This window comes from Henckelia pumila, chromosome 4 (assembly GCF_033568475.1).
Source record: "Henckelia pumila isolate YLH828 chromosome 4, ASM3356847v2, whole genome shotgun sequence".
Classification (NCBI taxonomy): domain Eukaryota; kingdom Viridiplantae; phylum Streptophyta; class Magnoliopsida; order Lamiales; family Gesneriaceae; genus Henckelia; species Henckelia pumila.
In genome coordinates, this window is record NC_133123.1 from 178819127 (window position 1) to 178891215 (window position 72089).

The 72089-nt window shown below is 37.4% G+C and overlaps 1 protein-coding gene and 1 long non-coding RNA gene across 3 annotated transcripts; one reads left to right on the forward strand and one right to left on the reverse strand.

The window, feature by feature from the left end:
* Positions 1 to 5780: 5780 nt before the first annotated feature.
* Positions 5781 to 6438, reverse strand: LOC140859985 (uncharacterized). Its single transcript, XR_012143570.1, has 4 exons — positions 6322 to 6438; positions 6083 to 6240; positions 5887 to 6007; positions 5781 to 5806 (listed from the first exon to the last, which is right to left on the reverse strand). It is a non-coding gene; the product is annotated as an uncharacterized lncRNA (long non-coding RNA).
* A 3784-nt stretch (positions 6439 to 10222) lies between these two features.
* On the forward strand, positions 10223 to 49198 carry LOC140894531 (UDP-glucose:glycoprotein glucosyltransferase). Of its 2 annotated transcripts, none has more exons than XM_073303057.1 (37): positions 10223 to 10564; positions 11896 to 12345; positions 12464 to 12617; positions 13354 to 13525; positions 13967 to 14040; positions 27553 to 27649; positions 27732 to 27844; positions 27968 to 28083; positions 34304 to 34361; positions 35283 to 35435; positions 35541 to 35639; positions 35731 to 35889; positions 36701 to 36769; positions 37511 to 37593; positions 37755 to 37917; positions 38903 to 39037; positions 39156 to 39261; positions 39353 to 39447; positions 40228 to 40340; positions 40493 to 40700; positions 41313 to 41381; positions 41610 to 41755; positions 43086 to 43187; positions 43761 to 43908; positions 44806 to 44862; positions 44939 to 45069; positions 45211 to 45299; positions 45458 to 45807; positions 45919 to 46014; positions 46194 to 46258; positions 46641 to 46743; positions 47057 to 47215; positions 47489 to 47629; positions 47728 to 47771; positions 47851 to 47965; positions 48352 to 48504; positions 48589 to 49198. In XM_073303057.1, the coding sequence occupies exons 1-37, from the start codon at positions 10365 to 10367 to the stop codon at positions 48757 to 48759; spliced, it is 4956 nt and encodes a 1651-aa protein (XP_073159158.1). In that variant the 5' UTR covers positions 10223 to 10364; the 3' UTR covers positions 48760 to 49198. The 2 variants fall into 2 exon arrangements, with proteins under 2 accessions (XP_073159158.1, XP_073159159.1); XM_073303058.1 differs by having other exon boundaries at positions 12467 to 12617.
* Positions 49199 to 72089: the final 22891 nt, after the last annotated feature.

Consider the following 72089-nt stretch of genomic DNA (forward strand, 5'->3'; position numbering starts at 1 on the left):
ATCAATAAGTACAAATGCAGGCATACCGCATAAAAGAAACGTACCAGCAATAACCCTCTCATTCTCCTCTACTGTCTGGTCATGACTCAGTGCAAACACTTGACTAGCACCATGCAGTCGCAGATTAGATCCTCTCGTTGATTGCCCTGATGGCCTCTGCTGAACAGTAGTCTATGAACCAGAGCCAGAGCCTCCCACTCCCCCTTCCTATGGACAATCCTTCTTAAGAAGACCAATATCTCCGTAACGTAAACAAGCTCCTTAGGCTTTGTGGCACCTGTCCATCGGATGGTTCTTACCACAGTGATCACACTTGCCTTTCTTCCCGAAATGCATCGCACCACCAAATCCAGAGGAAGAAGTAGAAGAAGCAGAATTCTTAAAGGACTGAGCACGGGGACCCAAAGAACTCGCGGGTCGAGAAGACTGAAGTGACTTAGCTCGATTCACATTGATCTATGCTTTCCGACACCGGTTCACCAAACTCTCATAGGAAGTGGGATCATCACACACCGTGACTTGGTCAAAAATCTCCTGGTTTACCCTCTGCAATAAATGATCATACTTCGCGTCAGAACTGGTGCCAATGTGGGGAAAATACGGAAGGAGATCAATAAAATTCTATTGGTACTCATCCACAGACAAAGATCCCTGCTTCAGATTAAGCAACTCAATGGTCTTCGCCTGGCAAAGGGCTGGAGGAAAATACAGCTGACGAAAAAATCTACAAAAATCAGGCCACCCAATATGTCCATGCTCCTGAAGCACTGGTGCAGACGCGGACTTCCACCACTTACAAGCACGTCCCTCCAACAGAAAAATGGTAGCCTCCATCTTCTGATCCTCGGATCAATCAAAGGAACGGAAACAACTCTCCATACGCTCCAACAAGTCCTCTGCTACATCGAGAGTCTCACCCCCACCAAAGGCTTCGGGCATATCTGCACGAATCTATGGAGCTCAAAACGACGCCTACTCTCGCGATGATGGAGATGTGCACGGGGATGTCTAGGATCATCACATCTCCCCAGCGACCAACGCTACCCTGACTCTCCTCGTCTCTATCGGCCATCTGAAAATACAATGTTCATCAAAACCCAAAGAGCCAAAACTAATTCCAAGAATTATCTTAATCATGCTCTGATACAATAAATGTAGTGACCCGCACCGTAATCACCTACTAATCAGAACTAAGCATGCGATAATCTTAATAAGAACATAACCAGAGTTAAATTACGAAAAATGATAAATTTATACAATCCAAAGAGAAGAAATCTGCAAACTTAATTTATTACAACCATATCGAATAACAATATACTCAGTAACCACACCCCTAAAACGATAACCAACACAACAAGGATAAACTCCTCAAAAAGACTCGGCACCTAGGATCAACCAGCATCTCCTACGCTATCCAACCTGAGACCTGCCCCGTCGAATAGGGTGTCCGATAATCACAGAAATAAAGGACGTGAGTGAACTACACTCGGCACAAGAGTATAATTATACAAATATTATATGTCCATAAATGCAAGTGTACGGGTTACCAAAACTCTAGGTCAAGAATCTCTTATCAAAACAGTCTCGGGCCCTAGGTATGTAGCACTTTGCGCCATCGCACCAAAAGGTGGTTCACATACCCAATAGTGGATATATGTAGTGACGCGCACCTTGATCACCTACTAATCAAAAACTTAGGCATGTAATTAAACATTAAATAATAATCAAAGATAAACTGCGGAAACTAAAATAACTAATACCAGCATGGTAAATTCTAGTGGCTGACCCCGCAATCCTGCCTTGGTCACCACCTAATCTCCAGACCTCTAGAAAAACTACATGCAACTGCCCCGTCGAATGGGGTGTCCAAAAACAATAGTACGAGGACGTGAGCATAAAACACTCAGTACGAGAATATGAGTATACAATATTATATGTGCATGTATGCAAGTGTACGGGTACCAAGACACGAGGTCAAGAATATCTGATCAAGAATAGACTTGGGCCCTAGGTATATAGCAAGTTGTGTCGTCGCTTGAGGAGGTGACCTACATACCCAACTGATGGTGACCTGACACAAGTCCATGTGTCCAACCATCCACTAACAAGATAGGGTAAACACCCTACTACAGGATATCACAAGGATACAAACTCAAGATGTTCATGCATGCATCATAATAACATGTCATAATATATGCAGATAAAATCATGCCATATAAATCAAGTAAACCATGCAACACATAATACATGCATACTCAGTCAGGGTATCTCGAATAGTACTATCGTACCTTTCTAAGGCAGATCCTAGAAGCTCCCATCTAGGTTCCAAGCCTATCATGCAGTACTACAATAAATAATAACCATGCATTATCTAGAATGCCAAACTACACCTAACATGCTCTAAAAACCTTAATTAAACTATAGCATACTCCATATTTTCTATAAGAAGCCAGAGTTATACCTTCGTCCGTCGTCAGCCCGCTGATGTCAAATGCCCCAGAGCTTAGGCACAGCCTTGATACGACCCCTGGAAACCTCTCCAAAGCTCTGCCGCTTGGCCACTACTACGGACACCGTCTGTTAACTATAAAAATACTACTACCTACTTCAACTCTTAAATAAATAGTCCCAAAGCCTTTAAAATAGAGTCATACGGGAGAGGAGAGGTTTCGGAATTGGCAATCAAATGAGAGCCTTGGACCCCCTATTTATAGATAGAGATCGGACGCTCCGATCCCTATATCGGATGGTCTGATCTTTGCATGATAACCACGTCACATGCATGCAAGTTCGGATGGTCCGATCCCACTTTGGATAATTCGATCGGGTCTAGTGATGTCATCCATGATGTCATCTATCTGACTGGATTTGGACATCTTTCCTAAGTGAGTTCAGACCGTCTGATCGCCCTATCAGAGCGTCCGATCTAACCCACCTTTCGAACTTAATTCGTGCTTTCGAACTCTCCTGGTTCGGATGGTCCGATCTAGGGTTCGGATCATCCGATCCACCCGAAAACTTGGACCCCTTCTGGACTATTTTGGACGTTCTGGATCTGATTCTTTGGCCCGTTAAATTATATTAAAATAACTTAACCATGTTTTATTAAATCTAAACATGATTAGCAAATTAATATTTTAAAATGGAACAGGGCTATTACAATATAGGTAACCTGATCACGAATCTACGTGTCCAACCATCCACTAACAAGATAGGATGAAAACCCTACTACAGGATATCACAAGGATACAAGCTCAAGATGATCATGCATGAAGCATGATAGCGTGACATAATATATGTAGATAAAATCATGTCATATAAATGATACAACACATAATACATGCATACTCAATCAGGATATCTCGAATAGTACTTTCGTACCTTAATACTAATAGGCAGGCTACACCAGATTTATAGTCGAAGCCTATAATCACAAGATTACTATATCACTAAACAATATCTAGAAGCCTTAACAAAGTTAATAGATACAACCAAAATATTTATAGGATCTAGGGTTATACCTTCGTCCGTCGTTAGCCGTTGATGTCGAATGTCCCGAAACTTGGACACAACTCCGCTACGACTCCGTAGACGCCTCACCAAGGCCCGCCCCTCGCCAAAGAAGGCTGGAAAGCCCCTAAACTACTCAAGAAACGAGATAGGAAGTTTTTGAACTGTAAGTTATAAATGAGCCTCGGATTCCCTATTTATAGGTGGAGTTCGACGATCCGAACTCCTCTTCAGATGCTCCGAACTCGAATGCAAGCCACGTTGCATAAATGCAAATATCGGGCGCTTTGATCCCACCTTTGAACGATTCAAACTCCCGCGTGTCCGAGCAAGATGACACGTCGATAATACGCATGACCTAACTCTGTTCGGACGATTCGATCTCTGGTTTGGACTATCTGAACTCTTTAGAGCTTCCGAACTGCTTCGCCTCATCCAAACGCTTCGGACCATCCAATCCCTTTAAGCTTTGTCTGAACTACTCGGGCCCAATAAAGCCCACTAACCATTTTTGGATATTCTGGATCCGATTTATTGGTCCATTTGATCAAATTAAAATGCCTTAATCATGTGTTACTTGACGTAAACACGCTTAATCAAATTAATATTATAAAAATGGAACTGAGTTACTACAAACTCACTACTGTCAAAGTGTTCGGACATTCCGAACACTAGTTTGGAGCTTCCGAACTCTGTCAAGTCCAATCACCAATCAGAAAGCTCGTAATTTTTTTTATCTAAAAGCGATTAGAACGTCCGATTTGCAGTTCGGAGCTTCCGAACTGCACGGTTCATCCGATCAAGTACATTGCCTTTCGAATCAGTTCGGTGCTGCCAAACTGCTCGTTGGAGCTTCCAAATTGTCCAATGACTTGAAGTCCTTTGAACCACTTCTGATTGTTATGTATCTAATTTTTAGCTCTTTAGGTCCAAACTAGGATTCCTTAATCATATTTTGACCAAATTAACATGCTTAAGCAGTAGATTAACTTAATCAAAAATTGGATTACTACAGTTCCAATGTCACTTCTTCGGAGTCCTTAATTCTCTTTGTCATCCACATCCTTCTAAACTTTATTCATTGGCATGAACATGCAGCCTGCCAATGAAATCAACACCTCAAACATCATAACTGAAACAATAATTGAGTGAAATAGTTTTGGTTGATCTTCAGTACATCTCGGAATTTTTCTATGGAACTTGTGAAAATAATCTCATATATCTTGGTTCCCTTAAACCACAATGTCAAGAGCATTAATCGACAGAACAAAATAAATTTTATTCGATGTTATCACAATGTAAAACAAAATTAAATAACCCAGAAAGAATACGAATTACATATTCATCAATGAATATCAGATTTTGAACTATTTTTGCATAGAATTTGTTGATCTCTGGCCACTTTGTAGAACAATGATATCTTTTACAGTCACATCCCTCTAGTTTTTGTTCAGCAAGCTGATCGTATTAACATCAAAGTTAGCCATTGGAATTCATTGGTATTCGTAAAGAATGAGATGATACTGGCTGTAAGTTAATCAGCATGACCACATAACAAAAGTATATATATGGGTTCAAAGATAAACGTTGGTGCATTGAATTACATAATAATATTAATTATTAATAATGATGTTCAAATAGTCGTTTGAATTTGAATGTTGAGACCATAATCACAGAATCAGGGAACTAAATGCACCCACGAATCAAAATTTGGTGAAGAAATCAATCATTGTGGGTGGTGAATCAGAACGCTCATAGCATATAATGAGGGCATTAAGCATAGAATTATAGCACTTACTGCAGCCAAGGATTAATCAGCTTGTGAGAAATCCCTCTTTCCAAAAATTTGTCCCTTGAATAGGTTAGAAGTCCTTCCTGCAAATGGCGTAGGGCAGAAATTGAGGTTTGTCTGAAGTGAACAGTGGAAATAAATCACTAAGATCTTCTATATCGAATATGATTCTTCTTCGCGTAGAAAGAAACTATAGGCAGAACTCGATCTTATTGGTGTAGGTTAATTAAACTTAAATTAAACACGACCCACTAAACCAAACCTATTCATATGTTTACTATAAAACAAACTCAAATATTAACCCAATAAACAAACCCCAATATTAAACCATGATGGGACAAAGAGAGACGAATGAAGTTGTTTCATGAAATGCCCTTATTATTTTCATGCAGTTCTTATAAATATACCTCATATTTAACACTCCAATGAACAAAGTTTGGGCAATTATGACAATACACAATGAAATTTTTTTTAACCTCTTTGGTATTGTGATTGGTTATTATTCTATTAACAAAAATAGATCATGTTAATCACAACGAATGCACAAATGAATAATTGAACTGTAATATGCATGGTGTACTCACCTGCATAAGCAACCCGATGTATTCATTTACTGTGCATCCAATGTATATAGTATCCACTTCATCAAATAATTTTAATTTTGCCTTAATATCATCATATTCAACCATTATTTCCTAACGGTACCTACATTGAAATATAATTATACAGTAAACAAAGTATTGTTTTATTGAGAAAAAAAAAAATCAAAGCAATTATTACCTTGGAATTGCACGAATGTAAAAATCTGCGCATTGTGTACAATTGTTTCCTTGAACTGTCCTTGCAATTGCCTTACTGCGGTTATTGCAGGCTTCGTACCATGGGATTGATTTATTTTTTATTTGGTGTACCCTTGCCTTGAAGTGATAGTACGTACTCTATATATTTTCTAAATTGGTCATGACATTATTTTTTTCAACCGATGAAACAGACATTGAAACAACATATGATATACTAACATTTTTCAAAGTATTTCTTTTATTCAACACATGTGCCAATGTCACTTCTTCGGAGTCCTTAATTCTCTTTGTCATACACGTCTCTTCTAAACTTTGTTCATTGACATGAGCGTGCAGTTTGCCAATGAAATCAACACCTCAGACATCATTACTGAAACACTAATCGAGTTAATTTTAATTTGAAAATTTATTAACAAACATTTTCTTCACGGATTTCCCCTAAGCATACCACGAGTTAATTATTTGCGTCTCATTGCAAAATGGATGCAGAAACATTTTTGTTGTTGTGGCAGTGAGTTGAACCTCTCCTGGGAAAAAATAATAATGTGTGATGTATTACATAAAAGTGAGAGTTCAAATTAAAATCATTTATAGTTTCTGTTCTAATTTACCTCGACAATCTTTCATTTTCACATTTGAGAAAGCTATCATGGGGTGGAACAACTCTGTTTCATGCAAGTGTTTTCCTTCATTTAAGGCAAGATCGTCCCACAAGGTTATGAAAATAGTCTCGAGCCTAAAATAAAGATTTGTGTCAAAGATGAAAGTAAAAGCCCAAATGTAATTTTTTGTTATTCACTTACAGATTATTAATCAATACCACTTCTCTTCTAAATCCGCTTCTTTGATCTTTCCTTATAAATCAAGTTACTTACATCACTTCATTTAAAATACCAATAATATCTGTAAAGACAAAAGTTTGAATGTATCTTTGAGAGACATGCTTCACTGAAGTATCAATGATATCGGTAAAAAATCAAAGTAAAAGTAAGAATATGAATTCTACATATGCTTCTCAGACACTTAATTTTGTGTAAGACATACCCATTTCATGAAAATTCTTGTAATATTTTTCAAAGCAAAAAATTCCTTGAAATTGGACCTCACATTGTAACTTTCCAAGGATGTTCTGTTTTCGTGACAATTTTATTTTTATGCAAAACCAATTTAAAATCTTGATTGACATCTGGATAGTTTTGGTTGGGCTCCGCAATTGCTGAATTTGAAATGAAATAGCTTTGGTTGATCTTCAGTACATCTTGGAATTTTTCTATGGCACTTGCGAAAATAATCCCATGTATCTTGGTTCCCTTAAACCACAATGTCAATATATTAGCATTAATTGATAGAAAAAAAAGAACTCTTAATTCGATGTTATCACAATATAAAACAAATTAAACAATCCTAGAAAGAATACGAATTATCTATTCATTAACGAATATTAGCTTTCGAATTGTTTTTGCATCGGAATTTGTTGATCTCTGGCCACTTTGTAAAACAATGAGAACTTTTAGAGTCACATCTCTCTGGTTTTTGTTCAGCAAGCTGATCGGAGTAACATCAAAACTAGCCATTGGAATTCGTTGGTATCGATAAAGAATGAGAGGATACTGGTTGTACGTTAATCAACATGGTCACAAAATAGAAGTATATATATGGGTCCAAAGATAAAATTTGGTGCACTGAATTACTTAATAATATTAATTATTAATAATGATTTTCAAATAATCGTTTGAATTTGAACGTTGAGACCATAATCACAGAATCAGGGCACTAAATGTACCCACGAATCAAAATTTGGTGAAGAAATCAATTACTGTGGGTGGTGAATTTGACTGTGAATGTTGAGACCATGAGTCACATAATGAGGGCATTAAAAAGCATATAATCATAGCAGTTACTGCAGCCAAGGATCAATCAGCTTGTGAGAAATCCCTCTTTCTAACAATTTCTCCCCGCATTGGTTAGAAGTCCTTTTTCATGCAGATGGCGAAAGAAATCACTAATATCTTATGTATCTAACATGATTCTTCTTCGCGCAGAAAGAAACTATAGGCAGAACTCGGTCTTCTTGGTGTAGGTTAATTAAACTTAAATTAAACACGACCCACTAAACCATACTCATTCATATTTTTACTATAAAACAAACTCAAATATTAACCCAATAAAACAAACTCCAATATTAAACAATGATGGGAGGGGGAGAGACGAACTAAGTTGTTTCCTGAAATGCCTTTATTATTTTCATGTAGTTCTCAGAAATATCCTTCGTATTTAACACTCTAATGAACAAAATTTGGACAATTATGACAATACACAATGAAAAAACTTTATCCCTCATTCATTTTTTTATACTAAAAATATATATCTATCCAATAAAAAAACCCCAATAATATTAATCCATGATGGAGGAAGAGAGACAAATTAAGTTGTTTCCTAAAATGTCCTTATTATTTTCATGCAGTTTTCAGAAATACCCTCGTATTTAACACTTCAATGAAAAAAATTTAGGCAATTATGACAATACACAATGAAAAAACTTTACCCCTCATTCATCATTTTATAGTAAAAAAAATAAAAATAGATTATTCAAAAGCATGAATAAAGTCCGGAAAAGGAATAAAAAGAAATTTCAATGTTGTAGTAAAACTCCATCTTGATTATCGTGGAAGATCTCAAAAATCCTAGTCTTGAAACTCCAATTATGCACAAAAGTGTTCCCTATTTTGTGATAGTGTGAAAAACATAACATTTTTACTTTTGTTTGAGTGGCAACATATATGCCATTTGTTGATGTCGGCTAGTTTTCAAATTTGTAAATATTTAATTTTTTACCCAAATATGGTACAAAAACAAATATATATTGAAAATTCAAGATCCTAAGATTTTTTTTATTCATGTGTACATAACGGCAATCATAAATCCGAACACAAAAATGGGTCCTTGCTTCAAAATTGGCAAAAAATGCTTATAGTCCCATGCCGTTTCTACACGATCGAGTTCTCCAAAGAATGCGAGATTGACATAAGTTTGTAGGCTCAACGAAATTTTCTATGCTACACACTTGTAATATTTATCTTTCTATGTTGAGGCGAAATTTTAGCATTTGCATCATCATCATATGATGTCAAATTTTCATTAAAATGTGATGGACACACATGATCTAATAGTATTAGATTATTATAAGAATCACACTCGTTGATTTAAGTAGTTTCTTTGCCCGAGATAAGAAAGTTTCGGGTCAATGCTCAAGTTCCGTCGGTTATGGGGGCAGTTTCATTACATTGTTGTAATTGATTACTAGTACTTGTACTCTAAAAAAAAAAAAGAATCACACTCGTTGAAATTATCTCAACAATTTACTTTATTTTCATAATTTCAAATATGATAAATAAATAAATACAAATAAAATGACATAAATCGTGTTTACTATTCATCATGCAAAAAAGATTGCTATATGAATTTATGCTCTTTATTCATAAGTTAACAACGACCTTCATGATTGTTAGGATTTAAATGATTCTTTTCATATTTACACAATTTTTTTTAAAAAAAACTAAACACAACAAAATAAAAACTCAAAGATAAAACTTTGAATACAAAATTCTTCTGATATTCATAAATCAAAACTGATATTGTGTATCACAACTTGATGAATATACACGTATTTTGTACCTATATTAATCGGCAATGCATTAAAAAAAAAGAGTATGACTTGATGTAAAACGGTCTCACATGTCAATCTCTACGAGATCGATCCGCTCGATTTATATGTGGAATGAAATATAATATTTTGACATAAAATATAATATTTTTTTTTATGAAAATTGATAAAAAATTCGTCTCATAAAATTGAAACATAAGACAATGTGATGATAGTTAAGAGTTAAAAAAAAAATAGTGATTCACATAGATTTAGCTCATGTTTCACAAGGATGTTTTTTTTCAAAAAAATTCCAAGCTAATGGCCAATAAAAATGCCATGTCGGAAAAGGGGACACAAGATAATTTCCAATAAGAAAGTGCCACGTCGGAACACTGAATCATACAATTGAAAATACAAAAATGCCATCGGGGGAGTGGATGCTCAATTCCATGAATTGAACAATTTATCCCTGGCGTAACCACACTACCCCCGCACTGCGATTTGTTCAGGTTTCTGACTCGAGACCAAGACCCCCAGCTTTGCAAAGTCCTCGGCGTCTAAAACCCAATAAAGATTCAATCTTTAATCGTGAATGGAAGCACTTTGATGATCTTCAATGATGAAAAGGGTAGCCGGGCTTGATCAGTATTCAAGAATGGGAAGCGTTGTTAGATCTGGGTTTGTCTTTTTGATCCTCGTTATACTAGGTGCTCTCCTTTCTGGGCACTCGGTCTCTGCCCAGAGCCGCGGGCCAAAAAATGTGCAGGTGGCTCTTAGAGCCAAGTGGTCTGGTACACCAATTCTTTTAGAAGCCGGGTATGCTTGTTTTTTATTCTTCTCCTTGCCATTTTTATGCTGCTGCGGACTCAGAAGATTCAATGACTTAGTGTGTCGGGAAGTGGTGGAAGTTATCGTTTTACAAAAAATTATGATATTTGGCTGTGCTTGCCCCTGGATTATAGTACAGGAATGTTCAGTTGTAGTTGTTTGTCTTAGTTTGTTTGTGTCCGTTCAGGTTATGCGTTGGTGATCGTGGTTATTTTTGTATTTTTCTGGGTACAAGAAAATGAGGGGTGAAGTGCTAAATTTGTAGCTTTTAGGAGATCATGGCTAGTATTTTCTCAATAGAGATTTTACTGACGAATTAAATTTGTCTACTTATCGGGTTGTATTATTGCAACTAGAAACTGGATTGTGTTGCTTCCTCTTGTTCAGGTCCATTTGATCCGTTTATAATAATAATTTGGAAGTGTTACTCTTGGTTGCTTTGACAAAGTTGTCTAGTTTCTAAATTGGATGTTTTCTATTTCATGAACACTTATTTCTGATTCAAGATTCACTTTTATTTTCGGTTGACTGATGAATATTCTAGATACCAATTCCCGATAAAGTCAAATTTCTGGCTGTTGCTGAGATTGCATTCCATATCTTTTTCATTCTTAAACGTATTTACTAATAGTTTTCTCCACACTACATGTCAATACCTCATGGAATGCTTTCAAACCAAGAACATGGGTGTATGTCTAGATCAAAGTAATTTGCATAGTGTGAAGTATAAATTCTTACAAATATATTTTGTGCAATTAGTCATCCTTGTTTGCATGTATAATTTACTAAATAATATTCCCTACTTCCTCACTATCGTTTTATTTAAATATAGCTTATAAATGATTAATATAACAAGCATATACTATATCTTACAAATACGCAGTAAAACAGCACGAGTGAAAATTGTGGTTTTGTGTGCACCATGGATTAATGATTTTTTATGTGCTGGAAGAATGTGCTTGATAGTTTCTGTAAATCCTCCTAATTTTTCATACTTGCTGGCCTAATGGAAGGGCTGAGATGCGAGGGAAATAAGGCCTTTTAGTAGCTTTACAAGGTGGGAGATAGATTGAGAGGATCAATGAAGATGAAAGGAACATCAAAGACAAACAATTGTGAGGTCAAAAAGCCATGGGAGAAATCTAGAGAGATAAGCAAGTGATGTACTAGAATTTGCAACTATCCTGGCCTGCCTCTAACTTGCCACATTCACTTCTTATGCCATCATTTTTATTTATTGACATACATTTGGTAACTGTTTTATCTAACTTTATGTTACTTGATTATTGTCTAATTTTCCTTGTTTTGGCTATCGCAAGGGAGTTGCTATCGAAGGAATGGAAAGACTATTTTTGGGACTTCATAGAATCATGGCTTCATTCTGTTTCTGAAGATTCTGATTTTGATACAGCAAAAGATTGCTTGAAGAAAATCGCAAAACATGGGAAGTCCTTATTAAGCGAACCCCTGGCATCAATTTTTGAATTCTCTCTGAGTTTTAGGTCAGCATCTCCTAGATTGGTGCTGTATCGCCAGCTAGCAGAGGAATCACTCTCTTCTTTTCCTCTGGCTGATGATATTGGCTTAAATGCTGTTCACGAAGAGGTTGTTGGATTCAAAGAAACCATGAAATCAAAAAATGCTGAAGCTGTTGTTTCGGGTACGGACTCCAGAAGTTATGGGAACATGTGTTGTTGGGTTGATACTGGTGGATCGCTATTTTTTGATCTGAAGGAGTTGCTTTTGTGGCTACAAAATCCCATTGATGCGTAAGTCCTCTATGCTGGTTGCTAGCTGACACTGGCACGATAAGTATATACATGGGTTTCACACTTGCTAAAGATGTTTCCTGGTTTCCTTCTCTGAAGATGCTTTTCTTCTTTCCAGAAGAGAGGAGAGGTTTCAGCAGCCTGAAATTTTTGAGTTTGATCATATCCATCCGGATTCAACTATTGGAAGTCCTACGACAATTCTTTATGGGGCTCTTGGAACAGATTGCTTTAAAGAATTTCATTTGACCTTGGTGGAAGCTGCTAGAAAGGTCCAATATTTATGATTCTTCATCTAATCTGTTTTTGCTCAACATGGAAGCCTTCTATGGAGGATTCTCCAAAGTGGACGAGTGTCTTTTGAAGTTTGGAAAGGGAAGTTACTAAGTTTAACTAAATGCATGGTTAGTTAGTTAGCTAGTGACAGAGGCTGTTTGTGATACTTTTCTTTTTCCCTGGAAATTTATTTCAGGACTTCTATCTTCAGTTACCAGGTCAATGATTTAATGTTAGAATGATTTCCACCGAAGTGTCATTTGGATTCTTCATTCTCCAAAAGCAATGACGTTGTATAATTGGTATCTTTTTTTTTTTTTTTTAAAAAAGAAATCTAAAGAGCTTTTATTAACAATTGACCGAATCCACAGTTGCATCATGTTGCAAAAATAAAGTATAGAGTCCTAAAAATCAAAATCTTTCCTAAGGTTAATAGCCTGCTAAGCTAATGTGTGTGCCACCTTGTTAGCTTCACAAGGACAATATTGGTATCTGGAGCATGCTTGATGTGCAAATCACAGATTGTTTTACTTCACTTAATATGTCCTCTGTCTTGAACCAATGAGTTCAATAGGGCCTTGGTTTAATTATGGGCTTAATATCCTAACGTTGGCAAACTTTAGATCTATTCTTATTGTACATTATATGTATCATTAATCTCCATTATAATAATATATGATGATTGTGCAAGGGTATTATTTATGTTTTGATGAGTTATATGCCCTTCTTCAGGGAAAAATCAAGTATGTTGTAAGATCTGTGATGCCTCCTGGATGTGAATCAAAAAGTGGCTCCTGTGGAGCCATTGGTACTGGAGAACCTCCAAACCTTGGTGGCTATGGTGTTGAGCTAGCTCTGAAGAATATGGAATACAAAGCCATGGATGACAGTACCATAAAGAAAGGTCTTATTTTCCTAGTCTGGTCTGGCGGATTGTTCGTGAACTCTTTTCACCACGGCAAAAGTATTTTGTGTATAGATAGATTTTTCGTTTAGGTAGTGTAGAGATAGATGTTATATTCGGCTTTATACTTGAAAGTTTAGTACCCTTGTTTAATACCATTTTTTTGTCCTGTATTCCAATATATGCTTTATGAAAGCGTAACAATCAATTGCAGGGTTGAAATCTAATGTAGTGGCATTCTTTTGTCGTAAATATTGTCAATTGCAGTTTACTTAGATACATAACAAGTTGAATCATCCTCATATTTTAGTTGACCTCATTTCTTGCTTTTAATTCTTCACATCCTTTCTTCTCTGCTTCGCTATAAGGTTCATTTTCGTGTTCACTTATAACTGCTGTGATTGATAGATTGATGGTTGAAGATTTCAACACTTCTTGCAGGTGTAACTCTTGAAGATCCACATACTGAAGATCTTAGCCAAGAAGTGAGAGGATTCATATTCTCCAAGATTCTGGTTTGTACCTCCTCTTAAATCTCTATAGAAACTTAGCAGTAACATTATACTAACAAATAATGGAAATAAGCAGAAGTTTAAAATTTTCAAGTTTTATATAAGAAACTATTATTTAATGGAAAATTTGCATTTTTGGTCCTGTTAGTTACATGGTTTTACAATTTTGATTCTATATTTTGATTTTCAAGCATGATCCCGTGTCTTTGCCGCCCTTCATTACCAATTTGTTCATGTATCTATTAAAGTTTCAATTTAATCTTGTATTTATGCTCTAGTTTAGCGAATTTGGTCTTATACTCATTAAAGTTTCAAATTCAGTCCTATAAATGTGTTAGGGACCAACATTTCAATCGATTCAGAGTAAAATATATAACAATAATATGAGTGAAATACTTAGCCAAAGGATTAAATCTTCTGCAAGATACCCTAGGTCAAGCTAGTAGACTCACTAAAGTGTAAAACATCCATAAATGTCTCCTAACAGACTCCTCTATTTAATCCTACTTTCCCAATCTGGATTCTTCCAGTTATTTCGAGATATAAGAGGTTTGGGCCTCTTCTGGCCTATTTGGTCTAAACCCAATATAACTGGGTCCGTAACAATACCCACTCCTTGAAATCGGTCTTGTCCTGAAGGCTGAAGAGGCCTCTGACACATGTTATGCTCCTGCATTAATACATCATGTTGTTTCATCAGTAGTACTTTCACCCTATCTACACAAAATATGAATTTCTGGTTTTGGAGTTCTTTCTTATTAAATATTGATAACGTCCTTAATTTCTATGCAATTTCACTCATTTGCTCCATTTTTTTATTGTTAGAATACTAAATTATGTAAATTTAGTTGCTGTTATATTAAGTTAGTGTTTGGAAATGCTTAAAAAAAGTTTTTTTTAAGCATTTCCAGACACTACCCAAATAGATATAATTAATTTTAGTTATATGTGTTATGATATTGAAGTTTCATATTTATGTACATATCTTTTATATTTCAAATCAAAGCACCTACATATAGTAACATTTTTCATTACAATGCCGTTTTAGGTCATTAAAAAACTAATTCAAACGATTTAAACATTATTTTTTATCATCATAGTTTTTTGTTGCCCAAAGTAAGATTTTAAATCAAATGATAAAATATTATAATTTGTCAGATTCCGTAGATAATATATGATTTGAATTAATTCTGTATTATGGTAGATAAATCCTGCAGATTATGTTATTTGTATGGTGAATATTCTATCCCAGATTTGTAGGGATCTCATTACTAGATTTAGAAGATTAGGCTCTTATTTATATGTTACATTGTAATCAGTTGGAAAAGATAAGAAATATATTATTTTCTACGCTTTGTTTTGGTATCAAAGCCACTTTTCATCCATCTCCAGTAAAATGTCCGATAGTACCGTAACTAGTCCTAAATCTGATGCTGCCACCATCGAACATATTGCGGCAACAGGGGAGTTACAAAATCTTCATTCTGCTCATAGATTGAATGGAAAAAATTACTTGAAATGGTCCCAACTTGTCAAGACCTTTCTGAAAGGTTGAGGACGGCTGGATCATTTAACAGGTACTGGACCTTCGGAGAAGGATCCCAAATATGCATCTTGGGATGAACAAGATTCCATGGTAATGTCTTGGCTATGGAATTCGATGCTGCCTGAGATTAGTGATACATGCATGTTCCTTGGATCAGCCAAAGAAATTTGGGAGGCCATGCGACAGACTTACTCCAGGGCTAATGATGCAGCCCAGATTTATGAAGTTAAGTCAAAGATCGCAACAACAAAGCAAGGAAATCAGACCACAACAGAGTACGCTAATCTCTTACAAGGACTATGGCAAGAGCTGGATCAATACCAGTGCATTAAGATGACTTGTGCATCAGATGCTACAGTCTTAAAGCAGTTTATTGAAAGGGAACGAACCTATGAATTTTGGGTTGGCCTCAACATGGAGTTCGATGCAGTCAGAGTGCAAATTTTAGGGAAGGCCGATCTGCCTTCCTTAAATGAAACAACTCGACCATTCGGGCAGAAGAGGGCCGCAGACGGGTGATGCTCGAGACCCGCGGAGAGGAAGGATCTGCACTTGTTGCTAAAACGGTTGGGATAAAGGAATACAAGTTCAACAATCAACACAAAAAATCAAGATTCAACAGTCGTGAATCTCTATATTGCACTTACTGCAAAAAAGAATAGTCACACCAAAGATCAGTGTTGGAAGCTACATGGTAGGCCTGATCGAAACATTGATGAAGGAGGAAAGGCACATATGGTAAGTGCACCATTAAACAATGAAGGAAGCACACAAAACCTTGCTGCAAGATTAAGTGAGCAGGAGATTAAGGCGTTGAAAAATTTCTTAGGGTCACTTGAGAAACCCTCCTCGTCAGGTACTAGCTCCTTGGCTTTTTCAGGTATCGGTCCTATTTCTTGCTTTGTTAATATCTCTGAAAAGATTTCTCCAAAGTTATGGATAATCGATTCCGGAGCCACTGATCACATGACCTATAATTCCAAATCCTTCTCTACCTATACACCATGCTCTAGCCATAAGAAAATCACCTTAGCTGATGGATCTTTCACTACCATTGCTGGTCAAGGTGATATTTATATAAGCCCATCCCCTTGTTCTTAAAAATGTCCTCCATGTTCCAAAGTTGTTTGCAAACTTAATCTCCATTAAGAAACTAACCATGGATTCCAATTGTTGTGTAACCTTCTTCTCTTCCCACTGTGAGTTTCAGGAACTGAAAATGAAGAGGATGATTGGACGTGCTAATGAGAGGAATGGTCTTTTCTATCTAGAAAGTCAAAGTGGAGGAACTAGGGTGGAGAGATCCTTATCCGCATCATTCTTTTCTGAGTCTATTTTGTCAACTAAAAATAAAATTTGGCTTTTTCATCATCGTTTAGGTCATCCTTCCTTTAGGGTCCTTAAGCTAATGTTTCCTTTATGGTTTAAAGAAAATAAATTAGAGTCTTTTCATTGTAATGACTGTGAATTTGCAAAACACAAACGTGTTTCATTTCCAGCAAGCAATAAAAGAACTATTATTCCATTCTCTTTAATTCATAGCGATATATGGGGTCCCTCTAGTGTTCCCAATATCTCTGGTGCTAAGTGGTTTGTGTCTTTTATCGATGACTGCACTCGCGTGACGTGGATTTATCTTTTGAAAAATAAATCTGAAGTTAGCACTATTTTTCCAAAATTCTATAATATGATTAAGACGCAATTTGATGTGAGAATTAAAAGATTTAGGTCTGACAATGCCAAAGATTACTTTAATATGTCCCTTTCTTCTTTCTTTCAAAAAGAAGGCATTTTGCATGAATCCTCTTGTGTCAATACACCACAACAAAACGGCGTGGCTGAACGAAAGAACGGCCACCTCCTAAATATCACAAGAGCATTACTATTCCACAAAAATGTTCCTAAACAATATTGGGGAGAAGCTGTTCTTACCGCTGCACACCTTATTAATAAACTTCCCACTAGTATTCTTGATTTTAAAACCCCAATAGAAATTCTCACAAAATTTTTTCCTCATTTTACTGCGTCTAATAATCTTGTTCCTAGAATTTTTGGAAGTGTTGTCTTCGTTCATATACATTCCCAAAATAGAGGAAAACTCGACCCTCGAGCTCTTCGATGTATCTTTATCGGGTACTCCTCTACTCAAAAGGGATATAAGTGCTTTCATCCTTCCACTCGAAAAACTTTTGTTTCCGCTGATGTAACCTTTGTGGAAAATGAGTCTTATTTTCCCTCAAAATTTCCAGAAAACAAAACAGATAGAGATGGAGGGGATATAAGTCTTTCACTTGATCTTCCCTTCGACTCTAGCACACTGCCACTACTACACAGCCCACCATCTATACTTCCTGATCAAACTGCCAAATCAGCTCCACATAGTGATATGATCGCGGATAAGGAACAAGAAACCCAAACACAGCCACTCAAAACCTATTCCAGGAAGAAATTTCCAGCCTCTACAGTAGCACCACCACCTCTGAACTTCGCACGAGTTCCTGCAATTTCCAAGCTACCAGCTGAAAAAAACCAAGCCATAGTCGAGAGTGAACCAATTGTTGAACCTGAACTCTTAACAGATTCTAAGACCTTAGATGATGTTGACCAGGACACGAACTTGCCAATCGCATTAAGAAAAGGAATCAGAACCTGTACCAAACATCCCTTACACCAGTTTATGACCTACCAAAACCTGTCCCAAAGCCATAAAGCCTTATTGACCAATCTTCACAACATATCCATTCCGAGAAATCTATCAGAGGCATTAAGAGACAAGAAGTGGGAGGATGCCATGAAAATAGAAATGGAAGCTCTTGACAGAAACAAAACATGGGAACTGGTTAGATTGCCACACAAGGTTAAACCAGTTGGTTGTCGATGGGTATTCACTGTCAAATATAAATCAGATGGGACAGTTGAACGTTATAAGGCGAGGCTAGTTGCGAAAGGATACACCCAAACATATGGACTCAACTATTGGGAAACCTTTGCACCTGTTGCAAAGATGAACACAGTGCGGATCCTTTTGTCATTAGCAGCAAATTTTGGATGGAATCTGTTACAATTTGATGTTAAGAATGCATTTCTTCATGGTGACCTAGCCGAAGAAGTTTATATGGAGATCCCACCGGGTTTTGAATCTAAAAAAGGGATGGTGTGTAGGCTGAAGAAGGCACTTTATGGCCTTAAACAATCACCAAGGGCTTGGTTTGGAAGACTCACTAAAGCCATGACTACCTTGGGATACAGACAAAGCCAAGGGGATCATTCTTTGTTTGTGAAGCACTCGGCTTCAGGGGGAGTGACTATTCTGCTGGTGTATGTTGATGATATGATAGTATCTGGGAATGATATAGAAGGAATACAGGAACTAAAGCAGCGCCTACTCAAAGAGTTTGATATCAAAGAACTTGGGAAGTTAAAATACTTTCTAGGAATTGAAGTGGCTAACTCACGGCATGGAATATTCATTTCCCAACAAAAATACGTGCTGGATTTGTTGAAGGACTCCGGAAAGATGGGCTGCAAGCCGGTGGACACCCCTATTGAAGTCAATCACGGCTTATGTGATGCACCAAATGACCCAGTGGTAGATAAAGGCTCTTATCAGAGGCTGGTTGGGAGGTTAATATATTTAACTCACTCTAGACCAGACATTTCGTATGCTGTAAGTGTAGTTAGCAGATATATGCAAAGTCCAAAAGAAAAACACCTCAAGGCAGTCCACAGGATCTTGCAGTATCTTAAGGGCAGCCCAGGAAAAGGCATATTATTCAAAAAAGGGGATGCTATGACTCTTGAAGCCTATACAGACGCCGACTATGCAGGCTCCTTGGATGATCGAAGGTCCACTTCCGGCTATTGCACATTCTTGGGAGGAAACCTAGTGACGTGGAGAAGTAAAAAGCAAAATGTGGTTGCAAGATCAAGGGCAGAATCAGAATTTCGAGCTATGGCTTTAGGAATATGTGAATTGCTATGGTTGAAGATCATTCTTGATGATTTGAGAATTAAGTGGAACTCACCCATGAAGTTATATTGTGACAATAAATCAGCCATTAGTATAGCTCACAATCCAGTGCAACATGACCGTACGAAACACGTTGAAGTCGATAGACACTTCATCAAAGAGAAATTGGAAAGTGGATTAATATGTACTCCATTCGTCTCTTCCAAGGATCAGTTGGCAGATATATTCACAAAGGCACTATCTAGTAGATTGTTCACATATATTGTTAGCAAGCTTGGAATGGGCGATATCCATTCACCAGCTTGAGGGGGAGTGTCAGATTCTGTAGATAATATGAATTAATTCTGTATTATGGTAGATAAATCCTGCAGATTATGTTATTTGTATGGTGAATATTCTATCCCAGATTTGTAGGGATCTCATTACTAGATTTAGAAGATTAGGCTCTTATTTATATGTTACATTGTAATCAGTTGGAAAAGATAAGAAATATATTATTTTCTACGCTTTGTTTTAATTCATATATGTGAAAATACGAAGATTTTAAAATAGAAATGAATAATTTTTTTGATTGGAAACAATAATATTATTATATTATATAAACAAAGGGTGCGATAATTACAAAAAGCGGACCAGGGGTCCACGCAAATAATCTAGAAGAAAAGCCACCAAGTAAGTGAACCCAAGACTAATTTCCATTCCCTATACAAATCTGAAATCGTAAAAGATTGAAAATCTGTAATTTTATGCATCCAAGTAGGGACTATGAACTTTATCTTGTCCCATAGATCTTCCATTGACTTTTCTTCATCTTAAAAAATCCTCCTATTTCTTTCAAGCCACACTGACCAGCAAACACAATGCACTATGACTTCCCAAAAAACTTTACCCCTTTTACCCAACAATCCTCCTATATCTGCTGCATATAGATCCTATGTAGATTTCGGTATCACCCAGCTTAAACCCAATTCCTTTAAAACCAAGAACCAAATTGAAGTCGTAAAAGGGCAATGAATAAGCAGATGGTTCTGAGTCTCCTCATGCTTACACAACACGCACCAATTTGGATAAAGTAGACAATTCGGTTCCTCTTTTGAATCATCACACATGTCGATAATCTTCCCATCACATCAATCCATGAAAACACCTGAACCTTAGAAGTAATCGGTCGGAGCTTTCCAGATTGGTCGGAAAAGAGGAAAATGAGGAAACAAAGCATTTGGAAAGAATGAACCGGAGAAAGATTTAACCGGAAACAACCCAGAAGTATCCCACACCCATTTCCTGACATCCTCAACTCCTCAACCAAACTGACCCTACTCAGAATATCCAACAAAGCACTTAGATAGGACAACTCATCATCCCTGAGATCTCGACGAAAATGCAAATTCCAAGAAGGAATGGAAGAGGGAGATGAAAAATCTCGATAAAGAAAATGGGAAATAGAATGGTTATGAACCTTAGAAATCTGGAAAAGAGAAGGGAAAAGATTCTTAAAAAAGAATCTCCTTCCCAACAGTCTTCCCAAAATCTAATTTTGTTTCCCCCTTTGACCACAACCCTCACAGACTGAATGAAATCCGGAAATAAATTTCCACGGACTCCCGAACGTAGTATTCCTAGCTAGCCCCTCATCCCAACCGTTATCCTGAAATCCATATTTACTACCAATAATCTACTTCCATAGCGAATCACCCTCACTTGAAAAACGCCACCGCCATTTAACAATGCCTTGTTCCGTTGGCAAATGTTACCGATTCCCAAACCCCCTCTATTCTGATCTACACACTTGGTCCCAAGCAACCAAGTGATAGTGATTTTTCCCATCAGGACCGTCCCACAAAAATACCTTATATTATTCTCCATGGAGTCCGCTACACCCTGAGGAATCTTGAAAAGCGACAAGAAATACAAAGGGAGAGCGTTCATAACTGCAACAATCAAAGTGAGTCTACCCCCACTCGAAAGAAAAGCTTTCTTCCAGCTAGCTAACTTTTTTGACATCTTAAACAATACCGGATCCCAAATAGAGATGAATATAAATGCAAGAAAATTTTAATGTCATGACATATATATATATTGATTAAATATGTTCAATTGGAAATAATGACTTGGGTTCATGCGATGACTTCAAGAGGTAAAGATTTGAATTGAAGGTTAATTCATTCAGAAAAATTTAAGAATAATCAAAGATTCATAAGTCTAATTTTTTGCATATAGGACTTGTAGAAATGATAGAGAGAAAATTAATCTCGCTGTATTCCTCCAGAAATGTACAGACATTTAAATAACCCTTAGGTATTACAAATTCCCTTCAATCAAGGGATAATAAAAAGATATCCTACCAAAAAGTAAAAGATATTTAAATCTACAAGATTGATATCAAATATTCACAAATATTATCTAAATCTACATGCCCCCTCAAGCTTGGCCATAGATATTGATAAGTCCAAGCTTGTCTATATTCATGTGAGTGCTCTGACAACCCCTTTGTTAACACATCAGCCAACTGATGAGTCGTAGGAACATATTCCACCTTAATCATGCCTTGTTCCAATTTTTCTTTGATGAAATGTCTATCAACTTCGACGTGCTTGGTTCTATCATGGTGAATAGGGTTATGGACAATGCTGATGGTTGATTTATTGTCACAATACAATACCATTGACCCTTCAATCTCCATGTTTAGCTCCTTCATCACTCTTCGTATCCAAATGAGTTCACACACTCCATTAGCCATTGCCCGATACTCAGCTTCAGCACTACTTCTTGCAACAACAGATTGTTTCTTGCTGCGCCAAGTTACTAAGTTTCCCCATACAGAGGTACAATATCCAGATGTCGATTTTCTATCATGGATGGATCCAGCCCAATCTGCATCAGTGAATGTTTTTACTCCACGATCAGTAGTTTTCGTAAAGAACAAGCCTTTACCCGGAGTTTGTTTCAAGTATCTCAGAATTCTGTACACAGCATCAAGGTGACCTTGGCATGGTAAATGCATGTATTGACTCACTAGACTCACTGCAAAAGCAATATCCGGACGAGTATGTGACAAGTAGATAAGCTTTCCCACAAGGCGTTGATAGCTTCCTTTATCCACTGGTTCACCCTCAAACAATTTTTCCTTGTGTCCAAGTTTAATTGGTGTTTTACTTGGTTTGCAACCAAGCATACCAGTTTCCTTTAGAAGATCCAACGTATATTTTCTTTGGGAGACAGAGATGCCTTTCTTGCTTCTAGCAATTTTCATCCCGAGAAAATATTTTAGCGCACCAAGGTTCTTGAATACAAATTACTTTGCCATCATCAACTTAATATCTTTCGTTTCTTTGTTGTCATTTCCAGTTATGATGATATCATCAACATAATCAGTGAGAATAGAGATTTTTCCTTGTGCTGAATTTTTGACAAAGAGTGTGTTGTCTGCTTGTCCTTGGATATACCCAAACGTCTTGATCACTTTAGAGAATCTATCAAACCAAGCACGTGGAGATTTTTTCAGCCCATAGAGAGATTTTTTCAGTCTGCAAACACTTGAGCTCCCTAACCTCTCCTCAAATCCTGGAGGTTGGCTCATATAAACTTCTTCTTCGAGCTCCCCATTTAGGAAGGCATTCTTGATGTCGAGCTGATGTAGTGGCCAATCGAGGTTGGCTGCCAATGAAAAAAGGATCCTGATAGTGTTGAGTTTGGCAACTGGAGCAAAGGTTTCAGTGTAGTCAATGCCATAGGTTTGTGTGAAACCTTTGGCAACCCATCGTGCCTTATGTTGCTCAATTGATCCATCTGCCTTGTATTTCACGGTAAATACCCACTTGCACCCCATTGCCTCTTTTCCATGAGGCAAATCAACCAATTCCCATGTTTTATTTTGTTTCAAAGCTTGCATCTCCTCGAGTATTGCGGTTTCCACTTAGGAATAGCTAGTGCTTCTTGGATGGACCTGGGAATCATTAAACTAGATACACTCGAGGTAAAAACATGAAACGATGGAGATAATTTTGAGTTAGAGACAAAATTGGAGATAGGATGTTGTGTACAAGATCGCACACCTTCTTACTGCTACAGGAACTTCAAGGTCAAGAAAAGTACCTTTCTGAGGATCTGCCATCGATTCAGTTTCATGACTGTGGTTTGGACTCATCAAGTCATTATCTTCCTGAGGTTTTTTCCGTCTCGAGTAGACATGTTCAAATGCTGGTGGTAGTGGTGATTCTCTTCCAGTTTCTAAGTCTGGTCAGGTTTTGATGAGTCTAACTTAGAGTTCTCATGTAGTGAAATAAGTGGGGAAGAGGCAGTTACATCCAATCTAATATCCAGAATTGGGGAAGCATCCCAGTGAGCTCGATCTAATATCCCCCCCTGAGGTGATGTGGGAGAGAAGTAGGGGATTTCCTCGAAGAATGTAACATCACGTGAAATATAGGTTTTCTTCGTGAGAGGACAGTAACAACGATAGCCCTTTTGAGTAGGAGAATAACCTAGGAAACTGTTTTGAGAGTAAAGTTTACCACGATGAGGAATATGAATAAAGGCGGTACACCCAAAAGTTTTTAATAGAAGGGATTGAGACGTGGAGAACAGTGGATATGCAATTTTGAGCATGGACAATGGGGTTTCAAAGTTAATGGTTCGGCTTGGTAAACGATTGATGAAATAGGCAGCGGTGAGTATGACATCCCCCCAAAGGTATTTAGGTACATTCAGGGTGAAGATAAGGGCACGAGCTACTTCCAACAGGTAACGATTTTTTCTTTCAAATACACCATTTTGTTGAGGGATATCGACACAAGAGCTTTGATGTATCATCCCGTGACTTACGAGGTAGTCACCAAGAACGGCATTGAAATATTCTTTGCCATTTTCAGTTCGAAGGGTTTGAATATTACTTTGGAATTGGGTTTTAATCATAGTGTGAAAGGCTTGAAAGACTTGACTGGTATCAGATTTGTTAGTGAGAATATACACCTATGTAACCCGTGTGTGGTCATCAATGAACGTTAAAAACCATTTTTTCCCCAAATATCGCCGTGGATAAGAGAAAATGGACGTGAAAGGGCATAGGGTTTTGGTGAAAAAGTAGTGCGAGTGTGTTTAGCCATTTGACAGTGCTCACAAGTAAATAAACCAGGATTTTTATTAAGAAACAAAGAAGGGAACAAACGTTTTAAATAAAAGAAACTAGGATGGCCAAGCCTATAATGCCATTTTATTATTTCGCTAGAACTAGGAACGGAATCAGAATTAACACTAGACACCAACGATTGTCGATAGTTGGGCGGGGACATCTCAAAGTAGTAAAGGCCATGATGAGTCCTAGCACTGCCAATCATCATCCCCGATAGCGGATCCTGAAATTGACATGACAATGGCAAGAATTTAGCAATGCATCGACTGTCATGAGTGAGTTTACTAACTGAAATCAGATTGCAAGTAAGAGAAGGTATATATAAAACAGATTTTAAAAGGATGTCCTTGGATAATCGAATATCGCCAATCCCGACAACCACAGTTAAAGAGCCATCGGCAATTTTAACAGTAGTATGATTATAACAACGAGTGTAAGTGGAAAAACGACTAGAATCTCCTGTCATATGATCCGAGGCCCCCTAGTCAGTAATCCAAGTGGGTGTAGAGTTAACATTAAGAGCTGAATGGAATATACTAGATTTGGCTATGGAACACGACCCAACACTGGTGCTGGATGAAGAGTGGAGTGAGGTGTCACGAAGGAGTCGACAGTATTGCTCGATCTGGTCAATTTGCTCTTTTGTGAATGGGGCAGTGAGGGCCGATGGGGCTGCTGGATTGGAACTGGTTTGGGTGTGATAGCTTCTGCCTTCATTCTTCTTCCGTGACTGCCAATCTGCTGGTTTTCCATGGATTTCCCAGCATTTTGTCCTTTGTATGACCAGGACGATGACAATGGTCACACCAGGGTTGCTTATTAACATGTTGTCCAGGTGTGTGCATCTTATTTGAAGCTAGAGCGGAAGCATCAGAGGCTGCTGGTGAGTAAGCATCAGTGAGCATCACTTTACGTCGCATTTCTTCCCGTCGAACTTCTGCAAATGCTTCTTCAGGACTTGAAAAGGGTTCACGGGCAACCATTCTGCCCCGAACTTCATCCAAATCTCGATTTAAACCAGCCAAGAAGTCGAATACCCTTTTTCAGCAGCCTTCCGATTTTTGACATTGCAATCTGTGCATAAAGAGTTTGCATCAAGAAAGAGATCTAGTTCCTGCCACAGGTCTTGAAGATCTGAAAAATACCGAGTAACCGAGTTATGGCCTTGCTTCAATTCTTTCAATCTAGAGCGAATTTCAAAGATTTGCAAAGCATTGCCCAAGTCTGAATACATCGTGCGGGCAGCATCCCACACATCCTTTGCAGATTGGAACCACAGATAGCGGCGGCTGATGTTGGGTTCCATCGAGTTGACGAGCCATGCGAGAACAATTGAATTTTCGGCTGTCCAGATTTTGTACGATGAATCTGTAGACTTTGGGGAACGGAGATCTCCTGTGAGGTATCCTAGTTTCCCACGACCGCAAATACTGATCTTTACGGACTGGGCCTATTGGAGGTAATTTTGCCCGTTGAGTTTATGGGCTGTGATCTGCAGAGAAGAAGCGTCGCCTCCGGACAAAGAGGCGATGGTCCCAGAGTTTTTTCATGACATGCTTGACTCAGAAGAGATGGAGTCAGTCATATTTTTTCTGTGAGAAAAAAACCGTTAGGCTCGTGATACCAAGTAGAAATGATAGAGAGAAAATTACAAATTCCCTTCAATCAAGGGATAATAAAAAGATATCCTACCAAAAAATAAAAGATATTTAAATCTACAAGATTGATATCAAATATTCACAAATATTATCTAAATCTACAGGATTCAAATGACCTATTGAAATATAGATGTAGGATACATTTGGCAGTCCAATCGGTGCGGGATTAGATCTTAAAACAGATATAAATTTGAAACTTTAAAAGATAAAGGACCAAATTTGCTAGTAGAGCATAGATGCAGGGACCGAGTGTTGGCCAATAATACAATTCTGCCGTATTTAATTGCAAAATATTTTTGTAGCTCCTACTCACTGTTCTGCATTGAGCTGGTGAAGGAATGGAGAATGATATATTTTGTGTGTAAGTGTTAGAATTGGTTTAAAAACTTGTTGCGTACGGGAATAATGCAAATGCCTATTTTGGGCATAACTTGAAGAAATGGTTTTTCGTCTTCAAATGAATCAAACTGAATTTAGGTTTTTTCCCATCATGGAAATCGCTAGAGGAAAAAGAATGAATTATGTTCAGCTCGTAATTGAATGCATTCATTTTTTTTATTGATCATCGCTATTATTTTCCATTTTTAGAAATGATTGAAACTGGCTTTTGCATTGATTCGGCGATCAACAGATAGAGCCTTTCAATGTGGAATGTGTTTCTTATCATAAAATTAAGATCGCTTGATAGTATCTCTACTTCCTCCTCTCATTTGACACGGCAATGTGGATTGTTTTTCTTCAAAGAGGTTAAGCTGTTCAAATTTGTCAGCTCTAAATAAACTTCTGGCCACATGAATGATTAGTTGATCCATGGTTTAGAATTAGATCTCTCTCGTTATCTGATTGGTGAAGCATCTATTTGTCCCATTTCCTATATAGTGATACTTTTTCCTGTTTGTCGTAACCACGCCATCATTTTTACTTTCTTATGAAACCAACGGTCTGGATCAACAACCTAGACCAAATATATCTTGTCAAACTCATTATAATGTTTACCTAGGTACTTAAAGTGAAATTTTGACTTTCATTTTTATAGCTTTAGGGGAAGTTGGGATTTGGGAACGGAATTTGCAATTACAAATGGAATGCCATGAAATTTCCTGGGGTCTTATGTTTCTCTTCCTTAATGATCGGGATAGGTCATGGTATGCAAATAATTATATATTCTAAACTAACAATGCAAAGTTAACGCGTAAGCATATTAATGCAGGAGCGCAAACCAGAGCTCACATCGGAGGTAATGGCATTCAGGGATTATCTATTGTCATCTACAGTTTCTGATACCTTAGAAATTTGGGAATTGAAAGGTACTATTGTTGTTTGTAGCTTCTGGAAACGTATTCAATAACTATAAAAGGTATTTAAATTGCAAAATATATCATTGTGCAGACTTGGGGCATCAAACTGCACAGAGAATAGTGCATGCCTCTGATCCTTTGCAGGCAATGCAAGAAATTAATCAAAATTTTCCTAGTGTTGTTTCCTCATTATCTCGAATGAAGGTAAGATATTTTGTTGCACGTAGTCATGAAAAGTATGATCTATAGCTTGCTTTATTAATAAACAAGATCCATGGTTCCTCATAGATAAGATATTGGTTTGTGATCTAATATTGTGCTTTGCAGATGAATGATTCCATCAAAGATGAAATAATTGTAAACCAGCGAATGATTCCCCCTGGCAAGTCCTTGATGGCTCTGAATGGTGCCTTGGTCAATATTGAAGATATAGACCTTTATCTGTAATATTTCCTTGCCAACCATGTCTTCTATGACCTGTCGTTCGTTACTTTTTTGTTGAAACTTTCAGTGTCATACAGTGGGAAGTATATGTCTTACAACTGGAGTACTTATGAAGATAACTAGAAGAATAAGACTGCCAATGCTGCAATAAGGGTGTCATGTTCAGGGGAGAAATAAAAAATGCAGTAGGCCATCATGCAGAATTAAATACGTCGTAGAATGATAACTTCTTTTGGGGTGTGTAGGATGTAATGTCTTGGTAAAGTCGTCTGCACTCTACTCTGCCTTGAGATACTAGAATGGTTAAATTTGATATCGACAGATAATGTAGGATATTATGGAGATGGAAAGTTGTGAAAAATACATGAAACCATGACACTTACAGAAATAATGATAAGGAAGGTGCTGGATGATGCTCCAGCTTGATATGTTGGAAAAGTTTTGGTTTTGAAATTTACTTCTTTAGTACATGATAAATTCCTGTGATTCTCAACTTTTGGATGAAGATAGTGTAACATAATGGTTGTTGAATACATAACCAATCTCTAGAGATATCTGAAGTTTATGAGAATCAATAGCATGAAGGAAAGAAAAAATCTTCTCATTTACCACCGATCAGAATAGAATACGTATTACATCTACCTAATCCCTTAAAGAATGGAATCTGATAAGTACAATCCTAACCACTCCTAGAAATTTAAACTAGCATATAAGATAACATTTAAATACTAGATAATGATCTAATTATTCAATATTCAACACTCCCCTTCAAACTGGATCATATAAGTTGATCATGCCAGCTTGGAACTCAAATCTTCATAATTAGGCCCAAAAAGTGCTTTTGTTAGAATGCCTGCCACTTGAAATTTGGTAGGAATGTAGTTGAGACGGAAACTTCCATTTTCGATCTTCTCACTTATAAAATGTCGATCCACCTCAACATGTTTGGTTCGATCATGATGTACTGGATTTCTTGCAATGCTAATAGCTGCCTGGTTGTCGCACATCAACTCCACTGATTGATTCTTTTCTATCTTTAACTCACCAAGTAATTTCTTAAGACACATTCCTTCACAAATTCCATGGGCCAATGCTCGAAATTCAGCTTCAGCACTACTACGTGCAACCACAGTCTGCTTTTTGCTACGCCAAGTTACTAGATTTCCCCAAACAAATGTGCAATACCCGGAGGTAAAGCGTCTGTCAATAGGTGATCCGGCCCAATCAGCATCACTGTACACGGTTATGCCTTTGTTGGAGGCTTTTCTGAAAAATAGTCCCTTTCCTAGAGTACGTTTCTGATATCTTAACACTCGATATGCTGCATCCATGTGTTCTTCGGTTGGATTGTTCATGAATTGGCTAATAAAACTCACAACAAAACCAATATCTGGTCGTGTGTGCGACAGATAAATTAGTTTGCCAACTAGTCTCTGATATATTTCTTTGTCCACTGGTGGAAAATCTTTTTTCAATCCTATCTTGATGTTCGGGTCCATTGGTGTATCCACTGGCCTGCATCCCGACGTACCAGTTTCCTTCAAGAGATCTATCACATACTTTCGTTGTGAGATTGAGATACCAAGCGAAGACCTTGTCACTTCCATTCCCAAAAAATACTTCAGGTGTCCGAGATCTTTCATCTCAAATTCTTTTGACAACATAGTCTTCACATGAACCATTTCTTCTTCGTGATTACCTGTAAGAACATTGTCATCAACATATACTATGAGAGCTGTAATTTTACCTCCCTCGGAATGTTTGACAAATAAGGTGTGATCAGATTGGCATTGTGTGTAGCCATCTTGTTTCAAAACATTTGTGAATCGATAGAACCAAGCTCGAGGTGACTGTTTGAGACCATGAAGCGACTTCTTTAATCTGCACACTTTATTTTTTGTTTTTTCGGACTCAAAACCTGAAGGAATGTCCATATATACTTCTTCATCTAGATATCTGTTAAGGAATGCATTTTTCACGTCAAGTTGAAACAAAGGCCAGTCTAAGTTAGCAGCAATTGACAAAAGTACTCGGACTGTGTTGAGCCTAGCCACTGGAGCAAATGTCTCCTGATAGTCAATACCATAAGATTGTGTGTATCCTTTGGCTACTAGTGGTGCCTTAAGCCGCTCTATGCTTCCATCAGATGTATGCAGTGAAGATCCATTTGCACCCAATTGTTTTCTTTCCCGGTGGAAGATTTGTAATCTGCCATGTGTTCTTTTCAAGTGCTTTGATTTCATCAAACACAGCCTCTTTCCAACTCGCATTCAGAACTGCAGCGATCAAGGTTAACCGTCCCCCTTTTGACAAAAACGCCTTCTTCCAACTAGCCAATTTCTTGGATAGCTTAGTTAAAACTGGTTCCCAATATGAAGCTTTTAATGGATTCCCTCTCAACGGAACCCCCAAATATTTAATGGGCCAATCCTCCCTGCCGCACCCAATCTGTCGTGATAACTCTTCCACTACTTCCTCTTCACAATTGATGCCTAACAGGGCGCTCTTCTCCAAATTAATTCTTAAACCTGACATGTCGCAAAAAGCTCTGATCACTTCTACCAGAAACCGAAGATGACCCTCTTCTTTAACAAAAAACAGAGTGTCGTCCGCGAATTGAATATGAGATATTTCTACCTTTTCTCTGCCCACCTCCAATCCCTGTATGAGATCCCTAGATTTAGCCTTATCAATCAGTCTTCCCAACACATCAACCACCAAATTAAACAGGAACAGTGATAACGGATCCCCTTGCCTGAGCCCTTTCTGACCTCGAAATTTGCCCCTAGGCCTCCCATTGATCATAACCGAAAAAGAGACACTCGAGACACAACCTTTGATCCATTTTCTCCATCTATTTCCAAACCCTTTCTTCATTAGGACAAAATCCAGAAAGTTCCAATCCACGTTGTCGTAAGCTTTTTCGAAATCAACCTTGAAGACCAAACCCTTCTGTTTCTTCCCCCTCCTCTCCTCTACAATCTCGTTCGCTATAAGGCAACAATCAAGAATTTGTCGCCCGTCTATGAAAGCATTCTGAGACTCTGCTATTGTGTAAGACAAACATTTCTTTAGCCTAGCAGAAAGAACCTTGGCTATTATCTTGTACAGACTAGTAGTGAGACTGATAGGCCTAAAATCTTTCACCTTTATGTACTCTTGCTTCTTTGGTATTAGACAGATGTAAGTTTCATTCGTGATGCCGTTGATAACACCCCTTTCAAAGAATTCATTAAACACCATCAACAAGTCTCCTTTAACAATATCCCAACACCCCTGATAAAAGGCCATTGTAAATCCATCCGGTCCCGGGGCCTTGCAACCGTCACAATCAAACACTGCTTTCTTGACCTCCTCCTCAGAGAACGGTTTCTTCATCTCTAAAGCCATCTCCTCATCAATAGGACACCATTCCACTCCCTCAACACCCCACCCCATCACCTCTGATTTGCTGTACAAGTCTTTGAAAAACTTCACTATGATTGTTTCTATTTGGTCTTCATCATTAGTAACTGACCCATCATCTCTTTCCACCTTGTTGATTGTAGCCTTACTCTTCCGCTGATTCAAAAGAGAATGAAAAAACTTAGTATTGTTGTCCCCTTCTGTCACCCACTTCACCTTTGCTTTTTGATTGTCAATCTGATTCCTTTGACACACCAATTCTTCCAGAGCACATTTGGCTTCCTTCCTGTCAAAGGCCACCTCCTCTGATCCTAATCCCTCACTTTCCATCTCGTCTAGTCTTTTGATTTTTTCCCTCAATTCAGCGCATTTGACTTCCACCAGCCCGAAACTCTCTACGTTCCACCTTTTAATGTCGCATTTTATGGCTTTAAGTTTCTGCATAAATTTATACCCTTCCCAACCTTGAAATGCTGCATTGTTCCACCATGAGACGATAGAGGATTTGAAGCTTGTGTCTTTAAGCCACACATTCTCAAATCGAAAGGGAGATGGTCCCCACTTGATTTTCTCCGTGTCAAGAATAACTGGAAAATGGTCCGAAGTCATTCGAGGAAGAACAGTCTGTCTATAAAAAGGATAGACCTCCGTCCACCCTCCCAACAATAAGAATCTGTCTAATATGCAGCAAATAGGATCCGCCCTCAAATTAGACCAAGTGAATTTTGCATTCAACAAAGGCGGGTCAACCAGCTCCAATTCCTGTATCAGAGAGTCAAAACAGTTCATGCTCGTTGTTATAGATGTGCTATTCAACTTTTCACTTAAAGATCTCACTACATTGAAATCACCTCCTAGACACCATTTCTCCCCACATAAAACTCTCAAACCAGCCAATTCATCCCAAAAATTATGTCTCAATCTTGGATTACAGGGCCCATACACCGCAGTAAACCACCATTTGATGTCACTATCTTTCTCAATACAGACCGAAACCGAGAATTCCCCAATCAGATTGTCCTTGACCGAAACTACTCTTGGATCCCACATTACCACAATACCTCCTGATGGACCAATAGCCGGTAAAGTGACCCACTCCACAAACCTTGATTTCCACATGCTGGCAATAAATTTTCTATCCACCACCACTCTTTTGATTTCCTGGAGTACCACCAAATCTGGTCTTTCTTTCCTCAAAATAGCTCGAATAAGACCTCTTCGATTGCTCGATCCTCCACCTCTAATATTCCAGGAGCAAATTTTCAAAATAAAGTAATATCACACGAGACATACATTTTTCTGGTCTGAGCATAATAGCACCTCTAACCCTTTTGTGTTGGAGAATATCGAACAAAGACGGTTTTGACAGCCCTGGGATCGAGCTTGTTTTGGCCTTGTTACAATGTCCCACGTTGAAATATTAAACTAATAAAGAGTGACTTATAAACTCGTGAGGTTATACCACCCAATAGGCAGGCCTTTTGGGATGGAACATGTCTTGGGTTTATAACATAACATTTGTGTTCTTGTTGAGAGTCGGCATAGTGGTAGGAGCGACCCAGGAAAGGGTTACCGTCGGATCAATGCCGATAATTGAAAAAATTATAGGTTGGATTAAGGTGCATGCATCGAATACTGAAAGGTGAATGAAAAGCCGTCTAGAGTGGGTCGCTGCGGATGTCGGCTTCTCAAGGGCAATAGGCAAGCCTTTTGGGATGTAACACCTCTTGGGTTTATAACCTAACAAAAGTTAAATAGCATCCTCCAAAAATATTTTGGAATGTTCATTGTAAACATAAGGGCCTCAAAAACTTCTAACAAGTGCCTGTTCCTTCTTTCCGACACTCTATTTTGTGGTGGAGTATCAACGAAAGAGCTTTGGTGTATGATCCCATGCTGTGTAATACATTCTTTACACCGGATACAACTATTTTAAATAATTTACAATACAAATCAAATCCCAAGATTTTAGATGTAATCTATATCTATCTATCTATAAACAAATAAATCTTGGTACCAAATAAACTGATCCTATATAAAAGATAAGATTTGATTTTATCTAATCTAAATATTTCTACACTTCCTAAGAGGTTTTCTCTAATGTTTAGATTCCTAATATTTTGTGTTTATGAGTCATCGTAGATTATTATATGCTTCTTTTACTTTCTAATTCATGCAATTTTTAGTCCAGTCTAGTTTACTGTGCAATAGGAATATGAGTTGAGCATGTCTAACTTGGTTGATGGTTCCTTCTTGTTTGCTATCTACAGCTGTTTTCATTTTTCATCTTTAACATCATCCTAGATTTCCATGTGTATGATTAGGTAGAGACATGAATTTGTTGTTGAATGAGTACACAGACAATAGCCCTTTCTATTGTTTTCCAATTCCAATCTTCACTTTCTTGTTAGAATCCTTTGCTAATCTTCTCTTTCTCTTTTACACGGTTCTTTTCCTACATTCTCTGAACCCATCCTAACCATGAAGCATCTGTTAAATGCTAAGCAATCATATATTCCTTTCACCTAGAATCCATACATTTTTTTTATATAGGTTGACGATGCCATTTCATCCCCATCTTTACCATTGTATGAGCGTTACTCTCAAACTAGTTGGTGCACTACATCTTACATAATAGGGAGAGAATGGTGCACAGTTTTGGTTAATTACATATCTGGTTCATTTTCTCATTTGTTGTTTTTGTACCCATCAGAAATTCAAATTGTTCAAAATGATATGTACATTTTCATCATGTTTTTGACCTGACAAAGCTCATTGTTGACTTATGGTATTCATATGTTTTGCATTTCCCAGGCTGGTTGACATGGTTCATCAGGAGTTGTCGTTGGCTGATCAGTATACAAAACTAAAGGTATAACATTCCTGAACTTCCTGTGAGAATCCAATATTGTAGGTAAAAGTGCACATATTTTTTAATGTAACGAAGTGGGATATGGCCACTCTAAGTTCTGAATCCGCTATTGGGGTTTAGAATTCAAGAATCCACTATTCAACCATCCTGATTGGGGGTAAAAACAGCTTGTGATCTACTCATGTGAAAGATAATAGATTGTGTTTGATACCAATATGAAATGAGAATCGTCTTCTTAAAGACAAATGGATAGTGACACACAGCATAAAAAAATCATGAACATGTATGTAATTCATTTTAGAAATTATCCAATTCTATAAGTGAATAACTAATGACATTAGAAAAGGATGGTGAATGCTGAATAGAGTTGTAATGTCAGTGAAGCTGGCTTAGCATTGTCTTTGTTTTCACGTGAATTACCAATTTCAAGTTCCTTTGGAGACTACAATCTTGTAGGATAATTGAAGAACTCGGACACTGATATCAGTGAACTTTAGAACTCCTGGTTCATTGTTTGGTTACAGCTGCAACTCACTAGTAAAATTTATTTCTACTCGAAGGAAAGTCACTTGAAGGAGTCAAAGTTGGCCGGTAGTACATGCAGCATGTAAACTTTCTTTGTTCTTCTACCTACGGCAATCTGAAATTTCTTAAACTTTGTCAAACTTCTCCATGCAAGTTCATTGTTGAATTTCTGGAGTATTTGGGAAATTTTGCTGTTACTTTAGGTTCTAGCTCCTGGTATAAGTTGTGTCCATTGTCCAAACCATTTACCATTTTCTACAACATATTCATTAATTTTCATTAGGATATCTGTTTGGTTTTGGTAGCATTCCTTGTCACTCGTGTTCGTCTGTACTTGATTTCATTCAATATTTTTTGGAATCCCAATGCTGATGCTCAATGTTTTGGAAATGCTAGATTCCTCCAAGCTCTGTGAGGAAATTCCTTTCAGTTTTACCCCCGTCAGAATCAGTTGCATATCGTGTCGATTTCCGTTCTTCCCATGTTCACTATATCAATAACTTGGAAGAGGATTCGATGTACAAGCGGTGGAGAAGCAATATAAATGAGGTATAGTCATTCCTTTCATTGCATATAGTTCTTTCATTAGATTGCTCATTATTTTTTTAGAAGGGCGTTGGGACATTTATGTTCTTTTTCAATCTTTTGTCATAGATTTTAATGCCAGTCTTCCCTGGACAATTACGCTACATTCGGAAAAACCTTTTCCATGCAGTTTATGTTCTGGATCCTGCATCTTTTTGTGGGCTAGAGGCAAGCTTTTCTCGTCTTCCGACTGCTTGAATTTTAACATGTGCTTCCTGTTGGTATTCTAATGCCTTATCAATAAATGGGTGCAATGTAGGCGATTGACACAATCATTTCCTTATTTGAAAACAATCTTCCTGTGAGGTTTGGTGTGATATTATACTCGGCAAAATTAGTGGAGAAGATTGAAGCAAATAATGGTGAACTTCCAGTTAATTATTTGAAGGATAATGCTGGAGAAGACATTTCTAGTTTGGTAATCTTTTCACTACAATTTTACCACAAAGTTATCCACTTCACTGGAACTGTTGCAATTTTCTTGTATGTATTGGGAGGAACCAATTGTTAGGATTTTCGTTCTCTTGATCAAAGAAAGCTGATGGGTTCAGGTTTTCTCCAGTTCTAGGATTTATTAATTTGATGCACGTCACATATTTTTAGTATAAAATCAATCACAAAAGTCATTATATTTTTGTAACAGTGAATTAGCTTTTTAGAGGACTATATAAAGATGTTAAGACTTTTTATTCCCCTAGTCCTTGATTAATTTTATGCCTTCATGCTAATGGCAAAGTTATGTAGCAGTGTCAGTGGCAGTGATAATGATGGTAGGAGCGTTGTGTCCATGGATAAAGATCAATGATGAATTTTTAGTAATCTAGCAATTTTAGTTTTTTCTATCGGTGTCATATTTCAGATATAATGTTTGGATACAATCTGATTCTTGTTTTGGTATCTCATCTCTATCTAAGAAGCACTTAATACTCATGAGACTAGTTGTATGGCAGATCATTTTCCACTAAAGTAAGACAAGGGACACTTGAGAACTAGCTCTGATATGGAATGGAAAAACAAAAAAAACACGTGGATAAGGGAAAAAAATGTGGTGGGGTGGGGGGGGGGGGGGTGTTGAGCAGATAATGGTGATAAGGTGTTTTTTTCTTCCTTCTTTTTTTTTACGCAAACCTGCACACATTAAGATAGCGTAGACATAATGTATTTCTCTATTCAATAGCCTTGTACAACCACTCTTGACTATTTTGGTGATTCTGCTCCCTGATTGTCAGATAATACGCCTTTTCATTTACATTAAGGAAAATCATGGAACTCTGACGGCTTTCCAATTTTTGAGCAATGTAAGTAAAACTTTGATCTCTTTTCTTTACCCTTTAAGAGGAAGGCCATTCCTACAGCAGTAGTCTTTTTCATTTAGATTATATTAATTACTACGAACGTTTTTGTTGTCCATACAAAATGTAGTTAATATATGCAATGTTACCTTCACACACGCGCACTCAGCATTCCCTCTTGAGTGGAAAGCTCATTCCCTTTAAAGGAAATGAGATGATCTTTCCTGCATATAGTGAGAATGATATGCTATCTGGACTATTCATCTCCACATGTTTTGGTCAAACAAGATGTGTGTGTTCCTGATACACTGATACGAGAATTATTCATTCAAGGCCCAAGCAAGGAAGTATCGGTCCATTAGCAGAGGCCCTGGGAAAAGGCCAGGGGAGTTTGTTATGCATGGGGGAAAGGGAATAAGATGTGAGGGGAGGGTTGTAGAGAGCATACCAGAATTTTGTGAGTGTTTTCTACCTTTGCTTGGGCAAGAAGGATCTTCCTTCTCGAGTGGGAGAGGGAGAGCATTTTTTTTCTATTTTATACCTCATTTCAGAAAATCAATGTAAACTCTACATGTTTCAGCAATTCTATTGTGTTCTTCTGTAATTCTGTTCTTGATTTGTTGTTTGTTTGTAGCATACTTTTGGGTCACCTCAATTCCCTTTTACAAAACATACTATTGATTCATATAATGTTGTTTGTGGAGTACTAGAGCTGAAAAGTTTATGTGTTTGTTTTCACTGTTGTAGGTTAACAAATTGAGAATTGAATCTGCTGCAGAAGACAATCTGGAAATGCATCATGTAGAGGGAGCATTTGTGGAAACAACACTGTAAGCATCCCTCATATAGAAGCATCACACTGTTAAGTTATTTTATGAGGCTTTTGGTGATTCTTGTTCTAGGGGAATTTCTATAATTGCTGTGCGATGCTACCCATCTGTCAATTTTTCGTTATTTTTCAAGATAGCTGACACATAGTTTCCACCTGTAGGCCGAAAGCAAAATCTCCCCCACAAGACACTCTACTAAGACTGGAGAAGGAGCAAACTTTGAGTGAACTTTCTCAACAAAGTTCCATGTTTGTATTTAATCTCGGTTTCGCTAAGTTGGAGTGCTGTCTCTTAATGAATGGACTTGTCCATGAACCGAATGAGGTATATCTTAAATAATTCCTGTATCTCACTTTCTTATTTTCCATGGTGATGTAATTCATGTTGGTTAGTTTAGAACAAACTTCTTGTTGGAGGTGATTTACTTTCTCCAATAGCTAATATTATTCACTTAATTTGAGTAATCAACAAGCTATGATATGATGATGACAGGATTTGTTTTTGGATGACATTAGTAATGTCGTTCAGGTGGGACTCACCTGATTATTAACTTGGTAGATTGTAAAATATTTGGTAGTGAACATGCATTGTAGCCGAAAAATAAGAGCAGGCATATTCAATTTGTTTAAACTATGCCTCTGAGTACCCTGATAGCTGATTTTTTCCATGTTATGAGAGAATTGGCCGCTGCAATATTGTGTTGGCTAACAGCCCTGCCACATTATTCCTTTCCCCCAAGTGAGAGTGATATAGCATCAATCGAGCCAGTAAACTGTGGATCGATTGAAGAAGTTACTTTAAGCTCCATTGTAGCATTCTCCATGTGGATCCCATTGTTGTCAGCTTCTCAATAAACTTCAATCTGGATGTTTAAATTCCCTTTCCCAGTTTAACCCCAGAAGTATAACTTTCAGCTCCACAGTGGTGTTTATTTCCAACACCAGCTAACTTCTGGAGCTCAATATTATTTATCCCACTGAAGTACCAAATATCCAGGGACCAAATTTTTCTTGAAGCTGGGATTGGTGGTGTCTTTCTGTTCAGTATATTCCAGTACTCCAGCCACCAAACAGTGCCCCTGCTGCTAGTAGCAGATTTTTCTGCAGAGGCATAATGCATTCTATACAAAAAACCATGTGGCTTGAGTCAGTCATTTAATCGACTAACTCATCTAAAGACCAATCTTTTGGAGAGGAAAATTTTGATATTAGCATCTTCATTCCCTTTAACGTGGATTTGGAATTTCTCAGTTTTGGAATATTTTCATTCTGTTGTCGAAGATATTCATCAACTGCATCTGCTATTTCAGGAGGCCCTTTTAAACGCCATGAATGAAGAGCTTCCGAAGATACAGGAGCAAGTCTACTATGGGCAGATAAACTCTAATACTGATGTTCTGGACAAATTCCTATCTGAAAGTGGTGTTCAGCGTTACAATCCAAAGGTACTTATTTAGTGGTGAAATTTCCTTGGCTGAATGAATCTGCATTATCATATTGAGTAAATCACTTCTAATGGTATGCTTTTCCTGGCTAAATCATCTGCTATATTTGAACTTATAGATCATATCAGATGGGAAGTCAAAACCAAAGTTTGTATCTCTGTCTTCCTTGATTCTTGAGAAGGAGTCGGTATTCTCTGAACTCGACTACTTGCATTCACCAGAAAGTCAGTCTTTGTAATGCTGAATCATGAATGCTCAATGTATCTGATTGAATACTTATGCTTTAGCTTATAAGTTTTTTACGTTTTCTTCCAGCCATGGATGACTTGAAGCCGGTGACTCATCTTCTTGCTGTTGATATCACATCAAAGAAAGGGATAAAGTTGCTTCGTGAGGGAATGCGTTATCTGGTAATTTGTTGCTCTATATATTTGTTCAAGTATAGAACTATTGATTTTCTGGTCTCCCATGAGCTCCAACATGCTTGACAAGTGGTCTTAATATGGTATCAAAGCCAATAGATCAAGGCTTAAGACTCCCAGATGAGAAATCCTTGTACTTATCTAGTTGGTTTTGGGTGGTCTTTGTTGTCTAATTCTCTACCAACTTGCACGTGTATGCCTTGAATGTTGATTTCGGGTTTATATTCCTTGATTTCCGTTTCTCTGGTGTATCAAAATTTAAAGTTATTTGTGCTGCCTCCGATAAATTTAAGCTTTTGGAACAAATGATATCGACAGTATTTTTGTAGTTTGATCTCTTATTTTGTTTTTCTGCCATCTCAAATTTTTATCTGTCATATTTTGCTGTCATCACAACTTTTTATCTGATTTACTTGCGGCCATTAGGCAGTACTCTAAGTACTCTAGGATATTCCTGTTCTTATATTTGTAGATAGCTTGTGTATCGTGCTATCATGACTTTCGTTCTCTTAAATATCATTAAAGTTTGTTGTTTCCAAGATTATGTGAAGTGATGAGAGCCGCTGGGACATCTGCATGTTTGACTCCTTGAAAACAAACTGTCCTCTAGTGTTTTCTTTTTGCCATCTCCAACCTCGTTTGACTTAGTTATCAAATGCAAGCTGAACAAGAATAGTTCGAATAGTTTCTACCTTATCGTACAGTTTTATTGTAAGTAATTTCTCTCTGTACTTTTTTCTTGTTGTCATTATTGTTCTTGTTTTGCAGCTTGGTGGTTCTAAAATAGCTCGTATTGGTGTGTTGTTTAATTCTAACGGAGATGGGAATTTACCTAGCCTCTTTTTCGCCAAAGTTTTTGAACTAACCGTATCCACTTACAGGTGCGTTGGGGCTTTAATCACAGTAGCTGATTCTTTGAATTTTTTTAAAAAGTTTCTTTAGATATTGCCAACAAATCTATCTGTGCTTTATTGAATAATGTTTATGCTCTCTCTTTTTCCTTCATTTATTTGTTTTTGAACATCTTTTCCAGTCATAAGCAAGGAGTATTAAACTTTCTAGATCGACTTTGTGCATTCTACGAACAAGAGTACATCTTGGTTTCCGGGGTAACTGAAAGCTATCAACCACTCATCGATAAGATCTTTGAACTGGCTGATGAAAATATGTTGCCTAATAAGGGCTATGAATCTGCTCGAACTGGGTTTTGTGCTGAGGAAGTTAGGAGTCGATTGAATAAGGTTTTCCTCTAAATTTTCTGATATTTTCAAGATGATGCATGTCAATATGTCTTATCAGATGTGTTCATTGTGAAGTCACCATGAGTCCTTTTTATCACTGCATAGAAATCAGTTATTTGTCAATAGATAAAAGCAGTGGAATGCATTTCTTGTTTGTATAATGCTGCATCTTTAATTCACTTATTTTTATATTCCTTCCTCAACCCCTTGGCACTCCCACTGCTTTACATGTATTAGTTTTCAGCAGCAGATGTAGGATTTATCTAAAGGTTATGCATTCCTGGAATCCATAGGGACAGTTTTAGTGGGTCATGTTGGAACCTGTATGACCTTTAGTGTAGCAGCACCTTATTCACCATGGATGAGATAGTATGATTTGTTAGGACTGATGACTAGAATATGCATATCATCTCGTTCTTGATTGTCGAAATCTATAAGAGCACTATCATTATACCAGCAAATCATTTATTTTCTGGGTTCATTATATATAATATTTGAGAAAGACAAGTATTTACACTTACCCTTCGGATTTATTCATTTGTGATAACAAGTTTCATGATCTGTGCAAGGCACTTTCGATTCATTGATGACATGATTCAGTTACATGTGCAGGTGACCCAGTTTTTATATAGGCATGTTGGTCTTGGCCTCGGTATGAATGCAGTTATTACCAATGGAAAAGTAAGTTTTGTTCACCCTTTGAATTTAACATTTGATTTTTAGCATTGCTGTCAGAAATATGGTTTCCGGGCCCTCTCATGTTTTCATATTTATCTTGTCAGACTAGAAGGATCTAAAACTTCAAATTTCTCTATCTGGAAATTTTATGTTGCATTTAGTTCTGAGTCTTCTAACAGAGATTATGCTGTCCTACCGCAGCTTTTAAAATGCCATTATTGTATTTAATAGGTGATCCAGATTTTTGATGGTAGTACATTCTTGAGTCGTGATTTACAACTTCTTGAATCATTAGAGTTCAAACAACGGATAAGACATATTGCTGAAATTATCGAGGACATAAAATGGGAGGACATAGATCCTGACAACCTGACGAGGTATTTCGAAATGGGGTTAGCTACTGTATTTATATGATTGTGTCATAATATCCTTTCACCAATCTGACAGGCAATTTTTTTCATGAGATGGTGTGCTGTTTTTTCATAGTATATATATATATCATATTTCAATGTAATTTATTAGGTAAGTTGATTATAATCGTTTCATTTACATTCACTGTTTGTCCTGCACGCTGCATGCTCTATACGAAAGAGTGGTTTTACCTGAGCTTGCACTAGAAATTAGTTGTTAATTGTTAGCCCATCCCACATGGATAAAAAATGGATGTTTAAATGAGTTTATAATGAGATACAATGGACTCGTATAGCAGCATGGGTTAATCATTTTTGTAAAGTGAAGATAATGACAGAGTAGTTGCTACCGGAGCCTATTGTGCAATTGGGCACGCGCGGTCCTAGACTCAAGGCGTGACTAAATGGTATGAGAGACAGTCACCAACAGGAACAGAGAAATTAGTGCTATGTAGGACATAGTTTTACGTGTGTGAGAACAACCTCTTGAACTTATGAGGCAAAGTACTACATGACAGGAGCCACTTCTCGAACCTGTAGGAGTCACATCTTGATTCTTTGTATTGGTGGATTGAGGGTTCAGACGACGATGAGGTGATTGATACCCCATCCCACATGGATAAAAAAATGGACGTTAAATGGGTTTATAATGGGATACAATAAACTCTTATAACAACTTGGATTTACCATCGTAGAGCCTAGACGATTACGGAGTAGCTGCTATAGAGACTCATTTTGTAGTCGCGCATGTGCAGACAAAGGGCATGATACTTGTGAACATGGTGCCTGGCTTATAAACAAGGTCAACGCCGCAATATATAAGTGTCATGTACACAATTTATTTAGAAACTCAAGTTTTAATGGAGTAAACCATTCAGAACAAATTTATTGACTCTGATAATCGCTTCACTAAAATGACAAGACAAAAGAAAAACCGTGGATGCTTCTTACTTTACCAATGAGTATTACAAAGTCAATATACTTTGATTAATTATTTCCTTAATGACAACAGACTTGCATTTAAGTTATCAGTTTCCCGTTCTAGCCACCCATTTTACTTACAACAGCTTCCTTGTGTGGAAGTGACTAATGAGGTTTTGGGGTGTGTGTGTGTGTGTTCGGCATAAACATATATATTACAATAGTATTCAAAGAATATTTCACCACTGAGCTTCAAATTATTGTTCGTTTTATTTTTGCTTTGGTCCTTGGCTTGTTTTTGTTATTTTTTCCCTTTTTTACTCTTAACAAGTTTTGCATACTGTGCTAAAATCTGTTATCCTTTTTCTCTTCGTAGCAAATTTATCAGTGACATTGTTATGGCTATCTCATCCTCGATTGCTACGCGAGATCGAAGTTCTGAAAGTGCTCGATTTGATATACTGAATGCAGAATACAGGTAGACAACTATTGTGTAAAAGGTTTGACCTTACTGTAGCATTAAGCTGCAGCCTGCGAATGTCAGATTTGACAGATGGACTGGTTTTGATTGTGGTCTTGTTTTATGTTGAGTTTTGAAATGCTTCATGGCTTTAATTTATTGTCATGGCTTTCATGTGATGATAGCTGACTTAGAGCAACAAGGTGCCATTTAATTTAAATCAACAACTATAATGTAATAAAAGTTAATATACTGTGGGTGTTGTTAGAAAGGATAAGGATTACTAGGTATGAATTGCTTTATTTGAATTTTGAACGCCCTGTGTCTTACTCCATTTATGTGTTTTCTCTAGTCAATGTAAGCCATTGTTACTTTCTGAATTTTTATTGTCAAGTTTATAGTCTTCAGATCATGTACAATAAAACCTAAAATGCAACTTGTGCAATCCTTTACTGCCATGAAATCAAATTATGGCTTTTTAGAATTTTACCTATCCCGTGTTGCGGTGTTGGATTTTGTTAGTGCCAAACATACAAGGCCGATAGATGTCTATTCCAAGTCACTTGATTCTGTTGCTTTTATATTGTGCAGTGCTGTCATTCTGCAAAATGAATTTGCAAGCATTCATATTGATGCCGTTATTGATCCATTGAGTCCTTCGGGTCAAAAGCTATCTGCTCTTCTACGGATGCTATCAAAGTTCATTCAGCCAAGCATGAGACTTGTGCTCAATCCAGTGGTAAATTTATTCTTAAAACTTCATAATCACGCACTTGTTTAATTTTCTTGTTTTTTTTTGGCGGGCATGTGTACGTTTGTGTTTTCTCGAAACTCTCCGATGAAGTACAGTTTGCATTCTTAAAATCCTGAAATTTCATACAATCTAGTGAGACCAAATGGGCTCTTGAAATTGTGAGGTGTCATTGTTTAATCATGAATCCAGACGTTCTATTAGAGTAAACTCTAGGATACACATTTTGCATATAGTCATCTATAGTTATTAGAAGTGCAAGACTCACTAAAATGGGAACATGTCATGCGTCCAAAGCTTAATGCGCAACTCAAGATTTGCATCTTATTGAAACGAGGCGGACTAAGGAATAATGTTATTGTTCATGTATGGTTTGGAACAATTTTTTTCTTGCATGAAAAACTGTAAAATGCTCATGGGAATTGAATTCCAAACAATTTTATTATTATACATGGATCTGCTTGTGGAAGAGATGATCTGTGATGCATTATCTTCGAATGTGCACAATACATTATTTGAGAATTGAGATATTATCTTATGTGGAGAATTGCCCTTGCACAGTTTCTTGGACCAAATTTCTATTGGTTCTGTTGCTTTTTTACTGTCAAATAAAGTGATAAAGTAGTAATATATGTTGTAAACTTCCTATTGCGGCTGAAAATCCTAGTTGAGGTATCAAATTGAGTTTTAGGAGTTAATTTATTTACGGTATGAACCAATTTGTTTGTCAAATTTACTTCAGTAATAATTTTGAAACATTGTTGGTTTGTTGTTGTTTATTGCATTTTCATTATTTTGGAACATCCTATTCTGAATGTGGCCTAGTTTAGCTCCATAGCCATAAATTTGGTTTTAAAAGAGAAACGTTGGTGGTGTTTTTGGCAGAGTTCTCTGGTGGATCTTCCTCTGAAGAATTACTACAGATATGTGTTGCCAACGATGGTATCAAATGTCTTTGAGTTCATAAATATTTCAAAAAAATTTGGTTTACTTTGTTCACTCTTTCTAGCTATTACAGGATGATTTCAGCAGTACAGATCATACAGTGCATGGTCCCAGAGCATTTTTCGCAAATATGCCACTATCTAAGACACTCACAATGAATCTGGATGTTCCTGAACCATGGCTCGTCGAGCCGGTTGTTGCCATGTAAGTTTCTGACGAGAGTTTCCAATTTTAAAAGTGTCTGCACAAAATTTTGTATTGTGATTTGTTTAATATTCTACTGAGAAGTTTTTATGTAGTTTATGTTCAACATGTCAATTCTTATATCGGAGTGTGATATTGCAGCCATGACCTGGACAACATATTACTTGAGAATTTAGCTGATACCAGAACACTGCAAGCTGTGTTTGAACTCGAAGCTCTTGTTCTCACAGGTATCCTTTTTACCGCAGTCTTTGTAAAAAATTCTAATCTGTTGTGTTTGAACTCGAAGGTCTTGTTCTCACAGAGTCACAGTTATCCTTTTTTACCGCAGTCTTTTTTAGAAAGTCTAATCTGTCAATCATACTAATATGAGGATAATAATACTCAGGCCATTGTTCTGAGAAAGATCACGAACCGCCCCGGGGTTTGCAATTGATCCTTGGAACCAAAAATTCTCCCCACTTGGTTGACACCCTTGTTATGGCCAATCTTGGTTACTGGCAAATGAAGGTCTCTCCTGGGGTATGGTACTTGCAGCTTGCTCCAGGAAGAAGCTCTGAACTCTATCTAATGAAGGAAGATGGTGAAGGAGGTCAGGAGACAACTCTGTTGAAACGCTTAATAATAAATGACATGCGTGGTAAATTAGTTCACATGGAAGTGATAAAGAAGAAGGGTATGGAGCGAGAGAAACTGTTAATCCCTTCTGATGATGATAGTAATTTTTCCAGGACGAAAGTAAGAGGATTTCCTCTATGTTTCATCACATCCTTTGTTGATTAAGTCTGCAAAGTTCATTTATGGACTTTCAAGTTATTGTTTTTAGCGTTTTGATCTATTATCGACCAGGGAAATCAGAATAGCTGGAATTCAAATATCCTTAAATGGGCTTCTGGATTTATTGGTGGGAAGGACCATTCAAAGAAGGGTGAAACCAGTTCCACAGTAAATCTTTTTTCTTTTCACTCTCTCCCTGTCGAACATGATTACAGAAGCATAGTACCATCAGATGGACCTTAGCTGTTAATTTTGGCAAAAGTTCTCTCAGTTCATTACATATATTTTAGCTGAAAGTCAAAATGAGGTTATGCATTATTGACGAGGTTCTTATCATTTTCTTGTAGGAACCTGGAAAGGGTGGTCGTCATGGGAAAACAATAAATATATTTTCTGTTGCATCTGGACACTTGTAAGTTAATTCTTTTCGTTTTTGTCATTTTCAGCAAGGACATATTTATGGATCTCCAAGAATTGGTTCCCTCAATCTTTTTTCCCCAAGTTTTGCATGTAACTTTACAAATTATGATGAGAACTCCGATATTGTGCATCTGGAAATAAATTAAATCACTCCGTCAAACTCTCGAGTCCTTGGTACTGTCACTATTTTCCTGCATACTTTTAGTAATTGTCTTCATAGTTAGAAAGTATTATGTGTATGAATGTAATACATTGGCTTCCTGTCACAGGAATATGATGTAGTGATTAGTGTAGCCCACTTTTTGTTGTAATTTTTGCTTTAATTTGTGTCATTTCTCTCACCTTTAACTGCTTTGCAACCTGCTGCTCTGCAGGTACGAGCGATTTCTGAAAATTATGATTTTGAGTGTGCTGAAAAATACACGGCGGCCCGTCAAGTTTTGGTTTATAAAGAATTATCTCTCTCCTCAATTTAAGGTCATATCCTGTGTTCAAGTATTTTTGTTTGTGCAACAATTGCAGTTCTTCCGTTCAGATGTATCAAAAGTGTTTCAGCCTTTCTATAAGCATTATTCGTTGTCATCGATAGTTATGACAGAGGAAGAGAGGACTAGCAGGGGAGGGGACGCACCCCCCTTCTGGTTAAATTTTTCCATGACATTTACAAAAACATGATTTTGCCCACTTTAGTTTTTGAGTTAAACATCATTTTGCCCACTTTAGTTTTTGAGTTCTGGTTTCGCCCCTCCATGTATTTTCTGGCATCTCATTGACTGATAGTTTTGTGCAGGATGTAATCCCACATATGGCTCGTGAATATGGTTTCGAGTATGAATTGGTCACTTATAAGTGGCCTTCATGGTTACACAAACAAAAAGAAAAACAGCGAATCATATGGGCGTACAAAATCCTTTTCCTTGATGTCATATTTCCTCTTGCATTGGAGAAGGTATTTGGCCTTTCACATTGTAAAAGCTTGTCGCGATGTTTGTTTTTATTTTCTGGAATCAATGTCTCAGCTCCCGTCAGTCATTCCGAAAAAGTACTTCACTATTATTCTACTCCAAAATATTTTATTTTAAAATCTTTAATCAATTTATCAAACCATTTTTTATACGATTCTTCATAAACATTGCATAAGCCTCTTTGTTTATGTTTCACCAATCACCAGAGATATTTCCACTACTGGATAAAATCTGACATGATATGTTTTTACCTGCAGGTTATATTTGTCGATGCTGACCAAATTGTCAGGGCCGACATGGGAGAACTTTACGACATGTATTTAAGGGGCCTACCCCTGGCCTACACTCCATTTTGTGACAACAATAAAGAAATGGATGGCTACCGATTTTGGAAACAAGTAGATGTTCCTTAACTCAATTACTTGCCATTTGCCATTTCTCTTCATTCTTATAAATTTTTTAAAAGTATCTGTTTGTATTTTACCTTATCGAACAGGGCTTCTGGAAAGATCATTTGAGGGGGAAACCATATCATATTAGGTATATTCGTTTTTTTATGGTTCACATTTTGCTGATTACATATGTAACAGTTTCCTAACAACGTGGCATGTTTTTTTAGTGCTCTGTATGTTGTTGACTTGGTCAAATTCCGGGAAACAGCAGCAGGAGATCAACTAAGAGTTGTCTACGAAACACTGAGCAAAGATCCAAACAGTCTATCTAATCTTGATCAGGTGACAGGTTTTCCTGGTGTTAGTTATTTTATCTTATAGGCATCTGAAATAAATGCAATCTTGTTACTCTTCTTAATCTTGAAGCCTGTGCCTTCCACGTGGCTGTTCCCGTATGGTCCCCATTGGGTTAAATTTTTTAAGCTTTTGTAGTCACTCTTGAACTGCAAGTTTTGCCTCCCAAAATCCATTGCATCTCCCAACTTTGCGTATTTGCCCATTTCTCTTCTCTGAGTTGTGAGGTGGTGCAAAAGATTGGTCGAGGGCTTGAATATTTGCATTGAGATGAGAATAAAACAATGATAAGATTTGTCAGTGGAAATATAGATTATATGCCCTCGCTCCCCTTTGTTTCAACACACTCTAATAAAAGTTGGGCCATTTTCCAGGATCTTCCAAACTACGCCCAACATATGGTGCCCATCTTTTCCCTTCCACAAGAATGGCTGTGGTGCGAGTCGTGGTGTGGTAATGTGACGAAATCACGAGCAAAAACCATAGACCTGTGCAATAATCCCATGACAAAGGAGCCTAAACTTCAGGTAACAATCAAATTTATGAGCATTCTACGCCTTCTCTTCCATTTTCTTTCTCAGTTCTCTATACCGAACTGTGTTTTCTTATAGGGAGCTAAAAGAATAGTTGCAGAATGGCCTGATCTTGATCTAGAAGCTCGACGCTTCACTGCCAAGATTTCAGGTGAAAACATTGAACCCCAAGAGCAACCTACGCCTCCTACACAAAGCATAAACGAAGCTTCCTCCTTCGAAGATCAGGAATCAAGGGCTGAACTGTGAGAACTCAAAATATTTTGATTCTTCAAGTAGCTGTATTTCTCCCCTATATTCATGAAGATCTCATTGGGAACTTAATCTCGAAATTTTTTTGGCACGTTCCTGAGGAAAAAACGAAGATAGAGTTTATCAGATCGTCATCCCTGGACTAAGGTCAACTGTTGCTGAAACTTATACATTGATCAAGAAAAGGATGTTAGTACATTGAGCCCTATTTTTCACAAATTTTGCCTTGAACCTTTCTAAACTTCTAGCCTTGATAGAAGGGGCATTAATTTAGATAGGAAATAGTTGAGGGAGGTGAAGGAGAAATACTGATCCAGTTGGTTAATTAGACCATTTTTATGTGGAAAACTATACTTAGTAGTTTATAATGTATGAATTTTGGGTTCAAAACTTTATATGGATCAACAACATTCAATGGTGAATATTGACCCCTTTAGAAGGATTTCAACTCACTTTTCCAATTCTTGAATTCGGTAAATCTAACTCGATGCTAACCATAATCGTCATCATACAAGATCCTCAAACACGCAGGTCGACCATGTCTCTCGTGTCCTTCATTTTTTGAATTATATATAAAAGAAAGGTTTATTATTATTATTATTATTATTATTATTATTATTATTATTATTATTATTATATAAATATCGAATTTATCTAAATGCAATATGTCTTCTTCAATTAATAATGTGACAAAACAAAGACAAATTTCCAGAATAGTAAATGGTCAATCCTCAAATTATGGTGTTGGAGAAATTGGCATCAATTGTGGTTCCATAATCATTTACAACACATCCCATTGTGATAGTGGGCATTTGTAGGAGTAAATTATATTGAAATTAGGCATGTTTGGAGACTAATATTGTAGTAGTCTGATTTTATTTTGCAATATTAATTTGGTTAAACATGTTTAGAATTAATTAAACATGATTAAGATTTTAATTATATCAAACGGACCAAGAAATCGGATCCAGAATGTCCAAAAATGGTTAATGGGCTTATTTGGGCTCGGGTGGTTCGAAAGGTCCGAACTCAATGCATAGTAGAGTTCGGAGGGTCCGAAAGGTTTTGGAAGGGGCGAAGGAGTTCGGAAGCACTGGAGAGATCGGAACATCCGAAGTATGATCGAAGATTCCGATCGTAGTTAGGCCATGCGCATTTTGACGTGTCATTGACGTTCGAACACGCAGCTGCAAACATGAGATCAGAACTTCCAAAGTAGGGATCGAAGCTTCCGATCGTGACAGTTCGGAACGTGACATGCATGCGAAGATTGGAACGTCCGTTCGGGAGTTCGGAGCATCCGATCTCCGTTTATAAATAGGGGGTCCGAACTTCAGATTATTGCACCAATTCAAAGCCTTCCTCTCGTTTCTTATACCATTTTAGGGGTTTTTAGCTATTTAGGCGTGGTCCGGGCCTTGGCGAGGCGTCTCCGGGGTCGTAGCGGAGTTGTGCCCAAGTTTTGGGGCTATCGACATCAGCAGGCTGACGACGGATGCAGGTATAGTCCGAGATCCCTATTAGTATTAGGGAGTATCTATTAGCTTAGTTAAGACTTTTAGAGCATTATGAGTAATGCATGGTTATCATGATTTGTAGTGATGGACTGTAGATGTTGGGACATCTAGGACAACTATTAAGGTACGAAAGTACTGTTTGAGATATCCTGACTGAGTATGCGTATATTATGTGTTGCTTTATTTATATGGCATGATTTTATCTGCATATATTATGTCACGTTATTATTTTCATGCATGATCATCTTGCGCCCGTATCCTTGTAATATCCTGTAGTAGGGAGGGCAAAAACCCACTGCCAGGAGTGGGGAGATCATGAGTGCGATGTCCGTCGAACCATGCGGTCCGAGCCCATGCTATAGGCTGGGGAGGGATGCGGTAGAAGGACGTGAGTCGTTACAAACATGCTAGCATTTAACATGTGATTGCAAAGAGTAAAACATGCTCGCATAGAATTAAGATAATCAAACAATGCATTAAGCTCATGCACAATGAATTTATGCGACTCAATCTACCCCGCTCCGCTTCTAATGTCGACTTAAGACAACTTAAGCTCTCATACCAAACAATGTGGAGACCCGGGTTGCTAATCAAATCTTAGGGCAATTAATAGTTGGACAAACTTTAACCATGTCTAAGAAATGAAGATTTTTTTTTTAAAGGTAGGGTGCGCTCGGGCAGCACTTTTCTACCGCTCGAGCGCGGCCAAAATACCCAACTCTCGGGTTGGGTTGTGCTCGAGCGGTGAAATGTTGCAGCTTGGGCGCTGCCTGGGCAGATTTATGCTCTGTTCTGCTACTTCATTTCTGAACCTGAAAAATCTATTTCCAGCAATCTCTTTTAAGTATAAAACATGCCCAAGTACTAATCATGATCACAAGTATTGTTACATACAAACTAGAAGCTTAAAGTTCATCAAAAGAGCCGACTATACAAGCTATTCAACAAGCTCTTTAACTTGTACAAGTGGTTGTGTTCTAACATGTTTAACAAACTATATAACATACAAGATCTTGCTAATAACCCGGTCACCACTTCTAAACTTCTCCCAAATCTCACGGCCTCCTATGACTCGGCCCTGAATCACCTGTTGCAATGCACACACAAAACAAAGCAACAGCCGGACAAACCGGTAAGTATAAAACTTAGTATGAAACAACGGAACACATAATGAAACATATATAGCAAGTTGCATGCATTTCAAATATAAAACACCATTAGAACATACAATGGCAACTGGCTAGGCTATAAAGGATCAAGGCTTAATATTCGACACGGTTTAGATATTAGAACGCATCACTCATCATCAGCTTCAAACTCGTCACTGATGTTATGACCGAAGTCGAAATATCAATGCTACAAACTCATCATTGATACTTGATATCGACGTTTATAACTCATCGACGATATTGTGGCAATGCTAAAAGGAATGTAGGGCTCAACATACATCCTAAGATGACACCATACACAATCATCTTACCATAGCCTAACAAGCATGCTATAATACTCAAGCAATACATATCCAAACATGTAAACATGTAATGCATAACAATGTGTGATTTAAGGGAATCGAGAAGTCGAACTCGTCTCAACAAAACATCCCCAACTTGATCGTCGTCGTATCATACCTTTTCTTAATAGCAAGCTAACTCAATCCACCAAATACAAGAGATATAAGATCTTATCTAAAATCTGCTCAAATACAATTCAATCCTCAAGATGTAGAACTCACAAACCTTGATCAACTACTTCCTGATTCGAAACTGAAGCTTCTCGAGTTCGACGTCCCTTGACTCAATCTGGAAATAGAACATTATTAGTCTAAAAACATCAGCAATCAACCCCAAACAAGCTCAGCTTTCTCATAAACATTCAAACCCAACCATTTACAAACCGGCAGCATATCGATACAAAATCGGAAATCGAACTTCAACTATGACAAGAGGCCAATCCAATCTATCTCAAGTATACCTCATAACAGAACAAAAACCATAAAAAACCAGCAAATTCAAAAGCATAATTTTTGAATAAAATATGGAAATTCATATCAATTCCCAACAACGTCCGTTCTTCGATCCGACTCAATATAGCCACATATACAAGCTCAAGAACGCATAACCATAATCGAATTCCAAATTCTCCCAACAACATAATTTCAAAACATGCTGGATCAAAGAGATACTTACATCACAAGGAAGATCTTGTTGTAAGGATTCCAAAACTATGCTCGGTTTTGAAATCGAACGGCCGGATCTTCCAAAATCAAAGTTTGAAAATGAAAATTAACTTGGGAAGAAAAGCTGCTGAAGGTCTTGACTTTGAGGCTGAGAAATCTGATAAATAATGGCACACATACACGTTTATATCATAAATGACAAGTGTCCCACTCAAAAACTCAATTTTGCATTTATCCCCTTAAATCTTGTATATTTTCAAATCGGTCCCTGAACAAGTTTGAAGCTTCTAATTAAATCCCTTAATTTAAGAACATTGGAATTTAAATCTCTAATTCCATAAATTCTCAAATTAAATATTTTTTGGGGCTTTACATGCGAGAATTCAACTCATTCGGTCTCGATCTACCCCGTTCACTTCTAATCAGTCCAAGATCTTATCGCTCTGATACAACTTAATGTGAGGACCTTGATTCTAATCATATAATCAAAATAAATCATTTTAAATAATCCACAGAGATTCTGGACAAAAGGTAATTTTTTTTAAGGCATGCACGGACCCCGTGCACCCTCCGTGCCCGGGTCCGTGCATTAACCTATAGCCAAGGGTTTGGAGACTACAAAATACACGGACCCCGTGCACCCTCCGTGCATGGGTCCGTGCGAAACTAATGCACTAAAAACCCTACTCTCTGTTTTATGCACGGACCCCGTGCACCCTCCGTGCCCGGGTCTGTTCCCAACATTTCACAATCGCAAAGTTTTTGCCTCGAACATTGTTCACATGGACCCATGCACGGATGCATGTTCGGGGTCCGTGCATGAACAAATTCCAACATTTAAAACAAGCAAAGGTACACGGAACCCTACACGGACGTAGGCACGGGGTCCGTGCCCTGTACATTTTTTGAAAAATAAAAGAACAGACAGCAGATCATGCAGTCCAAATCCAACCTCAAAATCCTCAAATCTCAACATACAACATACATAAATCCAATACATGATAGTTCTAAGTTGTACAAATATTTTAACTAGTAGAACATGCATCAATTCTAAGTTCTTCAATTCAAAATACAACAAGTACAAACGAGTTCGAATTCTAAAACCAAGTCCTCACTTCTATCATCACAATCCCATTCTAGTCATGCTGCCTTTGACTCGAACCTGTCCCACCTGTTGCCAAGAACACATACAAAGACAAGACAACAACCGGATAACTCCGGTGAAAATAACATTCCCAGTAAAAGAGACATAACAGACAATATAAACTAATATATCAAAACATGATATATCAACAACCAGACATGCAATTTCACGAAATATATCAACAACATGAATAACAATAACTCAATTCAAATGGAATAAAATGCAATGCATGTCATCAGGGTTCAAGATGATTAGATAATCAAAGGGAATTTCTTCTTTAATTGGGATCCCGAGGCCAAGATATATCACCACAACTTACCGACTCTCTCGATCGAGGTGCGGTATATATCGCTTTCTCTAGACTTTGAAGCATTTATAGAGAGTTAATCAGGTCATTGTAGTTAAACTCGCCTACCAATGCCCCTCTACTATAATCCCCAAATCGTCTAATTCAAACAGTGAACGAATCATTGGCTCAATATGAATGCATATGATAATCATAATACATTTAAGAAATTCAACTCAATGCATTTAATAAACCTAAACAGGTAATCATGCATGTATGTGATTTAGGGACTCGTGAATCAATCGAAACACAAGTTTTCATCCCTTATCCAATCGATATCGTCTTTTACCTCTTCTTTGATTTGACGTAGCTGAAATCCGGACAAGCTACAAGAACAAGAATTCTAATTAGAATCCATGCAATCGTAAGTCAACGATTAAAGTAAACTCTTTACCAATACTCGATCAAATCTTCAATGATTCGGATTCTACGAACTCTGAACTCCACGATCTTCAACCAAATCTGTATGGAGATATAAAAGAATCCAATATCAATCAATCCAACTCAATCAAATACCAAAACTCAATCAAACTCTCTAAAATCCAAAAATCTCAAACTGGCGGCATAACGGCTATATATTCGACTAACCGAAAATGCAAACATCAATATATCAATCCAATCAACTCATAACAACAATAATTCATCCAATTCAATCCAATTCCAACAAATCCCAAAACAACCATTTTCGAATTAAACTTCCAAAAATCATAACAAATCCGAACGACGTTCTTTTTCCGATTCGACTTTAAATATACGATCTATCCTAGCTCAAGAACGATATATCCAAAAATAATCAAATTCTAACGGCATCCAAAAATTTATATATAACCGATCGTAGAAAAACTTACGGTACAATGAAGCTCTCGCAGCCGTGATCGCGAATATACCTTCAGATTGGATTTTTAACGGACGGATCGAGCGGAATCTGAAAGCTCAAAAGTCTCGCTTTGCCCTTCAATGGAGGAAAGAACCGATGGGGAAGAAGAAAGAACGAAGGAGGAGAGGTCTAGTCATGCTATTAATAATTGACCAAGTCAATTTCTCAAAATTGCACTTTAGACCCTGAAATTTCCAAAAATTACAAATCAATCCCTGATCAACTAACAATTAAATCCTCTAATTTTCTAACCTCCGATTATTAATATTAATCTCCTATAATCTCTATTAGGCTAATTTTGGTGCGTTACATGTGTTGATTGTAGGGCTATAAATAACATTACCATCAAGTATAGACATCCTATTCCTAGACTAGATGATATGTTAGATGAATTGCATGGCTCTAGCATTTTTAGCAAGATTGATATTAAGAGTGGATATCATCATATTAGGTTGAGAGAGGGAGATGGAAAACTACATCCAAAACAAAGTACGGCTTATATGAATGGATGATTATGTCTTTTGGTTTAACTAATTCACCTAGTACTTTTATGCGTCTAATGAATCATTTTTTGCGTGCATACATTGGAAAATTTGTGGTGCTGTATTTTGATGATATATTGGTGTATATTAAAAACATGGATGATCATGTGGGGAATTTGAGAGTTGTATTAATCACATTACGTGCTGAAAATTTATATGCTAACCTGAAGAAATATGTGTTTTGTACAAACGAACTCGTATTTCTTGGTTTTGTTGTGAGTGCACAAGGTGTGAGAGTTGATGAAGAAAAGGTAAGCGCCATTCGATATTAGCCAACGCCTATGTTAATTGGTCAAGTTTGGAGTTTTCATGGGCTTGCGAGTTTTTATAAGAGGTTCGTGAAGGATTTTAGCACATTGGCGGCACCCATGACTGCAGTTATCAAGAAAATTGTTCCATTCCATTGGGGCGAGGAGCAAAAGAATTCTTTTAATATCATTAACTAAAGTTGATTAATTCTACTTTACTTGTTTTGCCTGATTTTACTAACACTTTTGAGATTGAATGTGATGCATCAGGTGTAGGAGTTGGAGGCATCTTGACGCAAGGGGGAAAGCAGTAACGTATTTCAGCGAGAAGTTGAGTGGAGCGTCATTGAATTATCCTACCTACGATAAGGAGTTTTATGCAATGGTGAGGGTACTCGAGACATGGCAACACTACTTGAGTCCAAAGGAGTTTGTGATTCATACGGATCATGAATCCTTGAAGAATCTCAAGGGGCAACAGAAATTGAATAAAAGACATGCCAAATGGGTAGCATTCGTGAAAACATTTCCTTATGTAATCAAGTACAAGTAAGGTAAGGAGAATGTGGTAGCGGATGCGTTGTCACGATGGTACATGCTCTTAAATATTCTAGATTCTAAATTTTTGGGGTTTGAACACGTTAAAGAGTTGTATGAGAGTGATGTTGATTTTGGTGAGATCTATGAGTCATGTATGCATGGTCCAAAGGATAAGTATTATATGCATGATGGCTATTTGTTTAAGAAAGATAAATTATGCATTCCTAAGACTTCAATTAGAGAATTATTTGTTAGGGAATCACATAGTGGTGGTCTAATGTGGCATTTTGGTGTGGCTAAAACATATCAAATTTTGCATGAACACTTTTATTGGCCATATATGAAGCATAATGTTTAGAAAATGTGTGAGCGGTGTGTGACTTGTAAGAAAGCAAAATCTAGATCAAAACCACATGGGTTATATACTCCACTTCCAGTACCTAGTGAACCGTGGGTAGATATTTCTATGGATTTGTTATTGGGTTACCGAGGTCTAAGAAGGGGAGAGATTTTATTTATGTAGTGGTTGATAGGTTCTCTAAAATGGCACATTTTATTGCATGTCAAAAATCAGATGATGCTTTGCATGTTGCAGATTTGTTCTTTAATGAAATTTTGAGATTGCATGCATGCCTAGAAGTATTGTTTCTGATAGGGATACTCGATTTTTGAGTTACTTTTGGAAAACATTGTGGTGTAAACTTGGAACTATGTTGTTATTTTCTACTAGTTTTCATTCTCAAACTGATGGAAAAACCGAGGTAATTAATAGGACTTTAGGGACATTGTTACGCTCTATCATTAAAAAAAACTTGAAAAATTGGGAAGATTGTTTGTTATTTATTGATTTTTCTTATAATCGTAGTGTACATTCTACTACGAGTTATTCTCCATTTGAAATTGTTTTTGGTTTTAACCCATTAACTTCGTTGGATTTAATGTCTTTACCTATGAGTGAAAGGGTTAATATGGATAGGAAGAAGAAAGCTGAATTTTTGAGGAGCTTGCATGAGAAAGTACGTGAAAATATAGAGAAAAAGAATTTGCAGTATACTAAGCAAGTGAACAAGGGAAGAAAGAAGATTGTGTTTAAACCAGGTGATTGGGTTTGGTTGCACTTAAGAAAAGAGCGTTTTCCGAAGAAGAGACGTTCAAAGTTGTTACCTCGAGGAGATAGTCCTTTTCAAGTCGTGGAGCGAATCAACTACAATGCCTACAAACTAGATTTTTCATGTGAGTATAATGTAAGTACTACATTTAATGTTTCTGACTTATCTTTGTTTGATAGGAGATGAACGAGATTTGAGGACAAATCCTTTTCAATAAGGGGAGGATGATGTGATCATGCATAGCTCGCATGTGGATCAAGTGTCAAGGAGAGTTCGAGATCCATTGGAGTTGCCACGTGGACCAATAACGAGGAACAGAGATAACAAATTCAAGAAGACACTTCAAATGTTGATGTTAAATTATCAAGATGAAGTTGGAACACTTGAAGATCAGTTTGGGAGTTTCCTATGCATCATTGAAGTGTTAGAAGTTGAAAAGAGAGAATAAATTATATTTCGGACAGAAGACGTCTCACCCGAGCGCAACATTCTGCCGCTCGAGCAAGCCACATAGAGAAATTCGGGCAGAGATGTTCTCGCTCGAGCGCGGTTTCCTTCTGCTCGAGCGAGCAAGGATTTTCAAAAAAACACTCACTTTGGCGTGTTGTGTGTGCGCATGGTTTAAGTCATATTTTTGATATTTTTGTCTATTTTAAGTGTTTTAGACCTACTAGAAAACTTTCTAGATAATATCTTTGATATCTTTAGGCAATATTTTGTTATATCTTTTATTTTTTGATTGTAAACTATAAATACTTTGTTTATTTTCATTAATAAATAATTCAGATTCAGTTTATACACAATATTGAAATTCTCTCAAGAATTTTCTTTAAAGCTTTGATTTGGTTATTCAAATAAAACTTTTCACAGTTTAATTACTTGAAAACGTTTGTCGATTGATTTCTCACTGAAATTTTTCAGATAAGAGTTATCTGAAGGTTTTCTTTGGTTTCGATTGCTCGTGATTTCTGTTGTTAATCGTTTTGTCGATTAAAAGTGAAAATTCAAATTTCATCTTTTGTTTGTCTTTGATATTTATCAGTCAGTTTTACTTGTTTTAAAGATTGGGAAAAACGCTTTGAATCTTTTGTTTATTGATTTGAGGGTGAGATTTAATTTATAATCGTGTTTGCTTATCATTCTCAAGAGAATTCATATCAACCACAAAACTTCTATTTTTATCGTTCGGAAATAATACTAAATGTAAAAAATATTTGAATTTTTGCAATATATCACAAGATAACGTAGTAAAATAGTAAGTGGAGAAACTAAAACCTAGTATGTATATGATATTTATACACAACTTCTATTTTTCTCGTTCGCAAAGGACACTAAATGTTAAAAATAGTATTTGGAATATTTATTTAATACATGTACTAATTATTGTTATTTGATAGCATATTGGTATTACGTAAGCTCGTGGTATAAAATCCTAAAGAATTCGTGATACTATATCATATATTACGTGGTATACTTTAACATGAGATACGGTACAATATAAGCTAATTTGTGGTACAATAGACATGGGGATGTGGTACACTTTGACATGTATTTCGGTAATCTCATCTCATACATAGCATTTGTCCAAAACACATTCTATCATACCACCACACAACTTCTATTTTTCTCGTTCGCAAAGGATACTGTTACGGTTCGGGTGCGTCCTATCTCTCTTGGGGGCCCGCGACCATACTCATGATCTTCTCCCCCTGGCAGGGAGTTTCATGCCCTCCCAAGGGATAGAACCTTGTACCTCCAGGTCAAGTACAAGTTTTATCATCCCTGCTCAATGGTACCTCCTAGCTAAGTACAAAGTTTTATCAAGTCTGGTACCATTGAGCTTGATACCATGATGTGAGGCCCAGTTACACTAATTATATTTAATTATCATACAATCAAGTAATTAATAGTCAAAGCAGCGGAAAAACGATTTAACATAAAGTTTGGGACAATAAAAATTTCGGCATGGCGTCCCCGTAAGTAGGACATCTCAAAAATACTCAGACAACAGTTTATATAAAATAACTAAAACTAGGACCTCAACAAACTTAAACATCACACAACCAAATGCCGGCCACGCACGAAACGAATTAAAACATTTAACACATATATGAGCCGACAAGGCTCGATAACAATTTAAAACATAGCAGGAACTCTCAAATTCAACACAAATACATCGGGGCATCTCCCCGGAGAATATAAAAATGACTCTGACATAATACATAATATAACTCCGATAATACATAATATAACTGGGAGACAAGACACGATCCAACCTACTCAATGAGCTCCGCCAGCGGACCCTTCGCCTGGTGCTGTAAAGTCACTTGGGTAGCCTACCATGTTGGAGAACGGCGATCAGATCAATCAGAATTGATACCCAGTGCAGCGGAAGTTTAAAAATTTTATATGGAACGATTCCATAATGGGTATCAAAACTTTACGATTAAATTGTGTGTGTAAAAATTAAATAACAATTATAAATTTTTACCTCCAATCCCGAATCGAGATTATGGACACCAACAGATTGCTCTGCTCTTGTTTTATCTCCCTGGAACTGATGGACGAACTGTTCTTCAATCAGGTCCACGAACAGATATTTAATCCCTCTGATAGATTGCACTAGAAAATCTATCAGAAGTTTCTACGAAGAGAATTAACGAATTTGATCCGTTAAACCAGACTGTAATTCAAAATTCACAGGCTGAATTTTTCCCGAGCAGAGGGGAGGGGGGCGGCCACTGTTAGAGAGAAAAATAGGGTTTTTTCAAAAATTGTGACCTATTGTGTGTAATTTCTGTACTGCAATAACTTATTTATAATATAGGCCGCTAACAGCTTAGGGCCCATTAGTCATAAGTTCAAGCCCGACAAGCAAAGCCCGCATGTTCAGAAATTAATATAAAATTCATCATGACTCCGATTGATAAACCGATTTCACCAATGTGCACAGAAACCATTTCTGCACCTTTTAAAGTCAAGATAAATTTTTTCTGAATCCGAATTCAGTGGTTTCCAAAAATGCCCATCCCTATGTCATTTTAGGAAATTTTACTCCTCTACTCTTAAATAAGAAGTCCAACTTCTTTGTTCATTAAATTTAACTCTTTAAATTTAACTATCTCAACGGGGATTAAAAATCCATTACTCTGTGTGACCCTCAATGGTTCAGGGATACAGCTAGCCGTGGGCTCACAACTCCATGTGACTCGGAACAACAATTTCCGACTTGCCCATCGAATCATGGTAAGAGCGCCTAGCAACATCGCCCCATGATTCCCTAGGTATCACTGATAGTGCCTGCAAGAACCAATAGATTTTGGTTAGCGTACAGTACGGTCCCTTCATCCAAATATCCCGATCGAATCAACAACCATTGGTAAATCGAGAGTCGTTCGAGATTCGATAACTATGCAATACATCTTGAAGATCAAATAGTGACATCGCATGTGCTACTAAGAAACCATTTCTTAAAACACATCATGTACTCTGGCCAGAGATTCGTCACACTAATATCTCCTCAGATCGCATAGGATATCCACACTCGCAAGTATGTGGTGAATCCTTGACAACAAAGCATCGACTCCTATATGTGTTGTAACTGTACCCAATCCCGACACCTGATGACCCCAATAGAGTCGGTAAACGAGTCAAAGCACAGTACTAGCATATAGAGTCTCAATGATGTTTCAAGTAGTAAGGACTAATGGTGTACAACCAAAACCGCGGACTTTATCCACTCGATAAGTGATAACCACTTGGAATGTCCGGATAGGGTAGTTCGATCATTCATCATATGAATATCCATTTGCATGCTTCGAACATCTCTATGTTTCCTACCAATGAAACGTGGTACTCTGCATCGCAAATGCTAGTCTCAAACTCGAGCGATCCTTATCCTTATTATCGGACGGCTCAATCGACTAGGAACAGTTTAGAATATACAGTGACTATAAGATGTGTTTCATGATAGCCATCCCCATGTGCTACCACATCTTACATACACTATAGTATATTCAAGGTCTTTATCAAACAACAATAGTATATCACAATATAACAATATGAAGAAAGATAAAGTCATTGCCATTAATAAAAGTGTAAATTATATTAAACAAAAGATTGTTTATACAAAGAGTCATCAAAGCCCTTAGCCACAAGTTGGCTCACCGGGCACCCACTCTTTCAATCTCCCACTTGCCCTATAGCCAACTAGTCATACTACGTAGACCCATTGCTTCGCGATGTTTGTCAAATAATGGTCCTGGCAAGGGCTTAGTAAGTGGATCAGCGATATTGTCTGCAGAGGCCACTCTTTCGACAGTGATGTCTCCTCTTTCCACAATCTCCCGGATGATGTGGTATTTTCTCAGTACGTGTTTGGATCTTTGATGAGACCTTGGTTCCTTTGCCTGAGCAACGGCACCCGTGTTGTCACAATACACCGGGACTGGACCAACAACTTCAGGAATAACGCCCAACTCTTGGACGAAATTCCTCATCCAAACGGCCTCTTTAGCAGCAGCTGATGCTGCAATGTATTCTGCCTCAGTGGTGGAATCCGATGTGGTGTCCTGCTTGGAACTCTTCCAAGAGACAGCACCGCCATTGAGCATGAACACAAATCCAGAGGTTGACTTCGAGTCATCCACGTCACTTTGGAAGCTAGAGTCGGTATAGCCTTTCAATTTTAGTTCTCTTCCACCATATACCATGAACATATTCTTAGTCCTTCGTAAGTACTTAAGAATGTCCTTCACGGCTTTCCAATGCATTTGACCGGGATTAGCTTGATATCTGCTCGTGACACTCAGAGCAAATGCTACATCCGGTCTGGTAGATATCATCCCATACATGATACTACCTATGGCTGACGCATATGGTACATGTGTCATTTTCTCTATCTCTTCATTAGTCTTGGGACACATAGACTTGGATAGAGAAACTCCATGACACATGGGTAGATGTCCTCTCTTGGACCCATCCATTGAAAACCGTTTCAATATGGTGTCGATGTAGGTTGATTGAGTGAGTCCTATCATTCTCTTAGATCTATCTCTATAGATCTGTATCCTTAGAATATAGGATGCCTCACCCAAATCCTTCATCGAGAATCTACCTGATAACCATATCTTTGTTGACTGCAACATCCCTACGTCATTCCCAATGAGTAGGATGTCATCAACATAAAGTACTAAGAATGTCACAGCATCCTTAACTACTTTCTTGTACACGCATGGTTCCTCCGGGTTCTTGATGAAACCAAAATCCTTTATTGTTTCATCAAATTTCTGGTTCCAACTTCTTGATGTTTGTTTGAGACCATAGATCGATCTCTGAAGCTTTCATACCTTATGCTCTCTTCCCATGGATGTGTATCCCTCAGGCTGCGTCATATAGATTTCTTCCTTAATGTCTCCATTAAGAAAAGCAGTCTTCACATCCATTTGCCATATCTCATAGTCATACCAAGCAGCTATGGCAATAAGGATTCTTATGGACTTGAACATTGCAACTGGTGAAAAGGTTTCATCATAGTCAACTCCTTGTCTTTGAGTATAACCTTTCGCCACCAATCGCGCCTTGTAGGTCAATACCTTACCATCAGGCCCAAGCTTTCTCTTGTAGATCCATTTACACCCTATTGGAACAATTCCTTCGGAAGGATCTACTAAAGACCAAACTTGGTTTGTATGCATCGAATCTATTTCCGACTGCATAGCTTCAAGCCATAAATTTTTGAATCCGCATCAGAAATTGCTTCCTTGAAGTTTCTTGGATCACATCCAACATCGGGTTCATCTTGATCCCCTTCAAGAATAAGACCATATCGAATAGGAGGTCTAGAAGTCCTCTCGGATCTTCTAGGTATAGGCGTGTCTATCAATGGTTCCTGAGGTGTAGGATCATTATTTTGTATTTCGGGTTCTTTTCGAATTTCTTCGAGTTCCATCATCTCGCCTTTCTTATCCAATAAGAACTCCTTCTCCAAGAAGGTGGCATTCCTTGAAACAAACACCTTTGTTTCAGCAGGATGATAGAAATAATATCCGATTGAATTCTTCGGATACCCTACAAAATAACATAAGGTGGATTGACTATCCAACTTATCTCCCACTGTCTGCTTCACGTAAGCAGGACATCCCCAAATCCTCAAGTACGAATACTTAGGAGCTTTGCCATTCCATAACTCGTATGGTGTTTTGTCCACTGCTTTGGTGTGGACGTTGTTCAACAACAATACCGCCGTTTCAAGCGCATAGCCCCAAAACGAAGGTGGAAGCTCAGTGAAGCTCATCATGGATCGAACCATGTCCAACAAAGTTCGATTACGACGCTCCGATACACCATTCAGCTGAGGTGTCATAGGAGGAGTCCACTGAGAGAGAATCCCATTCTCTTTCAGATAGTCCAAAAACTCGGTACTCAAGTATTCTCCACCTCGATCCGATCGAAGTGCTTTAATACTTTTACCTAGCTTGTTTTCTACTTCAGCCTTGAATTCTTTGAACTTTTCAATGCTTCAGACTTATATTTCATTAAATATAAATACCCATACCTAGAATAATCATCAGTAAAGGTAATGAAGTAGGTGTGGCCATATTGAGTACCAATTCTAAATGGACCACAAACGTCTGTGTGGATCAAATCCAACAGATTTTGACTACGCTCAGGTTTCCCCTTAAAAGGAGATTTAGTCATTTTTCCTTTCAGGCAGGATTCACAAGTAGGTAGAGAGTTAATATCAGACATATCAAACATGCCCTCTCCCACTAGCTTGTTCATCCTCCTTGAGGAAATATGACCTAGCCTAGCGTGCCAAAGGTTTGCCGGGTTTTGACTATCGATTTTCCTTTTGTTTGTTGTTGCCGGTTTATCAACATAATTTATTGGAACGTCTTTTAATTTTAAGTTATATAGATCGTTTTCAAGTTGTCCATTTCCAATCAAACATTCATTCTTGTAAATATTGCAAATCCCATTCACAAAATTGCAAGAATAACCATCTCTATCAAGCATAGAAACAAAAATAATGTTTTTAATCAAATCTGAAACAAATAAAACATCTCTCAAAAGTAACTTAAAACCGTTCTGCAAAATTAAATAAATATCTCCCACAGCTTTAGCTTCAACTCTGGAACCATTTTCGAGCCTCAGCTGGGTCTCACCCATTCTAAGCCTGCGACTTCTTGTCATCACCTGCAAATCATTGTAAATGTGAGATCCACATCCGGTATCCAATACCCAAGAAGTAGTGTTAAGTGAAACATTTATTTCAATATAGAACATACCCTTCGCAGTTCGCAACTGCTCTAGATATTCCTTGCAGTTACGCTTCCAATGACCGGGCTTCTTGCAGTAATGGCAAACATCCTTGGATTTTTCCATGTTTGAAGCCTTTGTCTTGTACTTCTTCTCCGGTTCGATTTTCTTGGGTGGGGCAGAACGTTTCTTACCCTTTGTACTTGGCCCCTTCTTAGCAGAAGAAGAGGAGCCCACCAAGAAAGCCGGTTTATCCTTCTTTAAAGTGGATTCATATGTTACAAGCATATTGACCATCTCTTCAAGGGAGGCCTCTATCTTGTTCATATTGAAATTCACCACAAATCCGTCAAACGAAGAAGGAAGAGATAGAAGTAGTAAGTCCACGTTGAGTTCATGCTCCAACACCAAATCAAGCGTTACCAACTTCTGTATGAGCCAAATCACTCGTACCCCATGATCACGGACCGAAGTCCCTTCACGCATGCGACACGTCATTAGCTCTTTTACAGTAGCGAACCTTTCAGCTCTCGATTGAGCCCCAAAAAGTTCCTTGAGTTGTACGTAAATGTCAGCAGCATTCACGGTGTCCTCCAATCGCCTCTGGAGTTCATCAGACATCGAGGCTTGCATATAGCATTTGGCCTTGATATCATGTTCCCACCATGTATCAAGTTTGGCTAACTCTTCCGGACTTACGTCAGCTGGTGCTTCCTTCGGAGGAGATTTTTCTAACACGTAGAGCATCTTCTCCGAAGTCAAGACAATCTTCAACTTACGGAACCATTCCGTATAGTTTGCGCCAGTCAATTTAATTTGTTCGAGGATCGAGAAAAGTGGATTACGCGAATTCATCTTTATGAAATACTGAAAAGAAACAGACAAATATCAGTGATTGTTTAATTAATTTACTAAGACATAAAATAGGCGAAATTTATTTTATGAATCTCACTCCCACTATTTTAACGATTTCACTACCCTCTAGTGAAAACGGGAAACTGTTTTTCTTAGTGAGAACATGGAGTCCAATTGACAAACTATGGTCCCGAATAACATCAGCCAACCATAATTTTCAAAAAGTAGAGCCCAATTGCTTCCAAAGCAACCTCAACGTTTTTATCTCATGTCCAATAAGGGCCCAATAATATGACGCCGTTTATTGTGACATGTCAAGATGACCCATCAATATTAAGTTGTGATGGACGGTCGCCATGTGGATCCCCCAATAATATGAGCCGATCCCATGGGAGTTTCACCCAACTTACAACATGTGTCGATCCAATGTACAACTTTCCGACGAACGGGCCCCCCCCAATAATATGAGCCGGACCGTATCCGCGGGTAGCATCTCATACATTGATCGTTGATGAAAGGTAGGAACATTTAAACAATTTTAAATTTCCTTTATTTATCTTGATATCAATTTTAAATCATATTTTAAATGAGGGATTTTAATTTTGAAAATTTGTCTCATCATTTTAAAATTTTTGTATGCTTGTCGGATTCACACAATTTTGTCTAAAACATGCATACAACTATAATATCATATATTATATAGGATGATCGATTCCATTTCTAATTGACCCGTGGTTGCCAATCACGAGTCTTAGTCCAATCCTAGGTAATATGCAGTATGCAATGCAATCCTATTACATTGTGCTTCCAATTTACATTTCTTCTGTCTTTATTGTCTGCTGGGCCCACCTCCGTCTTCAAATCTTCATCTCCCACTAAATCTAATGTATTTACAATAAATAACAATGACAAGTAGGGGATACATTTTTAAGGGGTGGGAACGGGCCATAAACCAAGCCCACTTTTATTACATATGATAATTCATATTGGGCCATAAACCAGACCCATTAATAAATCCAACAACAATAAAAACAAATGTAAATTCCTAACATACACCTATAAAATTGGTCATGCCAATCGATCATCCTTATCCAATAACATTTAATTCAAAATTAATTTATTGGATAACATGCAATGACAATTTAAATTTAAAAGGATAAAATCATATTCCATATATAAAATCTTATTTTACATACAAAATCATATTTTATCTTTTTATCAAATAAAATCATATTTTAACTATAAAATCCAATTTTATACATAAAATAATATTTTACTCAATATATCCATAAGATCATATCTTATCATCAATTGTACCAAAAATAATTAATTTCATAAAATCTGATTTAACGGATAAAATTTATAAATTTTCCAAAAATTCAAATTGATCCAAAAATCAATTTTAAAATTTTCGGACTCGAACAATTCGATCCGACGCCTCGTGGACCAATCAAAAACAATTTTCGATCGGACCAAAAATAGAATTTTAACATATTAAAATTTTAATTTAAAAATTAAAAATTAATTTTTCGCGGGCCGCCCGGGACGTTCCCGGGCTACCCCTAGGGCAGCGACGATCGTTGCCCTGGGCAGCGATCACGTCGCTGCCCATGGGAAGCGCCGAGCGCTGCGCTGGGCAGCGACCATCGCTGCCCCCCCAGGCAGCGATCCAATCGCTGCCCGGGTTTTGCCCGAAAAAAAAAAATTTTTATTTTTAAAATATTTATTTTGTTTCAAAAACCGAGGCTTAAAAATTTTTGTACAATCGATTAATTTAATCGCTTGATCTGAGCAACCTGTCTCTGATACCACTGTTGGAGAACGACGATCAGATCAATCAGAATTGATACCCAGTGCAGCGGAAGTTTGAAAATTTTATATGGAACGATTCCATAATGGGTATCAAAACTTTACGATTAAATTGTGTGTGTAAAAATTAAATAACAATTATAAATTTTTACCTCCAATCTCGAATCGAGATTATGGACACCAACAGATTGCTCTGCTCTTGTTGTATCTCCCTGGAACTGATGGACGAACTGTTCTTCAATCAGGTCCACAAACAGAGATTTAATCCCTCTGATAGATTGCACTAGAAAATCTATCAGAAGTTTCTACGAAGAGAATTAACGAATTTGATCCGTTAAACCAGACTGTAATTCAAAATTCACAGGCTGGATTTTTTCCGAGAAGAGGGGAGGGGGGCGGCCGCTGTTAGAGAGAAAAATAGGGTTTTTTTTCGAAAATTGTGACCTGTTGTGTGTAATTTCTGTACTGCAATAACTTATTAATAATATAGGCCGCTAACAGCTTAGGGCCCATTAGTCATAAGTTCAAGCCCGACAAGCAAAACCCGCATGTTCAGAAATTAATATAAAATTCATCATGACTCCGATTGATAAACCGATTTCACCAATGTGCACAGAAACCATTTCTGCACCTTTTAAAGTCAAGATAAATTTTTTCTGAATCCGAATTCAGTGGTTTCCAAAAATGCCCATCCCTATGTCATTTTAGGAAATCTTACTCCTCTACTCTTAAATAAGAAGTCCAACTTCTTTGTTCATTAAATTTAACTCTTTAAATTTAACTATCTCAACGGGGATTAAAAATCCATTACTCTGTGTGACCCTCAATGGTTCAGGGATACAGCTAGCCGTGGGCTCACAACTCCTTGTGACTCGGAACAACAATTTCCGACTTTCCCATTGAATCATGGTAAGAGCGCCTAGCAACATCGCCCCATGATTCCCTAGGTATCACTGATAGTGCCTGCAAGAACCAATAGATTTTGGTTAGCGTACAGTACGGTCCCTTCATCCAAATATCCCGATCGAATCAACAACCATTGGTAAATTGAGAGTCGTTCGAGATTCGATAACTATGCAATACATCTTGAAGATCAAATAGTGACATCGCATGTGCTACTAAGAAACCATTTCTTAAAACACATCATGTACTCTGGCCAGAGATTCGTCACACTAATATCTCCTCAGATCGCATAGGATATCCACACTCGCAATTATGTGGTGAATCCTTGACAACAAAGCATCGACTCCTATATGTGTTGTAACTGTATCCAATCCCGACACCTGATGACCCCAATAGAGTCGGTAAACGAGTCAAAGCACAGTACTAGCATATAGAGTCTCAATGATGTTTCAAGTAGTAAGGACTAATGGTGTACAACCAAAACCGCGGACTTTATCCACTCGATAAGTGATAACCACTTGGAATGTCCGGATAGGGTAGTTCGATCATTCATCATATGAATATCCATTTGCATGCTTCGAACATCTCTATGTTTCCTACCAATGAAACGTGGTACTCTGCATCGCAAATGCTAGTCTCAAACTCGAGCGATCCTTATCCTTATTATCGGACGGCTCAATCGACTAGGAACAGTTTAGAATATACAGTGACTATAAGATGTGTTTCATGATAGCCATCCCCATGTGCTACCACATCTTACATACACTATAGTATATTCAAGGTCTTTATCAAAACAACAATAGTATATCACAATATAACAATATGAAGAAAGATAAAGTCATTGCCATTAATAAAAGTGTAAATTATATTAAACAAAAGATTATTTATACAAAGAGTCATCAAAGCCCTTAGCCACAAGTTGGCTCACCGGGCACCCACTCTTTCATACCATGGTGCCAAACAACAGCCACAGTAGCCCCCCCCCCCCCCCCCCGAATTAACTGAGGTTAGGATTCTGGTATGAAACAGTTAGGCAACAACAACAAAACATATAAAATATGCATAAACACATTATAAAATGTAGTATGCAATGCATGAACTGGGCTCAAAGTAAATGGGATAACAGGAGCCAACAAACGGTACGATAACAACTGGAACAATGCTCGAGCTATAACACAGGGGAGCTACATCGTCATGTAACTAAACCGCCCTGCCAAGTATGCGAGGTATGCTGTGTTGTGTGAAATCAAACACCCACGACTCGGCCTCCATACAGCTGATAACGATACAACAGATAGACACAATAACGAACAACATACGATGTCAAGATTCCAAGTGCATATCACACAGAAAATGCATCAAGGAATAGACAATCATAATTTCGGTCTCAGGGATACTAGGCATAAAAGCCACCAGCTGATTTCCGAAATAACAATACGTGTTCCCAGAGTTCAATACAACATGATAACGGGTAACAAGAAATGATAGGGCTCAACATGTGATGTCATAAATATCATGCCCTATTCTAAATGTCACAACATATGTCAAATAATTTAACATAGACAATGAGGCATTTAAATTCACATGATCCACATAGTTCACGTAATCAACATAATATCGGCGAAACTAAATATTTTACCGTCGTATGTTACCAACCGTAATATACCTATACCAATTCAAACGAAAGGTCCTCAAATCTAATTCCCAAAGTTTCGGCCTACAACACAATTTATATTCCATAATATATCAAAACAATGCGATATAATCAACGAGAATGAATTAAATCAAAGCGGGTAAAATCCCAATTCCGGGCAGCCTACAATACCTCAACTAAACCAGCTAGAAACTCACGCTAAAGGCAGGAAAAAATGGATTAAAACATCACAACTCGAAGCTAAACTAGCTGGACCGGAACAACCTTCATACTTGCCGGAAAACTCGCCGGAAAGTGGCTGAAGAGTAGCAGCAGAAATAGCAGCCCGAAACCTGATCTGAATGTGGTTCGATTCGTGCCTAAACATGGACAAAAATCAGCGATTCTTAGCTTAAATCAAAGCTATGGATGTAAGGAAGAAAACCCAACAAACAGTTTGAATTTTGGACTCCAAACGAAGAAGATATGAGCAATTTACCGGAGCTGCTCAGGGAGGTGACGAGAATGAAAGGATTTGGGGATTGGCTTCTCTTTCCTTTTCTCTTTCTTGCTTTATGCGTACATGTAGCTCGTGTATTATTTTAGCTCTAATATGTATTTATATCATTTTAGATCTCGATATTCAAAAATACATATTTTTAGTACACTTTCTAATTTATTTGGCATAAATAATTATTTTAATTTAACATCTCAATAATTATTCTAATTATGCCAAATTACCAGATAATTAACTTCTGGGTCTTACAAATACTAAATGTTAAAAATAGTATTTGGAATTTTATATAATACATGTACTAATTATTGTTATTTGATAGCATCTTGGTATTACGTAAGCTCGTGGTATAAAATCCTAAAGAATTCGTGGTACTATATCGTATATTACGTGGTACATTTGAACATGAGATACGGTACAATAAAAGCTAATTTGTGGTACAATAAACATGGGGATGTGGTATACTTTGACATGTATTTCGGTAATCTCATGTCCTACATAGAATTTGTCCAAAACACATGCTATCATACTACCACACAACTTCTATTTTTTGTTCGGAAAGAATACTAAATGTTAAAAATATTTGAATTTTTGCAATATATCACAAGATAACGTAGTAAAATAGTAAGTGGAGAAACTAAAACTTAGTATGTATATCTTATTTGGTATTTATACACAACTTCTATTTTTCTCGTTCTCAAAGGACACTAAATGTTAAAAATAGTATTTGGAATATTTATTTAATACATGTACTAATTATTGTTATTTGATAGCATATTGGAATTACGTAAGCTCGTGGTATAAAATCCTAAAGAATTCGTGGTACTATATCATATATTACATGGTACACTTTAACATGAGATACGGTACAGGAGAAGCTAATTTGTGGTACAATAAACATGGTGATGTGGTACACTTTGACATATATTCGGTAATGTCATCTCATACTTTGCAACAAAATGATAACTACCCATAACAAGAAAAAAATAATATTCACTGAAAACAAGTCGAAATTCATTACCACCACACAAGTACATGACTTACGACTCGACAAAATACAATAAAATCAAAGTGAGTCTCGCAAAAGAATCAAGGGAATGATGCATCACCAATACTTCCGTCGGATATAATAAACCTTCTTGTAGACGTGGTTTTGCAAAGTTTGTGATCTACCATCCACCTTTTCCTATAACATTAGAAAACATATTTGAAAAAAATGGTGTACGTAGTTTGTTATGTAAAATAGGCAATGTTGTACTTCGTTTTGTAACACCAAAGACAACACAGAGCAGCGGAAATTTAAAGCGTAAAAAAATACAAGTAAATAATTTTGCACAAGTATAAAAACTCATGCGGGTGCCTTAGGGCTAAATATCACTAGTAAACGTAAGATCAGTCTTACAAAGTAATCTTAGTGATTTTACGAAAAATCATTAAATCCTAAATTTCTCAATAAGTTGAGAAATCAAACTTGCATCTAAACAAATCAGAGTAAAGAAAAACAATAGATGCAACTCCCTTAGCCTAAATTGAAGAAACACAAAATATCTTCAACAACACAGTTCCCACAGTGTTGTCTCTTATGTCTTCAACACGAACGGCAACACGAGGACATGCAACAACGAAGGTTGCAAAACCTTTCTTCAGATTCTTCAAATTTTTCAACAGAATTCTTCAGAGATTGAGGAGCGGATTGTACGTCTGAAGCCCTTTTCTTTTCTTGTGCGTGAAACACTTCTTTTATATATTGGAGTCCAAGACTAGAAGGTTTCCTTAGATAGAGTCCTACATGAATAAGGAAACATGTTTAAGTAGGAATAAAACTCTATCAAATCTAACAAATCATATCTTGAT

What these genes read in the sequence shown, in the direction of transcription:
- LOC140894531 (XM_073303057.1), top strand. Translation starts at nt 10,365, where the DNA reads ATGATGAAAAGGGTAGCCGGGCTTGATCAGTATTCAAGAATGGGAAGC. An exon ending in GTGAGGGAATGCGTTATCTG is followed by an intron (nt 39,448 to 40,227) that starts GTAATTTGTTGC and finishes CTTGTTTTGCAG; the next exon opens with CTTGGTGGTTCTAAAATAGC. An exon ending in TCTGTTGCATCTGGACACTT is followed by an intron (nt 46,259 to 46,640) that starts GTAAGTTAATTC and finishes GCTGCTCTGCAG; the next exon opens with GTACGAGCGATTTCTGAAAA.